At 35.6% G+C, this 72,089-nt stretch overlaps 2 protein-coding genes across 2 annotated transcripts; one reads left to right on the top strand and one right to left on the bottom strand.

Annotated features, from left to right (window-relative positions):
• Nucleotides 1–5,775: 5,775 nt before the first annotated feature.
• On the top strand, nucleotides 5,776–25,959 carry MS3_00010356 (uncharacterized protein; the record flags this gene model as incomplete). The annotated part of the gene is made up of 4 exons (XM_012945029.3): nucleotides 5,776–5,834; nucleotides 8,131–8,199; nucleotides 14,512–14,584; nucleotides 25,684–25,959. The coding sequence occupies 4 exons, from the start codon at nucleotides 5,776–5,778 to the stop codon at nucleotides 25,957–25,959; spliced, it is 477 nt and encodes a 158-aa protein (XP_012800483.2).
• A 27,487-nt stretch (nucleotides 25,960–53,446) lies between these two features.
• Nucleotides 53,447–70,044, bottom strand: MS3_00003289 (uncharacterized protein). The gene is made up of 6 exons (XM_051211039.1): nucleotides 69,571–70,044; nucleotides 66,566–66,987; nucleotides 61,251–61,292; nucleotides 58,313–58,520; nucleotides 56,027–56,107; nucleotides 53,447–54,757 (listed from the first exon to the last, which is right to left on the bottom strand). Exons 2-6 carry the CDS (start codon nucleotides 66,940–66,942, stop codon nucleotides 54,596–54,598), a joined length of 870 nt encoding a protein of 289 aa, XP_051071070.1. The 5' UTR covers nucleotides 66,943–66,987; nucleotides 69,571–70,044; the 3' UTR covers nucleotides 53,447–54,595.
• Nucleotides 70,045–72,089: the final 2,045 nt, after the last annotated feature.

Here is a 72,089-nt window from a genome sequence, read left to right on the forward strand (position 1 = left end):
CAGCGCAAGTTAGTTCCTAGTGAATAACACTTTCAGATGAACTTAATTACGTGGAATTTAGCTAGGTTTATAGCTTGCTAGAATCATGTATGTCACAATTGTCTTGCGAATTTCGTTGAATAATCCATTACTTTATTATTTAAGCTTGCTACATCTCGAGGAGTATCTACTATCAATCAAGGGTCTATAGTCAACTTTATCTAGTGTCCTCATTTTCAATATTTCGAATTTTTTTCATGTTCTTGACGTCTTCCTCCGATTCTCGAAGTCGCGTATTCCTTCGTTATCCTTTTACTTTGAGGATTCCAAGTTAGAATTTGGCTTGTGATGCACTTTAGTGGTTTAGATGGTGGTTGGAGGTAGTCAACTACCTCCAACCACCATCTAAATCTCAATACATAGTGCCCACAGTGTCGAGTCACCTAGACTGGTGGCCACATTGCAACATGATCGATAGCATTCGATCTGCACTAATAAGGACTAGACAAGCATGACATTGATCACCACCCAGTGATCAATCAATTGTTGAGCACTTTAGTGGTTTCCATAAAAGTGGCTTATCCACCAGCGACGTCTTGTAATTTTCTTTTCGACTGCGTGCATTCTGTTCTCTGCTACAGTACGTTATTGTTGACGGTTTATCTCTGGCGGATCTGAAATATTTTGCGTAAACATCTGCATCAAAATACCTGTACCGTATTAATAATGATGGTAGTGGTTCTACAGGTTTCAGCTTCACACAATAGAACTGTCCTAACTTCAGTGTTGAAAATTCTGCCTTTGATGTTAGGTGACAGTTGTTTTGAGTTCCAGTTAAACTTTCTACCTACTTCAGAGTTTCATCATCAAGTGTAATTTAGTTAATGCTTGTACTTCTGAATATTGCTTCTACCGTTGTGAATACTGACCCCCTACTGATGTGGAAGACACCGCTACACTGACAGTCTTCGTTTACATTTGATATTTTGTGTGCCATCATCTGAAAACTCTAAACCACGCACATGCGTCCGACGTGTTTCCTGTATTCCGTGCTTTACTTGAGATGTGGAGGTTTCCATATTCTGATCAGCGACCCCAAGAAAGAGCCAAGATGAGAGTAGACAGCCTTGCCTGGTACGAATATTCACTTGGAATGCAACTATGAGCTGGCCGCAACGCAAGTCAGTCCGTTGTACGAGTTCCGTATAAGGGCGAAAATTTTCTCAGGTACTCCATCATTTCAAGGAAGGTCCGACAAGATTCTATTATCCGCGCTGCCGAATGCTCTCTCATAATCAAGGAAGTTGATGAACAGCGATTGGTTCCGTGTAGGTGGCTGATTAGCAATGATCCACAATGTGGTGATTTGGTTAGTACATGATCGGTTCTTACGAAAACTGACTTGTTGGCTTCTAAGTTAAGCGTCTACTTAATCTCATTTGGTTCGGCAACCCTCTGTTAAACACTTTCCGTGCTATTAATAATAGTGTGATGCCTCTTTAGTTCTCACTGTTGCTGAGATCTCCTTTCCCTGTATCTTGATTAAGTATTCTTCTCCCCAGTTTGTCGATACTTGCCCTTCCTCCCAAATCTTTCAGAAAAGAACATAGAATATCTTTGCAGTTGCATCGATATCTGACTTTTCTGTTTCAGATCATGTGCTGTCTGGTTCAGCTGCTTTGCAGATCTTGATTTGTCTACTAGCCTTGCTAGTTTCTTCTGTTGCTGATGAGATAACATTTATGGAGAGGTTGGTGTGGGCAAATTCGACGTACGGTGAGTCCACTGGCGTTAGTATATGCCAGAGTTTTTTAAAGTGTACTATCCATCTGATCCTTTGCTCTTGAGCCTCAGTGAATGGGTTTCCTTCTTTGTTCCTGACTGGTCACTGCGGTTTGTTATATTTTCCTAAATGATTCTTGGTTGTATTGTATAGTTCTTTCATATTTCCTTTCAGCTTTTTCTGTTGTAGTTATTAGCTCTTCTACAGAGTTCAGTTTGTAGTGGTAAATAAATCCTCTAAATTAGTAGCTCCATATGTCTGTAGTGGCTTGGTTCAGAGAGAATTCCCAGCCAAGCTCCCCTTGAAATCCTGAAGTGAGTGTTTCGCCTATTTTTTATAGCTGCTGTCCATAGTGGTCCCTCCCTCTTGTAGTAAATCTCGTAAAACTTGAAAGTTGTCACTAAGAGCTAAATTGAACTATCTGAACCTGTTAAAATTTTGAAAGATAGTTATATTAAATGCTCACAGAGGTGCTTACTCAACTGTCCAATGCTTCTTTCGTATTTTATATGTGCCTGTTTTAAAAGCATTACTGCAACTCCTTGTGTGTGTAGGGGGAGCATTTTTCGAATAACTGGAATACAACAAAATCTCTGCTGAATTTAGTATCTTTTTTAGCTAGATTAAGTTCGTTGAGTTTCACTTATTTCGAACACAACTATATGGTATCTCCTGATTTCTGTGGTTATTGGGAAGATCTTTCACAACATTCTACGTATCTATATTTGTCGAAAGCCTAGTTTTTAGAAGCTTTATAAGCTTCGGGGCTTTCAGGGACTCTCAGATTTCACCTCTGGGCTTGAAAACTCCTAGAGTATAGTTTAATTGGTTCAGGTGTTTATATTTATTTAGCGTTTTTGTAACCGGTCATCGTTTCACCCTAAATCCAATGCTTCTCTTTTACTTGGGGTTGTTGCTAGCATTAAATCTTAAGGAGCTCCATATGGAGTTAAATAATAATTTCACCGGAATTCATCTTGTTCGAAAGAATTTATTTTGTGAGTCGTGATCAATGTGAATGTGATATAAATGTCCTAAAACAAAAATATTGAATTTGTTTACTCAATACTGGGACTTCTGTTCTAGACGAATCAAGAAAAAAAATACTTTGGCAACTCAAAAGTTATTATCACAGAACCAACGACTAACCTATAGAAATTTAGTAACCTCAGGAAAATCTTTTAAAATTTCCCCATCTATCCATACAATTTCAAATTTCATTAAAGTCAATAATGAGATAATTTTGCCATTCTGAAATTTGATGTTAATTTCTTGGGAATCATCAGCAGAAAGTTCAAACCTAAGGTTTCATACTCGGCAAGATTTTCCTTCAATCTCATAACTTGATATACGTAGCATATTCTGTAATCAATAAATAATGTTGATTTCATGTTATTAAATTTTGTGCATTATTATTTATTTTCGGATGGTTATTTCTGTTGACCTTGGGATAGAATAGACAAGGATAATCAATTAAACCTAAGAGATAAAATCAAGAACAGGAAAATTAAGCACTAAATAATAATTTAGTGCATTTAGGAAGTCAGTAAATAGAATAAAGGTTTAAATAAATAAAAAAAAGACTTTATCATTTCCGTTAAATTGTCACTGATTGAAATAGAATCATTATTATTCGTATCTTTCTTTAGACCGATTTTATTGTGCACGAAACAAATAAAATCCATCAAATATGTACTCTCAAGCTAATATAAGGGAGTTTAATAATAAACTAGAATTTGCTTGCGGACGTCTAAGTTTCTAGAGTGCTTGATTATTGGTTGGAGAAAAAACTACACCGACAGATTAGTACGTAGTAGGTTAAATTATATGGAAATATTAATATATTATGAGATTGAATATTCACCAATATTTATAATAATTTTACTTGCCGTAATGAAGTTCATATTTGCCTCAATTTGATTCGAAGATGATCTAAATATAACAATTGGAAGAAATGTTTCCTCCTTTATTTTGCGATTCAAAGGATAGGTTGATGGATATATAGGAATTCAAAATGTAGTTTAATTTCAAAAATCACTTAGAATCATTTGATACCACTAAAAACTAACAGTCAGTTTTGAGTAAAGTATACAGCACGTAAACTGAATGACAAATACTTTTGTGTTAACAAGTACATTTTCGAATAAGAATAAATGACTAAATTGAATCTGTATACATGTTCTAGCAAACATATTTAAAATCATGATTAATATGAGTATCTTAAATGGGCTATGTTTTTGCATGAATTTGCATTGACAAGCAGTTACCAAATAGATTGATTAATTAGTTCCACTATTTTGAAGGTTTTTGAGTAATGAAACAATATCAAAGGGTATGGTAAAAATATACAAGAGTGGTGAATGATCTTTCAGAAATATTCACACTGTGTCAGTTAATGTGATTTATTTTTATATAGTTGACCCCACTTCCTGTGTATTTTTATGATTGTCGATCCACAAAGTAAATTAACTTATAAAGCATTTGCCAAGTATTAAAAACCTGAGTTAATCACTAACTTTTTGAATGTTACTCGTTTAGTGTTTCAACATTTATAATAACAGTCTTCAATTAATACCTGACTTCCATTAATTATTTATGCTTGTCGTAAATTGAATTGAAACATTTAATGCTTTGCTCGGAAAATTTCAAATCAGTAGCTAAGAAAGTTCGTTCTCCATTACTGATTGATTTTACCGGTGTTAGCACTACTTTGTGTATAACAAACAATCCACCGTGTTGTGACCAAAATATCTTTTATTGTGGATACTTCATTCTTCAGATATTCAAAGAATAAGTAAGATATTTTTCAATTTTCTTCTACAATATTATAAATATAATTGGACCTTAATCCCATGTTTTAATGAAGCAACTTATACCAATTAGTTGGATAGAGCTAAGTAATGGAAATTTTTTTTTACTAAAAAACATCAGAACTGGCACTTAAAGAGGACTCATTATAAGAATAAGATCCGTTTGTTTAGACTCAGTAATCCGTCTAAGCGTAAAAGAAGCAGAAATAAACTTTCTTTAACACATGTAATACCCAAAGATTTTGTTCAAGAGAGCACTCATCATCAAAGTATGACAACAACCCTGTTACGAAAACTGTCACAAGACTGAGGGCAAAATCAGTAGGAAAAGCATGTATCATAATTGCACAAGGAATGAGAGTAAAATAAATTATTCCCACTGAACAACATATGAATTCATCATTCAGTTTATATGAAAATTATTCTCAAAAGGTGTTAAACAGAGATAGTATAGGAAACAGTACGATAGCCTACAGTATCGAGCTTAGGTTTACCTTTAAGAGTAACATATGACGTATTAATGGAACGCTTTCAAGACAGGTTAAAGATAATTATCAATGATCGTTCTTATTTGCATTTTAACTATCACAAGAGCGTGATTAGCAGAGGAAACAGAATATGCGCTATGATAACACAAAAAAATGTATTAGTATCAAATAAGAAGAAAAAGACGTAGGAAAATTAGCATAATTACTTTTTTTCCTATAAAAAAGAAACAATTAATGGACCAAACAATATCAGCTCACAACCAGTTCTTGAAAATACCTTTATGACACATAGATACGGAAATAGATGACAATGACTGTTTTTTTATGCAAATAAGTGTATTGTATGAAATCGTAAAGCATCTACTTTGATCACTAAATACCTATCCTCAAGCGTTAGAATTGACGTTATATACTTAATACATTGGGGAATATAAACAATTATTTAGTTAGACAATCTGTATAATTTCATTTATTGTTGTATACTATATTAATAAATATTTCAAAAGGAATTATAAAGTAAATATTTAAAAGATTGCTTTTTCCGGTGTTTAATGTACTGGACAAAAGTGATTAATCTTGGTTAAATGGAACAACAAAAAGTTTTTATTTGCCTGCAAGTCCAAACTTCCGATAGTCTACTCATTCATCAGTTTCAGCTCACCCACTATTCTATAGTTGAAAATATATTGACTAAAGTGAATTCAGTTTCTGATTTATGTTTCATATCATAAATAAACGTCATTTATTAGTGGAAATTAGAAGTGCTATACAGATGTAAGCACCAACTGACCTACACTGAATTAAACTCATGATCTTCATACATTATGGAGAGCACAACACATTTAGAACACTGAGTCAAAATTCAAAGTTCCCCTTTTACAATCTTGATCACTCTGTGATGTTGTACTACTCCTAATATCTTCAGTAACACACCTTTAATATTATTCAGTTCATTAGCCAATACTTATCATTTGAAGTACAGGAAATCTATCTCGAAGCTAGTCATTAGTTAGAGTTTCAATGATCTTTCGTCCAGCATCAAATCGGGGACACAAATTGGCTCGAAACTATGCAAATTCTGCGAAACAATAACTGAGTGGCTGTTAAAATATTTAATAAGATATTTGTTGATCATGATACAAAAACAAAAAAATTGAAATATCGTTGACTTGATTTGATAACTTTGCAGATGCAGTTTAATTTTTAAATCTGGAATAATCTATTATGTACAACTTTAATATTATTGCAATAATTAATTCTGAGGGTCAAATGAAATCTAATACATGTCAGCCAAAAACATGCCCACAATAATAATAAGAATCAAACAGAATAGTTGCGTGGTTTGGAATAAGTTTGAAACCTTAAACATAATTATATTTTACAGATATTTTCAAAATTAATCCAATTTCATGATGCAGCAAAGAAAACTGATGAATTTATGAACAACCAAATCAAACGGTTGTCTTGGTCCTAACTCATACTAGTCGTCACAAAAAGTATCATAATTGGAAAATCCAGAAACGTTATTCTATCCTGGAAATCTAGACGTTTTACATTCGGTACACTACTGTAAAAATACAGCTCAGCTTTGTATTAACATAGTTTAGTTTTACTGATAAACTTTCATCAAAAGTTGGAGACAATTAGAATTTGATCTCTGCGAATATTTCACCGTTGATTTGTGAACCTACTCCGTTCAGTCATCATAACATCCTCATTGTTATCAATGAGAAAGTATGTCGTTTATTCATCAGTTAAATACTTCACTCATTACTTTCAGCTCTAAACAGATATTATGCTTTGGTTTAGATATTTTGTATAAGTTCTCTAGCATTCTAGTGAACTGTTCAGAATGAAATGCTTGATGTAAATATAAACCACTGAAGTGTCATAATCCGTCATTCTTCATCTCTGTAGATAACATTGCAACAATTAACAGATATTTTATAAACTTGGAGTAATACCTTCGTGCCAATTTATGAAATTATCTGACTATTAATTAATTTTGAATTATTGTTTTTACTTTTCCTGATATTTTAGTAATACATTGAAAACAAAACCAAATTAATTATGAATGTAAATAATAAAAGCTTTTCCTAATTAAACTATCCACAATAAGGATGAAATTATGATCATTTACTCTGTGGTTTTATAGGCAGTTGTAGAAACCAGATGTATTAGAATGCTGTTATAAACTGAACATAATAGGTTCGAACCACCATTACAAAATTAGATGGTTCAAACTTCTAACTTTATTTAGTTTGTTTATACTTCAGTGAAAAACTTTCTCACTTCCTACCCAACTCCATAGGTAACACTTTTACTAAAAATTGAGATAGCTTATACAAGAGAATTATTTATTACGGCCTATTTTTGTAGATCATCATTCATCCATTGACTTAATAAAACTCTATTGGAAGGTAGTCTGTCGAAGTCCCTTCTTTGGATTACGTTAAATGTACTGGTTTAGTTTTTAGTCTGTTAGATGATAGGAGGTAGTCAAAAGAAAACCTCTAACCTGGGTTTCGTGATGGTTGAGATTCTTCAGTATCCTATACCTATAATCTTAAGGTAACGAGTGGCATTTATAGAATCAAAACCTACATTATCCAGTTTCAGAGTCTGATACTTGACCACTAAGCTATTTGAACCGAATAACCGACGATCACTAACTAGGTCTAGGGTTTTCCGCTGACTACTTTGAGCTATATAACAACAAATCAACCATTCTATGTAGTTGGCGTTATCAGCTATAACAGATAAAGGACGGTATGAATAAAAGTCGATACTTCTAGTTTTAACTTGAAATGAAGTTTACTGATCCAATGTAGAAATAAAGAAGAATAAAAGAGACACCTAGTTGATGAACGAGGGATGCATGTTCATCAATTATTTTGAATTTTTAGAACTTAAATGAAAAGCATTGCCATATATTCAACTATTTACTAAGTACTTTGTTAAAACATTACAATACAGTCAGATCGAATATGTAACCTACCACATAAATGGTTCAAAACTATTTCGGAATAATCATATATATCTTTAAATTATTATTTTTTTATTTATTCAGAAATACATTATTTTGTGATTCTGAAACATTCAATATTTGCAAGTTTCGTCCTATATTTAATCAAATAAGGTAACAGCTGAATAAAACTGAAAGTCAATTATTGTTCATTTTAAAAATAAAGTTCGTACATAAGTATTCACACTATAATATTCAAAAAAAGAAAGAAATCAGACATTATTAATTTGCCTTCATTCTAAAGTTACACCTGAACTCAGTAATATCATCTCTGACATCAATAGTTGTTTTTCTGAACTGTTACCTTTAATGACTTTACCGGTTAGCATTTATTTTATATTATGTTTCTTGTTTCACACTGAAAGTCTCCCATTATCGTCACCACAACATTTCTAGTAAATATTCCCTAATCGATAAAAGTCAAAACAAGTTGGAGATACTAGAATTTACTTACTTAGATACTTATACCTGTTAACTCTCGTGGAGAAGTATAAGCTATCCACTAGCAGTCTCCATCTAACTCTCTCCTGAGAAATGCTTTCCAGTTACAATTTAATCTCCTGATGCCTGCTTCCAATTACCGACTCAATGTATTCTTTAGTCTTCCCCTTTTCCATTTCCTTTCAGGATTTCGAGTTAGAGTTTGCTTCATGATGCAGTTTGATGATTTCCCTAATGTATCTCCGACTCACCTACAACTTCTTTTCTTAATTTCCTTTGCGGCTGGAAACTGGTTTATTCTCTTCCAAAATACGTTCTTGCTGATGGTATCCGATCAACGAACATTGAGTATTTTGCGTAGATAATTGTTCATAAATACTTTTACATTTTTGATTATGGCTGTGTTAGTTCTCCACGTTTCAGTTCCGTACAGTATGACAATCGTATTGAAGATAGTGATTTTGATATTGGTTGACAGTTGTTCTGAGTTCCATATAATAATCAACTGTAGGGATGTTGTCCCTGCTCTGTCGATCCTCGCCTTTAAGTTTACATTAGATCCTTCTTGTTCATTGATGATGCCGATCAGGTACGCAAACTTTTTCACCTCTTCCAGAGTTTTTCCATCAAGTGAGACCGGGTCGGTGTTCTCTATTTTGTATTTGAGGATGATGCTTTTTCCCTTTTGTATGTTGGGGACTACTGTTGCAGACAGAGGCTTCTGCCACACTGGCTGTCATCATCTGCATTTGTTCGTGCGTATAGGATAGAACGGCAAGGTCATCTGCAAAGTTTAAATCTTCTAGTTGCATCCAAGCTATCCTCTGGATTGCGTGCTTTCGATAAGATGTAGAGGACTCAATAATCCAGTTAGCCACCAGAAGAAAGAGGAAGGGGAGAATAGACAGCATTGTCTGACTCCGGTCTTTACTTGGAATGCATCTATCAGCTGTACTCCATGCAAGACTTTGCACTGTAGTCTGTCGTATGAGTTCCGGATAATGTTGACAATCTTCTCAGCAACTCCATGGTGTCGAGGAAGGTTCCATAATGTTCTCCTATCCACACTGTCAAATTCCTTCTCACAGTCAAGGAAGTCGGTGTATAGTGACCAGTTCCATTCAGTTGATTGCTCAACGATGATCCATAGTGTCGCAATTTGGTCTGTGCACGACCGATCCTTACGGAATCCAGCTTGTTGATCTCGAAGTTGGGCGTCTACCGCGTCTTTCATCCAGTTCAGCAACACTCTGCTGAAGACTTTTCCTGATACTGACAGTATTGTGATGCCTCTGTAGTTCTCACATTTTCTCAGATCTCTTTACTTTGGAATCTTGATGAGGTGTCTTTCTTTCCATTCAGTCAGCAATTGTTCCTCCTCTCAAATCTTCTTGAATAGAAGGCAATGCATGTTTGTAGTCACTTCAATGTCTGACTTCGTTGCTTCAGCTGGTATATCGTCAGGTCCTGCTGCTTTCCCACTCTTCATTTGTCTGATGGCCATCCTGATTTCTTCGATCGTTGGTGGAGTGACATATATGGGAAGATCTGTGTGTGCTGCTTCGATGTCCGGTGGATTCAACGGAGCTGGTCTATTCAAGAGTTCTTAAAAGTGTTCTACCCATCTGTTCCTCTGTTCTTGAATCGGCGTGATTGTCTTCCCTTCTTTGTCCTTGACCGGTCTCTCTGGTTTACTATATCTACCTGCTATTATCTTCGTTGTATCATAAAGCTTTTCCATATTTCCTTCTCTTGCAGCTTTTTCCGCTATCACTGCTAGTTCTCCCACGTATTTCTTCTTGTCGGCTCTAATGCTTTACTTCACTTGCTTGTTTGCTTCTATGTACTTAACTTGTGCTTGAAATTTCTCCGTGTTCCATATAATAATCAACTGTAGGAATGCTGTCCCTGCTTTGCCAATCTGTGGCTTCACATCTGCATCAGATCCCCCTTGTTCATCAATGATCGTCCTCAGGTACGTAAATCTTTCCACCCATTCCAGAGCTCCTCTGTCAAGTGTGATATTTTTGGTGCTGGTTTGAGGTCTACTGCTGCAGAACCTGACGATACGTTGACTGTCTTCACCTGAATTCGTATCTGTGTGTGATATCGGAGGGCTAGGTCATCTGGGATTCCGACTAATCCAACTGCATGCAAGTTGTCCATTGCATTTCGTGCTTCCACTCGGATGTCGAGGTCTTCATGATCTAGTCAACCACCAGAAGAAATGAGAAGGGGGATAGTAAGCAGCCTTGTATAACACCGGTCCTTACTTCGAACGCAACCGTCAGCTGTCCTTCATGCACGACATTGCAGTGCAGTCCGTCCTATGAATTTAGTATAATGATGACGATCGTCTCAGGTACACCATAGTTACGAAGAAGCTTTCATAGGATTCTCCTATCCGCGCTGTCAAATGCTTTCGTTCAACAGTTATCCGTAATTGCTTCTTTGTCTAACATCAGTGCTTCAGATGGTATGTTGTTTGGTCCTGATGCTATCCCTCTCTTGATTTGTTCATTAGAGCTGGTCTTTTCATGATTTCTTCAAAGTGTTCTACCCACCCGTTCCTCTGTACTTGAATCTCAGTGATTGGCTTCAGTGCATTCACTTTGAGCCTTCACTCTCTCTGTTCTTGTTCGGCTGTTGTTGATTGATGTCCTCATGTTCTTCCTTTCTTGAACCTTGTTCAGCATTTCGATGGAGATCTATTGGTTATGATGATGTTTCCTTCAGCCCAGAACCTCCTGACACGTTGAAGTTAGTGCTCCTTCGATCTATTTTCAATTCTCCACCATAGTAGTCTCTTCTTCTTCTTCTTCTACCTCCAGCAGATCTCGTAAGACTTGGAACCTGTTGTTCAGAGTTATCTTGAATTGGTTGAGTTTGTCAGCATGTCGAAGGAAGGCTGTATTGAACCTTTGTAATGCTGTTTCGCCAGTTGTCCAGTGCCTCTTTAACTTCAGTTTCACCTTGTCAACCACAAGCTGGTGGTGATCTAAGCCACGTCAGCTCATCTTCTGGTTCTCTTGTCTTCCATTAATCTTCTGAATTTTCTAGTGACGCAGATAAGATCCATCTGGTTCTCTGTAGTGTGATGTGATCCGGTGAGTCCCATATGGTTTTCGTGTATGCGTCTGTGGGTGAATAAAGTAATATCAATAACCAATTTATTGAATTCACATGAATTTGCAACTCTCTACATATATCTCTCTCTCCATACTCGTACGTTTCTCCCAGTCAGCTCATGTCGTCCAATGTCATCTTCATATCCGGTGTTGTCCATTCCGAATTCGACCTTCAAGTCTGCCATTAGGATGGTTCCTACAGTTCTTACATTGTGCACTTCTCCACGATCGACTAACTGCAGCCTCTCATAAAAGTGATCTTTATCGTCTTCATTGCTGTGGTTGGTGGATGCATAGCACTGGATAACATTTAATGTGATCCATCCCTTATTTGTCTTGAGACTTCCATTCTACAAGTGCTCTTTGTGCTTCTGTGTTCAAAATCAGAGCAACTCTCTCAGTGTGTGTGCAGCATTTCCTTCTTCATAACCAGAGCACAACAGCATCTCTCCTCAATCTATCCTTTTCTGTCCAACTTGAGTTCAATGGGTTTCACTGATTCCGAATACTATCAAGTTGTATAATCTCATTTCCACAGCTATTTGATTGATCTTTCCAGTTTCTCACATTGTGCGAACATTCCATGAATTTATATTAATTGTTGCTCTGATTGTTAGAAGTGGTATGGGCCTCGTGACTTCGGCAGAACCTTGGCTTTCATCATGAGGCGTCATAATTGTTCTGAAAGAAGACCCTTCAACTTGGATGTCAGAGTTTGAATGGTGTAATTTGTTAATTTTGGTGAGCGCTTTCTTAGCAGTGTCGTGTTCTACAGGGATGGGGATGCTGATCCCACTCCTAACGCTTCTCGTTTGTGTGGGCTTGGGACCGACAGTAGCCTTCGAAGAGCTACAGGCGGAGTTATGGCCTTCTGTTACTGGGTTCCGTTTTTTCGAGGCCCACAATCTCACTGCATTTATGCGATTTTGTGGGGACCGCAGCCTGGGCGAGTCTTTGCATGCATATTGCTATCTCACGCAAGAACAAGTAAAAATGTTCTTGAATTTTACTTGAACTGTTTAGGTATAGTCTATAAGCATACGATTTAACACACGTACTTTCATCCGCGTATCACTTGGCATACATACAGTTGTATATACTCTGTGAGTAAATATACGTTACATGCACACGAGTAAAAAACAGCTTTTACTTCATGAATCCCACAGCATACACATAGATATATTCATCCACCTGGAAGGGTGGATGTCCACCACCCTCATAGAAAACGTGTTTGCTGCACTAGACTCACTCTTACACATTACATACACATCATTCAGCTCATGGCTATCGCCTCCGTATTTCCTGTTACACATATATGCATAAGCACTCTCTCAGGGGAGATTGATGATGGCCTCTTCCTCGTATTTGCTACTACTTATTTTTACTGTCTTTGACCTCATATATGGGCCGCTGATTTTATTAGACATAGGGCATACGTTTTTGCACCTTAACATTTTCTTTTATATCACACCTCATGCATACCTTTTGCATATACCTATATACTTGAACTACATAAGTTCGAGAACTTCTGTAATTCTCATGCATAAGTGCTGAGAATTCTATATTGTACCAAAAAGATAATATTGAATAAAGCCATTAATAATAATAATAATACATTGGGTAGCCCGAACGGTTGAGTAAGCCCCGAGTATGAAACCCAGGTTGATCAGGTGCAAAAATATATCTTCGTATGTATATATATGTATTATCTTCAATATATTTTTATGAAACCTTGAAAGGCATACATTCACTACTAGTATCTAAAGCAGCTAGTTTCTTTGAACTGGATTTGTTGAGATAACACTCAATCGAAGTAGTAGTATATGAACCATTTGCTTTTGTTTGGTTTGATCAAAATTAAGATGAGATCTTTTTTCCTGTGTATGATAGTTGGAGACAGATTTGAAATCAAAATAATTTTTCTTAACATATTTATCTTCAAAGCTGTTGTCAAACTTCGACTGATGAGTTGTAGATTTTTTTGGGAGATTTTGCTTGATACTTCCTTTGTTTCCACATATTTTATGTAATACATTTTCTGTAGTTATTACTCATCCCAGCTTGAAGTTTTTTTGAGAATATCTCCAGCCAACATTATTTTGTTAAGCTCAATGCTGATAATTATTGATCTCAGTTATTGCCTTTCTAAACTCTCTCGAAGCAGTAAGTTAAAACAGTTTTTATTTTCTGGTTGAATTTATCATCTAACTATACCATTACAATACTTCATAAAACCTTGGTTTTTCAATGTAATTAATGAAATAACCAATCATAAGAATTACCATTGAACAATACCTTCTCAGTCGTATATTAAAATCAACTAGGTTGGAAAATTTATCATGTCAATAAAGATTATGTTCACTCGGTTGGTGTGATAATTGTTCTTCATAATTTGGGATCAGTTACGCGGACATAGCCCGTTCGGAGTTCTCAACATCGACCACACTTCTGTTTTCCTCTGGTATGTAATAATTAGAACTTAAGGACACTAAAGGATGCAATGAAAAGCTGTACAGATAAGCACGAAAATCTCACCTGTTCAGAACATTAGTGTGTGTAACAGATTTTCAGTTGTAACACTTAAATTACTTGTAGTCATCAGAATATAGGAATAAAAATAATACATGAAAAAGCATTTTTTTCAATCGAATGACTTTACCTAAATCACCTGTATTTTCTATAAATCCATCTGATTGGTTAAAAGGGTACTTAGAAAATATTTAGAAACAAAAGCCATCAGATGACTTAAATCCAATGAATAAATGAAGAATGTTTACAAATTTATCTGAGTGATAATTAGGCTTCTCAGGTTCCATACACACATACAAGCGCAAACTAATATTTAAGTAGTCATCAGATTCAATTTCCCAAAAAGAGACGTTTCGAAGCTCACATATTTGAAAATATTTGATAAAGTCGTATCTTCTCGTGTAAGTTGTATCTTATTTAAGAAATCACGTATTAGTTTTGATTAATGACCACTTATTCACTGAGCTTTTTAAAATAAGTGAATTTTACTTTGTAGAACTTACAATATGTAGTTGAGATGTATGGTGGCTAGCAGTGGTATATCCAGCTAACGAGTCCATAATGAAATGAAACGTACGTCCTGGATTCCACTGCTAGCTACCATCCATTTCTGTCTATAATGCTTGGGAGTGAAGGCAACATCGAGGCAATCGTCACAGGATACACACATGTCAATAAGGCACTGATCAATTGCAGTTCCAAACATCAATGATAAGATTCGAAACCAATACAGAAATGAATTATAGTGTAAAGTTGTTTATTAAAACACAATTGTATGAACGAAGAATATTCTTTTCAATAATTTCTCATCAGGTTCTACAATTATAAATCCAGATTAATAATCCATAAAATTGGCCAGATTTATAATTGTAGAACCTGATGAGAAATTATTGAAAAGAATATTCTTCGTTCATACAATTGTGTTTTAATATAATGGGAATTTTTTAAGTTGTTTATTAATAAATAAGAGTTTTTTAGTGTATTCTGTTTTTGAACAGCATATTTATAAAGTTTGTCACATCATGAATTATCAAGTAAAAACTGAAATGATAAATCGGATATGTCATTGCTCTTCACATGGTTCATTCTGTACAGTGGCATAACATATTATCCTTTATGTAATCCGTATCGTTAATCCTTTTCGAAGTGTGTTCCAAGTTCATTAATTTTCATAAAACAGTCCCTTTGTAAGTAATTCAGTAGCTAACACTAATTAAGTGTCTGATGTCATGAAACCATCTTCAACTCCTAATGGTACTTCATATTATATCAACCCATATTATGTTTATTTATAAATGACCTAATAATTTTTGAAGAACACCATCCATTTAAGCAAAACATTCAAGTAACCTTGAAATGTCATTTCAATATAGTTGCTGGAACAAGTACCTGATAATGGTTTATGAAGAGTGTATTATTGATGCTTAAATTCAAATTGGAAATTGTGATCACTAAACTCTAGAAGGGTAGTGAGGATATAATTTACTGACTTCGATTTAGTATGTCATTATCTATGTGCATCGGTGAAGAGTCTAAAACAATTAGAAAACCACTATTCGTTGTCTTTTTGCTTTCAGCGGTTCTTAGAACGATGCCAGACAATTATAAAAAATACCTTCTAATTACCTTAACGGGATTGATTAGATAGCCTTATGCTGCTGAAAAAGATCATGTTAATATGAAATAAACATAAGTCACAAGATCTGAGGTTTTCGAATACAGAATATATATGTATACATGAAAATAAATTTGTAAGGTAAAATACATGTATGACAATGTTTTAATATTCCTTGAAAAAAATTCAGAAATTATTTTAGCAAAGGTATAATGTGAGATGAATGAGGAAAACGTTGATGATTTATCAAAGTGTATTAACAACACCGAGGAACCGTATGACTCTCTTAATATTCAAACACAAGACACAACTTCAGAGACATGAACACTTACCTGTTCATACGGACAGTATTTGTAAACGAAATTACTACACGAAATCAATTTTTATTATCGTTGTTCTGATGTAGTCCATATTCATTTGTATGACTATGTACCTCATTGTACTAAACTAAAACTCCTAAGATATATCCTGGTGATATTTTCATTCATGTGAAATATTAGTTATTATATTTAAATAGTATAGTAAATATTATTTCATTGGAAGATACCGAGGTATTTTTAACTAAACAGATGGGTTTTTCATGAATGAAACATCTTTACATTTACCATAAGAGTGTATTTACTAGAAAATTGAATAAAATTGGTTGAATTGATTTTGTAAATCATGATGTGAATGTTCATTGATCATTACCTCAAAAAAGCCAATGAAATTATGATCCACGTTACAATTTAAAGTTATAAAATGCATTTAACCTAATATTATGTTTCTCTCCGAAATATTCTGATACGTTTCTTCCATCTATTTACAAAATATTGTTCATATATATGTTAATTCGTCATTTCAAAATACACCACCTAGAAGATCGTTGGAAATAGTGGAACTCTAGCAGTGTTTTTCGTTGTAATGTAGGACTCCTTGGAAATGATATACCAAGACCCAGAAAAATTAAGTTAAAATCCTTCGGACTTGTTAGAATGAACAGTAACATCCAGCCACTTAGCCAGCATCGAGTATCTCACATGTCTGATCAGTTCATAATTGCGCCTGATCATCAGACTGTGTCGTCAAGGGATAACTGTCATACTCTTGTTTCAACCGATTTCATAGTTTCTCAATAATTCATCAATAAAATAATCTTGGAGGCACTCACTAACAATTACAAGACCATTCTTAAAAGTTATTTGATTTAGTTGAGATTTCGTATGAGTTGAAGGTAATTGAAACCATAAATTGATATGTTTGGTAACATCTTATTTGAAAGCTTAATTAAAGATGAAACAGCCGTTTCAGTATACATTATCGGTATTAAAACTTTGATCTTGAAGTAAAATTTTCTCAAACTTTATACTTTTAGCGTTGAGTTCATTAATGTTCGTTGACGTACTAAAAAATTTAGGACCAACAGATAATACTTGTAGCTGAATAGTCGATAATGTTACACTTGAGTAATTGAAAACATATTTCTCTGGAGATTCCGGGAAAGAAGCTTGTATCTTTGTTTGTTTTAAACTTTTCAATAATTTCAACATCACATCTTCCGTACGCTTTTTACTTTTAATTTTTATTAAAAAACCTAGGAATTATAATTTGTTGAAGTGTTAAACACTTATTTGATTGAACTGATTCAAATCACTGCTTTTGTAAAAGATTTTTATGATTAATTTTTTGAATAAAATTAAGTTGATTTTGTCGTCATTACTCATTATTTATTTAGCAAGTGCTTAATTCTGAATAAATTTACACATGAATTTACGGTCATGAGAATTAATTAGGTCACGTACTTAATCGTTCACTTTCTACCTATTTTTACTTCATAAACACTGGTTTTTAAGTGATTCTTTTTATCTTCAGTTTTAAGAAAATATTTCCCAATATAGTTAAAAAATATTCAACATAAGTACCTTTAATAATCATTAGTCGTAATAATAAGTCACTTGTTGAGTAATTACTTATTTATTTACTTACTTACACCTGTTACCCCACGTGGAGAAGCATGGACCACCCACCAGCATTTCCCATCGAACCCAGAGTGAACATCAACTAATTATTGTTGAGTAATACAAGAGTAATAATAAACCTTTTCTCCTAAATGAAATTAAATAAATGTCTTACATAATTCAGAGTTAAATATCCGGATTGAGAAATCATCACTATTTTTTAAACAATATCCACGACGTATACTGATGAGTACCTTTAGTTATAAGACTTCATAATCTGACATTTCTATCCAGTTGGATTAATTTTTAAAGTATTAACTTCACATTAAATGATGTTTGTTTTGATTCCAGAGAATGTTCTTTATTACAAGTTAAGCCAGATGTGGAGTATTTAATTTTCCATGGTTTTCCATGGTGTTCTAGCTTCAATTGACTCATGATCTCAACTATTAAAATACTATTATATCCACGAAATCCATGTTTATATTAATCAACATACGCTCACTAGTGACTAACTTCATGAGGTATTTCCTGAAGTTCTAGTGAGAAGCAGTGAGCAGTGGAGTTCAACCGGGTCTGTTGTGAGACAGTAACTCAGTGAAGACAATGGTGGATGTGCCACTCATTTTCGTGGATTAGTTGAAGTTAGACATTAACACCGTTGGATCCCGGCTCGGTGGTCTCGAGGTTAAGCGTTTGCATACGAGACCAATAGGTCCTCGAGTAAATGTTACTTACATAATCTTTAACGAATTCAAATATCTGAGTTCTGTATCTTGACTAAAACAGCCTCTAATGAGAAATGTTTGCTAATAAGAATTTATTCATTTCGGTAGTAAAGAAGTGCAAAACTAACCAACTTTGATCACAGTTCGTTTTATGGGTATTGTATAAAAAAACTGAAAAACTACTAGTTTTTAATGTTGGTTATAAATTAATTTGATAATGGAATTTATGAGACTGTGATTATTGTTTGTGCGATTTAAAACTGACGGTAATCTGTAGTCATACAGTCATCGGTTATTGTATATCCATGTCCTATGAGATGGATTAATCTAGAGAAAGCATATAGTCTCAACGACCCAAATATTTCTTTGTTTCTCTTCTTAACAATGAAAAAAGCTTTATTTGATTAGTCGTGTAGAATGAAATCCACGTTCTCCACCCTGTTAACTCGAACAATTCATTTGTGACATTGCTTTTCGTTTATCTATTTTTGAATTTAGTAATACTTCTTTATAGTTGTTAAAGTTTGTTAAGTTTACATTAAAATTTGTTGTTGGAGATTTGCCTACTTCAGTCTTTATTTTTCAAAAAAAGATTAGAACAGATGAGACAGGAGGTTTTTTTAAAATTTGAAATTAGAGTTCTTATTGACTAAACTGTCAAATATTGAAAGTATTATTTTAAAAGAATAACTCAAATTATTTTCTGTAAATATTTAAGCCAATCATTTGGTTTGGAAATAAATTAGTGTTTAACTATGAAGTAGACAGGGTGCAATATCTCCAGATATATTTAGGGTTGTAGTTATGACGAGAAGGAGACGTTCACTATCACAAAAGGTTGAATGTAAAATGATTTGACGTACATTCTTAGTAACCACTCCCATGGTTTAGAGAGAATATCTGCACACTGTGTAAAACAATATATAATCATGAAAGTAATATTTCGATAAACTTTGTGTTCCATCGATTATTTTTATTCTCTTCTACAGGATTAACGTACAAGGATTATGCGAATTTCGAGATGATATGTATTTCCCAAACCAATCAGATTGATAATCTTGTAATAATTACAGCCCATATTCTAGAGGTCCAGGAAGTATATGTAGCTATATTGTCTGACCCTAATTGGATACACTAAATACCTTGCGTATCTCGCTCACGTGTACTGTCAATGCTTTTGATGTTTATAAACAAATATAAAGTCTATATAAAAACAAAACTAGATAGATTTTGATGTATGTAGGGCGGGCGAAATTTGCGGCGATTCATGTTTCAGATCATTCGCTTTGACAATTTTTTGAAAATAAATATTTAAAACGGATGGTATAAGAAGTTATTTAGTTTAGAGACATTTTTCATCTTGGTCCGTTATTCTTCAGAAAATCATTTCAACCGGCTAGCAACAGACACTTGATTCATAACATTTTCTGATATTTCACTTGTGAATAATCACAATTTTGTATATCATTAAAACCAGGACCCGTATGTATCGCACAAATCATGAAACATTTAAATGAATGAATTTAAGCCTAAATGAACTTTCTATTCGTTTTCAATATTTTATCGAGTTTTATTCTTTTCAATACTTTCTAACAAAGGTAACATGTTTAAAGCATTATACACATCAAACAGTTTCATTAAATCAATTATTGTTAACAGCTTTGAAGAGAAATTGGGTCATCTAATCCTGAAAACAGTGATGTTCATAAGTCTGATAGGAAAACAAAAAGTATCCGACTAGTGACAGATACTGGTAAACTCAAAACACTAAAATCACAGCTGACCGGCAACTGCTGATAAACAGTTTGAATGGTGTGTAGATGTATTACGAAGGAATATTTTTCACTAACTAACTTCTTTTTATTAGTTTCGTAATTATTCGATTAAAGTTTAATTAATGCACATTTGTTCACTGGTTCCCACTAGCGAAGAAAATACTTCAAATAAAAATATATTTATATATAGTCAATAATCGAATTGAAAGACAACTTTAATACAACTAAAGTTGACATTTTTGCTGTGTTTGTACGGAAGTTGAATTTCTCTCGAATAATCTTTTTCAAAATATCATCAAGAATTTATTTCTATGAGTTTTTATTTCTAGATCTTAAAAAAAAGAAAACTTAAATTAAAATGATAAATGAATAGAATGTTTAGCATAATATAATAATAATAATGAGACAAGTCCGAAGTGGTATATAAACAATATGATTGCATAACGACAAAATCAAAACGAGTTCCCAAAGGCAAACTAACAATCCACAATATTGTGCTTGATTTTAATAAGAATGAGTAGGCATATTTTACTTATGGTATCAAATAAATTAAAAAAAGTCAAGTTCTTTTCCTGTTTAAGTAGTTATTTTACGACACAATTTAAATCAAAGACTATTTGAAAATGATTTATTCATACTGGCAAATGAGCATTAGATTTCCAAAAATTCATATCAAAGTTGTAAATTGCTTTCAAATATAGCGATTCTCGGTAAGTGGTGTGCGAACACTAAATGTAGGGTCAAACATTTTTTGATATAATGATAATAGTAATGTTACAGTATATTTAATGTTATTAATGATGAACTATGGAATTGCGTCTTTTTACTGCTTCTGTTTAGTATCCAATGGTTCAGGAATTCTTTATTAGGATTTATATAGAGCAACCGGACAATTGTTTAAGCGTCCCGACGATAAACCTGTTGCAATATCTTCTACAAAAACCTGTAGTTGGTTGATTAGTTAGTTACTTGAATAATTGACTAACAACACTGAAATTTGATAAAAAATTAACCATAGCTAAATTAGACTATCACTGAACATAATTGCAAACTAATCCTAACATCTTATCATTTTTAAAGACCAGGATGACTAGCACCGAGCCAGAACGAATCTTCTTCCAAAAATGTTTGGACACGATGTTAAACAATTTTATAAGGTTTTTTATTTGAAACCCGAATTGAACGTAAAGCAAACTAAATTTCAACTAGAAGCCAATATAACAGTGTAAGTTGCATCAGTAATCTTACTTCATCAGATACACAGACTTATCAATGTAGAACTTCTTAATATAATTATATTCCTAAAGCACCAACTAAAAAATCAGGGAACACTAGATATCTGTTTTTTTACTAAATTTTAAACTGTTCACTAATGTACTTCAGGTCAATACATATGGACACGAAAGCAGGAATTTCCGACCATATATTGAATATAAAACCTTCAAGCCACTGAGTTTTGATCGACCGGTTCACATATCTTAATTCAGTTACTTTGTGATCCGACTCGATATTTGTGCAGCAACATTGTAAGCTACAATTTGGACATTAGCTTTCTTGACTACATAGGTAATGGACTACCACTAGGTGTTTGAGATATCCTTCGCGAGGGTAGTGACTTTTATAAACTGAGTATAGTTTGAAAATGAACCAAAACCTATAGGTATTTACCAGGATTGTTTGTATTTATGGAATAGATAAATATTTTCTATAATAATACGATCAAACGTTGGTCAGAACATTTTTCCCGACCTGAGTTCCCATTCACTACAGCATATTATACTTGGGGGTTACTTCCTAGACTCATTTACACGATTTAATTGTTTCCAGCTCATTTTGTTCACATACTTCACTTTAGAACCTCAGTTGTAATGTACCGTTCTTGCTTAAGCTTAATTTAGTGGTAACTCGAAATCTCTACCTTTTTCTTCTGTATGCATATGTCAGAGGCTATCAACTTTGAAACAGGAAATAACTACTTGCATGTATCTAGTTCGCATGAAGAAGTGGAAGGTGAAACATTGAAGGTGCATAAATTAAATTGGAGTTAACGAACAGGTGTATTGCATCCATAGTCCGGTAAAACAATAATGATAAATCGACTGAGTTTACTTTCATCTGAACCATTTCATAATTCCATACTATTCTTAACACTATTGATTAATGTAAGACAACTCTTTTTATCAGAATGGGTTTTGTGGAGAGTTTTAGAAATTTTCACAGGTTGAAATCATGAGTCAGTTGAAGCTAGACCACCATTGAAAACCTGGAAGCACTGGACGGCCGTTTCGTCCTGGTATGGGACTCCTCAGCAGTGCGCATCCACTGAAGACAATAGTGTACGGTGGCGCAACTTCGTGGATTGGTTGAAGTTAGACATTAACAACTCTTTTTTTTCAATAAAATAAAAGCTTTCTAACTACAAATATTTAGTAGTGTGTTATTATGTAATATATAAGCCAAAAAAAGCAAATAAGAGTTTCAAAGGTACCTTGACCCCATTAGACCCCACTAAACTACATTGAAATCACTGAAGAATACTGCTTGTCTCTAGTTATGGACTCCTGCTAGCGAACACCTACGGACTCACACACACAATCACGGTGTGGATTATAATTTGAAAACCACTGAGTGGAAATTAACAATAACAATCAATTTGTCGTATACTATGGCTATCACTGAGTGAGATTGGTGAGTTACTTTTTTTATTTCGATGGTGGTGATTTATTTGAAATGTAAAATGTAAAATCTGAGTCTTGAATTCAGTCTAATTTGGGCTCATCAGTTCCCTTTGAGGAAGAGTACTTATCTAGGAGGTAAGTAATATCAAATTTTCCCTGATTTTCGTAGCTCACCAGCTGATTTCTGTCCACGACGAACATCTTATTTGTATGCTAACTAATCTTTACTAGCTGACCAAATAAATAACGTTTACCTTAAAGTAAAATAATTATACAAAGTAAGAATAAGAAACCAAACCAAGTGAAAGCCACCATTTCATGTCACTGGTGTTTTTGCAGATTATTTCATAAATGTAAATAACCTTTATTTGACAGAATAAGTGAACTAACCCTTGAAACAGGTGTGAAAATACTAAACAGTATACTGAATATTTTTCTCCTGGTAAGCGTTTATTTAGCGAGTTAGTTTTCTACGGGATGGGGTCGCTGACCCCATGCCCGACCCTCCTCTTTTATCCGGGCTTGGGACCGGCAGTAGCCCCAGAAGGGCTCCAGGTGGAGTTACTAGATAGTATATATATATATATATATATATATATATATATATATATATATATATACTGTTAAAAGTAATTTCTTCGCTCGGTCGGTTCCTTGCTTATTTGCCACATGCCAAAATGGGAATTTTCACGATGTTAAATATTCTTCGGAGTTTCAAATCCTTTTTTCATTTTTCCTTCATATAGTCCAGTGAAACAATATACAGCTATAGAAACAGTGTTATTCACCAACTGTTTAATTTAATTTGTACACATTTTTTACAACAAATCATCTCATTGAAATTATTTTGATAATTGAAATAATTTAAAGTAACTTGATCACATTTCATTCATTACTATGTTCTACCAATCCTACCCAATCAGCCAATTATCATTAAAGAGTATAATTTTTTCTATTTTTGCTACATTTGAATGTTCACTTATTGTAGTTTATCTAGAAGTTGTTTCTGTTTTAAATTTGAAACTCAAAAAGGTAAACTGACCATTGAAGTCCCTGTAACTTATGGAAACAAAGTTGTTATTAAACAGAAATAACAGAAAAAAATTAAATAAGTCCCCTTAAACAATGCTACAATTACAAAATATTGTTGAATACACCAAAGAATATGGACAGCTACAAATGGTTATTTTGAAACTGTTACAGCAAGAGTCAGTATTGATCAACCAGTCGCAAAATATTGTTTCTTTTTAGTTAGTCCATTTTATTTGCGTCCACCATTTTTTTAAAATAAAATGTATCTTTTAGAAGATGGCTTCATTAATGAAAAACAATAATGTAGAATAATCCAGTTATTGACCACCAATTCATGTAACAAATGACATAAAGTTACTAATCATGCTTAAGTAGTGACTTTTTATTGCCAAAAGATTAAAAAATGACTTATCAATTCCCAGCTGACGTTTGCTCTACTAATTTTGCTTCGGTACTATGTAGATTTTTACTGATGGCATACTCCTATAGAGGAATTATCAAATCGAAACATATTTCATATATCCCTGTTTTTCCCAAATAGAGTTTTTAACCCACACTATCTTACTAATTATTGGAAGTATTTTTTAATAAATTCCATGTAATTGACTACCACTATAAACTTCATGTTTTAAAAATGTCTCTTCAGAAATACTTAAATTAAAATGTTTACGGATTTTTAAACTGCTTTTAAATCTTTTATAATTCATCATCGACCTTATAATTCAAAATAGGATATTAACTGGTACAGAGACTCATTCATACCAGTCGAAATTGGTTTCTCTCGGGATTCCTAATGAAAATGTAGTTAGTCCTTTTGATGGTTCCAGATAACTTTTACATTGTTTGCGGATGTACATATTAACAGACCAACAAAATTACTTGACGAGAAAATGTTTGAGTCACGATATCGAAATTTGTTCAAGTGTCTGTATTCCACTGATGATTCACCGATTGCATAACTTACCTGGGAGTTATTACTAGATAAGCCACTAGTAATTGATTTATTCTTACAATAGAATTTTTACCTTCAGATTCATATGTTTTCATTGCTATCCCAATAAAACACAATAGACTTTTTGTCAGTTAAGAGAAAGTCCTTCAGTCTTTAATAAATGCATCATTACTAGTCAGATGATTGATTTTTGTTGTCCCGTTTTAGATTAAGTGCCGAAACCGGAAATTCACTATTTGGAATCCGATTTTTTCTAAATAATTGGATACTGACACATAACAGTCATTATTCTATTAGTACAGCCCATTCGAAACTGTTAATTTTTGTTTTACAGCGGATTTCATATTTTTAAACAAATCATTCCTAGGTTTAAACGTTGTCTACACCAACTTTTTAAAAACGTTAAATTATTCAGTGTAAAGAATTAGTATGTTTATGTCATGTGAAGAGAAGTATATCCAGGAAAATTAGAACTTAGTGCTTATTTTATATAAAAGGAAATGGTTTCTTATTGAATCAATCTAAATAAATAGATGTAATAAAATTCTGTGAAACGAAATTTTTCAGTTGGGAAATTACTTAACTATTTTCAATGTTTGACTTAACAATAGAATCGTCACAAATAGCGCGCCATATTCAATTCAACACCTACAAGGAAAATGGTACTATTCTGGTGCATAATTTTGATGAAATTACAAGTAATTGGTTTGTTTAATTCGTAAACAATTGATTTAAAAAGATTTATGAGACCTACTTTAAGACTTTATTATTTTTCATTAACAGATAATTTTCGTAAATAAGATGTTGCATTTTCAAACTGTATTTTGGGTACAACTTCTAATTATCAGCCTATTCTACACTCACAAAGTAATCATATCAATGCCAATAGCTGAAGAATTGAGTATTGAATGTACAATTCAATGTGGAGTCGAAGCTGATAAATGTCAGAAAGCACATGCAACAACACAACCACTAATTGAAGCATGTGTACGAAAAATGTTTGAATGTGTCAAACACTGTACTGGACCACCACCTGTTGAAGATTATTATTATTATTAATCGAACAAACCACCAGTTGATTTGTCGGTAGTATGTGCTCGTTTTATGAAGGTCTCATAATTCAGTAAAACAAAAGTATGGCAAATATATTACAGTAAGAAAATGTTTGTTATCTATTTTAAGTATTAAAAATTATCAATAAACTTCTATGTCAAGTTAATTTTTATTTTCTGTCAAAATACTCTCGACTGATGTATGCAGCGATAATTTGTGTAGTTTAAAACAGTGTATCCTGATAAATTAGTTCATTAAAGTGAATTTGGTGTTAACAATTCACTTTCACTAGTAACTAACAATGTCTAACATTCAGCTAACTTACTTGCGTAGTTACTTACGGCTGTTAACCTTCGTGGAGCTTAAGCCACCGACCACGACTTCCCAATTAACTCTGTCCTGGGCTGTCCTTTTTCAGTTGTTCTCAAGTTCTATACATTTTTTGATGTCTGCCACGAATTCCCGGGACGAAATGTTCTTTGGTCCACTGTTTTTCCTTTTATCTTCAGGGTTCTAAGTTGGGGCCTGCTACGTGATGCAGTTTGATGATTTCCCTAATGTATCTCCGACTCACCTACAACTTCTTTTCTTAATTTCCTTTGCGGCTGGAAACTGGTTTATTCTCTTCCAAAATACGTTCTTGCTGATGGTATCCGATCAACGAACATTGAGTATTTTGCGTAGATAATTGTTCATAAATACTTTTACATTTTTGATTATGGCTGTGTTAGTTCTCCACGTTTCAGTTCCGTACAGTATGACAATCGTATTGAAGATAGTGATTTTGATATTGGTTGACAGTTGTTCTGAGTTCCATATAATAATCAACTGTAGGGATGTTGTCCCTGCTCTGTCGATCCTCGCCTTTAAGTTTACATTAGATCCTTCTTGTTCATTGATGATGCCGATCAGGTACGCAAACTTTTTCACCTCTTCCAGAGTTTTTCCATCAAGTGAGACCGGGTCGGTGTTCTCTATTTTGTATTTGAGGATGATGCTTTTTCCCTTTTGTATGTTGGGGACTACTGTTGCAGACAGAGGCTTCTGCCACACTGGCTGTCATCATCTGCATTTGTTCGTGCGTATAGGATAGAACGGCAAGGTCATCTGCAAAGTTTAAATCTTCTAGTTGCATCCAAGCTATCCTCTGGATTGCGTGCTTTCGATAAGATGTAGAGGACTCAATAATCCAGTTAGCCACCAGAAGAAAGAGGAAGGGGAGAATAGACAGCATTGTCTGACTCCGGTCTTTACTTGGAATGCATCTATCAGCTGTACTCCATGCAAGACTTTGCACTGTAGTCTGTCGTATGAGTTCCGGATAATGTTGACAATCTTCTCAGCAACTCCATGGTGTCGAGGAAGGTTCCATAATGTTCTCCTATCCACACTGTCAAATTCCTTCTCACAGTCAAGGAAGTCGGTGTATAGTGACCAGTTCCATTCAGTTGATTGCTCAACGATGATCCATAGTGTCGCAATTTGGTCTGTGCACGACCGATCCTTACGGAATCCAGCTTGTTGATCTCGAAGTTGGGCGTCTACCGCGTCTTTCATCCAGTTCAGCAACACTCTGCTGAAGACTTTTCCTGATACTGACAGTATTGTGATGCCTCTGTAGTTCTCACATTTTCTCAGATCTCTTTACTTTGGAATCTTGATGAGGTGTCTTTCTTTCCATTCAGTCAGCAATTGTTCCTCCTCTCAAATCTTCTTGAATAGAAGGCAATGCATGTTTGTAGTCACTTCAATGTCTGACTTCGTTGCTTCAGCTGGTATATCGTCAGGTCCTGCTGCTTTCCCACTCTTCATTTGTCTGATGGCCATCCTGATTTCTTCGATCGTTGGTGGAGTGATATATATGGGAAGATCTGTGTGTGCTGCTTCGATGTCCGGTGGATTCAACGGAGCTGGTCTATTCAAGAGTTCTTAAAAGTGTTCTACCCATCTGTTCCTCTGTTCTTGAATCGGCGTGATTGTCTTCCCTTCTTTGTCCTTGACCGGTCTCTCTGGTTTACTATATCTACCTGCTATTATCTTCGTTGTATCATAAAGCTTTTCCATATTTCCTTCTCTTGCAGCTTTTTCCGCTATCACTGCTAGTTCTCCCACGTATTTCTTCTTGTCGGCTCTAATGCTTTACTTCACTTGCTTGTTTGCTTCTATGTACTTAACTTGTGCTTGAAATTTCTCCGTGTTCCATATAATAATCAACTGTAGGAATGCTGTCCCTGCTTTGCCAATCTGTGGCTTCACATCTGCATCAGATCCCCTTGTTCATCAATGATCGTCCTCAGGTACGTAAATCTTTCCACCCATTCCAGAGCTCCTCTGTCAAGTGTGATATTTTTGGTGCTGGTTTGAGGTCTACTGCTGCAGAACCTGACGATACGTTGACTGTCTTCACCTGAATTCGTATCTGTGTGTGATATCGGAGGGCTAGGTCATCTGGGATTCCGACTAATCCAACTGCATGCAAGTTGTCCATTGCATTTCGTGCTTCCACTCGGATGTCGAGGTCTTCATGATCTAGTCAACCACCAGAAGAAATGAGAAGGGGATAGTAAGCAGCCTTGTATAACACCGGTCCTTACTTCGAACGCAACCGTCAGCTGTCCTTCATGCACGACATTGCAGTGCAGTCCGTCCTATGAATTTAGTATAATGATGACGATCGTCTCAGGTACACCATAGTTACGAAGAAGCTTTCATAGGATTCTCCTATCCGCGCTGTCAAATGCTTTCGTTCAACAGTTATCCGTAATTGCTTCTTTGTCTAACATCAGTGCTTCAGATGGTATGTTGTTTGGTCCTGATGCTATCCCTCTCTTGATTTGTTCATTAGAGCTGGTCTTTTCATGATTTCTTCAAAGTGTTCTACCCACCCGTTCCTCTGTACTTGAATCTCAGTGATTGGCTTCAGTGCATTCACTTTGAGCCTTCACTCTCTCTGTTCTTGTTCGGCTGTTGTTGATTGATGTCCTCATGTTCTTCCTTTCTTGAACCTTGTTCAGCATTTCGATGGAGATCTATTGGTTATGATGATGTTTCCTTCAGCCCAGAACCTCCTGACACGTTGAAGTTAGTGCTCCTTCGATCTATTTTCAATTCTCCACCATAGTAGTCTCTTCTTCTTCTTCTTCTACCTCCAGCAGATCTCGTAAGACTTGGAACCTGTTGTTCAGAGTTATCTTGAATTGGTTGAGTTTGTCAGCATGTCGAAGGAAGGCTGTATTGAACCTTTGTAATGCTGTTTCGCCAGTTGTCCAGTGCCTCTTTAACTTCAGTTTCACCTTGTCAACCACAAGCTGGTGGTGATCTAAGCCACGTCAGCTCATCTTCTGGTTCTCTTGTCTTCCATTAATCTTCTGAATTTTCTAGTGACGCAGATAAGATCCATCTGGTTCTCTGTAGTGTGATGTGATCCGGTGAGTCCCATATGGTTTTCGTGTATGCGTCTGTGGGTGAATAAAGTAATATCAATAACCAATTTATTGAATTCACATGAATTTGCAACTCTCTACATATATCTCTCTCTCCATACTCGTACGTTTCTCCCAGTCAGCTCATGTCGTCCAATGTCATCTTCATATCCGGTGTTGTCCATTCCGAATACTATCAAGTTGTATAATCTCATTTCCACAGCTATTTGATTGATCTTTCCAGTTTCTCACATTGTGCGAACATTCCATGAATTTATATTAATTGTTGCTCTGATTGTTAGAAGTGGTATGGGCCTCGTGACTTCGGCAGAACCTTGGCTTTCATCATGAGGCGTCATAATTGTTCTGAAAGAAGACCCTTCAACTTGGATGTCAGAGTTTTAATGGTGTAATTTGTTAATTTTGGTGAGCGTTTTCTTGGCAGTGTTGTGCTCTACAGGATGAGGATGCCGATCCCACTCCTAACGCTTCTCGTTTGTGTGGGCTTGGGACTAACATTAGTTTTATGTGGGCTGTAGGCGGAGTTAACATTGAGCTTAATCTATCGAAACTACATTTAAAACATTCCTAGGAATATTGGTATGATGACGATAAAATATTTGTCAATGACAGTTTTTGTAAAACTAGAGAAATTTTACTCCGATAGTGAGCTTTTTCTGTGTCCTCTTTTCAGGTTACATTTTCCGTAACCATAAATGACCACTCTTAAACCAAATTTTTTCTCAAATTTTAAGTTTTTATTCACTAGAAATATATAATCCTGCCATGATCTTTTATACAATGGATTAAATGGAGGTATTTAGTTACTTTAAAATAATTTTAAGTCCAAGTTGTCTTATCGCAATCCGAAGAACGATAAACATTTAAAATTGGACAGCACCAATCATCGTGATTTTTTGTGGTAGCACTATGTTGAAAAACGAGTAAAGTTTAAATAAGATACTTTGAAATGTAACTTAGTGGTTCAAATGATCCTGTTTACCACGAGACCTGAATGGCCTGAGTCCAATACGTTATGAAATTAATAATACACACTGGTGATAAGTCTCAGGTGGAGAGGTAAAAGAAATTCTGTGTTGTCTCATCATCTTGATGACTTCACTTCAAGATTGAAATTGAGCTTGGTTGAAAAAATCCTTTGCTTAACCTCAAAGATTTATAGCTAAAGTGATTACTAGTAAAGGGTTTAAATTTCTGTCACGCTTTATTTTTGGTTATACAAAAACACACAACCATTAAAATTTTTATTTCACACAAACAAAAGATCACATCATATGAAGGACAAGCAAAATCTTGATTGATACTTTGAGAATGGTTTGATCACTTAGCTAATTATTTGGTTCTAAAGCAGTTACTATTAATGAGTTTGACACAATAGGTTCACCACACGATGGTCAAGGTAGATATTTGCGAGGCATGGTAATTAACGTTTCAGTTAAAAACTTATTAAAACTGTGTTTTAATTATTCAAATAGGTAAGAAAGAAATTAAATAATCTCGTTAGAAAAAAATCTTTGAACAAATGGTAACCCGAAAATAGTGTAAGAATATCACAACTGATAGATAATGCTACAAATCCACGACAGATTTTTAGTAACTTCTGGTTAAAATCAAGATCATCACATGATTTGAAAGCATTTACACCACCATAGCTTTCAAAATCTAACATCTGAATTAGTTATCACATATCACTAACAGTTCAACGTGTGACTGGACTAACATACCTTACCTTAATTTAATAGATAATATTACATAGTTGTAGAGAAGCTAAAAGTGAATTATTGATCGCCATAATATGATTGCTCAAACTAAAATATACATATGTTATTTAAAAAGTGTCTTACCATATTAAATCACAGTACACTACAAAAATCCCAAACACATGTTTTTAGCAACAAAAACGCGGGAACAATAGTGTTTGTTATTAATTAATTATATAAAACAGTAAGGAATTACAGCACAATCACTTCAGTTTCATTGTTGACATCCACTCAAAGATCAAAACAGATACGCACGTAATTATATGTACATAAAAAGCGTTGATCGATACGTGAGAAAAATTTCACCCAAGTCAGCGATGCGAAACACATTTTCTTTATCAAATATCTTCATCTGCAGGCTTGCCTTAAACTCATATACAGTTCATTGAACTGTTATGCCTAATCACAATGTTGATCAGTTTATAATTAAGTAAACTGGTTGACATAAAACGCGATATCGTGTTTTATTTGTTATTGTAATCATATATTTATTTACACACCTGATTAGAAATGTTTATATCTGTTAATCTCTCAAAAATTCCAAGTATGAACAAATTAGCTAACGTGCGACTCATAACGAATTGTATTATTCGCTGATAAAAAAGTACCACTGAATACTATGTCAACAACTTTGCAATATTTTGTAGTTACAGTTTTACAATCATAAATGTTTTACTAAGTGGCCTATGATCCTCTTAAGATTTTATATTTGATCAAACAATTTGGCTTAGAAAGTACAACCGTTTTCAAATAAATACAATAATTTTATGAAAACCTAGCTTTAAAATCCGGATTGGTGATGATTGTCTCAAAACCACTGAAAAAACTGTATAGACGATCACTCAGTATTTTATAACCAATTATACACTAATTATATTTGTTGAGTACATCTAAATATCTACTATGAATAGTTCGCTAATAATCGACCAAACACCTTACTAAAATTATGTTAGTATCCATCTCGTTACCTAATGCATTTGGAATTTCGGAGGGATTATACGACCACCTTGCATCAAAAGTAGTTTTTATTTTTATGCTAACAATTGTAGTTTTATTATCACTTGAAGGGAGTTGTATCACGGTTTCTAACCAAAAATTGTTCAAAATTTTTGTATAGAATAGATAATATAACATGAAATGTTTTCAAGATCTTCATTAATTCTTTATTCTACTGTCTTTAATTTCGCTAAACATAAGTCGCACCACAGTAGTCCTGTTGTTTGAATCATGACTGTACAACAAACAATAAAAGAGTTCTCAGAAGGTTTTCTACTTAAGAAGTGATATTAAGCTTCAAAAGTTTTCGTCTACTAGTATTTCTTGCGCTGATTCAACTAACATTTAGTTATCAGTGTGTGCTTGAGGAGATTGTTAAGTTTTTGACTGACATCATGAATCGATGAATGTTAAACCACCTTTGAAAACCTAGAAGCACCGTGTGCTCACTAGTGACTGGCTTCGTGAGATAATTTTTGGAGTTCTGATGAGAAGCGGTGACTATCGGAGCTAATCCATGTCAAGTAGAGGCAGGTATCTTCCTCAGACGATGGAAGGTAGTCTCGCAATTTCGTGGATTGGTTGAAGTTAGATATTAACACCGCTGAATGCCGGCTTAGTGATCTAGAGGTTGGGAGTTCGTGTGCGGGACAGGAGGTTCTGGCTTCAGATCCCATGTGCAGGGTCGTGGGTGCGCACTGCTGAGGAGTTCCGTACTAGGACGAAACAGCCATCCAGTGCTTCCAGGTTTCCAGTGGCGGTCTAACATTTGTTGATTCATGATCTCGATCAAGAACATTTGGTTAATCGTTCGATAATTGACACGTAGTGTGACGAGAACATTTTCATAAATGGAATGAAATGAATGACAACTTAATAGTCTATACAGGCTGGTGGAAGTTAATCTGTTAGAAACATAAGTAGTTTACCCGAGAGATAGTAACTCTTAAATGTCTGTTAAATTCACCGACATTCATAGACTTCACATAATGGTCAGGAAAGTTTACAAATGATAAATCATTACAATTATTACCGTTCTACTAGCAAACCCCACTCATTACAGAGGACTAATCATATAAACAGATATCTTCCAGATTATTTTCATTAGTACTATATATTTATCTTCTCAAGGATTAGTATGGAATAAATTGTAAGCTTATTTGTACGTTAAAGACAATAGTATGAGAAGTTTCAAAAACTCAATACTATAGTGATCATATATTTTGCAGATTATCAGTTAAATCGTTCCTGGCCAAATAATGATAATTCAGGGACAACTAAGCAGAATCTTGGGGTATTTCACCATATTTATGTGAAAATTGATATGTAATTTCTTGTCAACTCGAAATATCTAAATATGCTGAAGCCATTCCAGATGATTCCAACTTACTATACAGATAATGTTATAATGGACATGTCCATCCTGGATAACTAATTTTTATTATCAAGTAAAAGCTTTTGTTTTAAAACCGATGAAAGTAAACGGATCATGATTACCACACTTTGGAAATGTTACAAACCATTTTGAACTACTTATAAGTAGGTTGCACGCATTGAATTATTTTACTAGTCATTCTCTAAGTATTTTCAGCCTACGTAAACAGTAATTTTACACAAATTTCGATCACAAAATTTTACTTTTATGAAGCATAGGAACAAACGTTTGCTGTACAGAAAAATAAATAAGTTATACGCGCCGAGTAGTGATGGACTGTTAATTTTATTTATTAATTTTGGTATTCATGTACAACAGTTTGAAAGAACTTGATAAGAAGTTATGAAGATAAAACTAATCCATGTTGCTCCTTCGAAATGATTGTTCTTGGTAGTTTAGAACTATAATCATTATTTTTATCATTGTGTCAGTTTCGCTCTACTTTTCATCATGACTTATTTCTTATTAACACACCCATACCGAGAAATATTTATGTTATCGATAGCTTCATTTTTAGTTACATAACATATAACAGTCTGCCCAACTTTTATCCTTTGGTTCAGTATATCTTTCGGAATTCCATATCTTTAAATGTATTTTTAAATTCAACCACTGTGTTGGAATATTTTGTCTATATTTTCAGTTTGTATTGCTTTTCTATGAAAACATACATAATATATTCTGGTCGTTGCATATATAAACAAAGAAATCTATAAATTCAATGAAATCCGTCTCCTCTGAATCATGCTTTTTAAGAACGTCCTATTATTCAAAAGTAGTCTCTGTTCTTAAAAGCTGTCAAAAACAGATGAAGTCACCGTATACTCTTCGTTTGGTGTTAGTATATTCAATCAATGAAGAAAGGAGAATATATAAGCGAATCAGTAAATGAAATATTCTTATTTATTTATTATTTGGACACATGAATATTGGTACAAGAGAGAGCCAATATATATGCGCCACACAAAACAATGAAAATTCAAGAGGAATACAAAGAAGGAAAAAAAAGCTAAGGAGCGCAACAAAAAGAAGAGAGAACAATAACGAAGAGATTGGTGTAAGGTAATGTGCTAGTAATCAGGGAACCCAAAGGTACAATCGGAAGAAATCTTTCAGTTAAGGGAGACAGAACCACTTTTTATGAAGAAAGTAAAAGAAGGTTACAGCAGGATCGCCACTGGCTTCTATTCTGAGCCATATCTGATAACGTCTCTAGCCACTGTGTAGCACCATCTCTCAGACCCCAACCAGGGAGTCGTGAAGGACCAACAGAAGCCAGTCCTTTGCAGCTTTCTTTCATACCACGACACCATGTCATGCACTGACCACCTCTCCGCTTCTTCCAACCAGTCCCAGAGTCGGCAAATAATGCACGACGTGGAATTCTCTGGGACGACATTCGGAGAACATGTCCAAGCCACCGAAGTCGGTGTTTCAAGACAGTAACACCAATTGAATTATCATCTCTGTGCCCGAACACACGATGCCGAGCCTCTGCATTACTGACATGGTGTTGCCACTGAATGTCAGCAATCCTTCGGAGACAACGATGATCGAACACAGAGAGTCGTCTAACGTCCTCAACTCGGAGAGACCAGGTTTCACAAGCATAGAGCAAAACTGCTCTCACCGACGCGTTGTAGATCCGACCTTTTACAGCCAGACTAACATCACGAAGGCGCCAAAGGTGGTCCAGATTGGCATAAGCGGCTCTAGCTTTCTCTATACGTGAATCGACCTCACCATTCACGTCACCACCAGCAATTATGCAGCTACCTAGATACACGAACTTCTCGACTACTTCTATCTGCTCACCATCCAGGGTGAGTACAGGATTAGAATCCTGCCAGTCTTGTAGAAGTACTTTGCAATTCGAAGGTGCAAAGCACATACCATACCTACGGACACTGATTGCCAACTGATTAAGTGCGGATTGCATGCCTTGGGCATTATCGCACAGTAAGACAATATCGTCCGCATACTCAAAGACGATGAGTTTTTCTCCAAGCAACAGATTCACACCAACATTACCTACATCCATCAGAGCTATTTCCAGAATGTCGTCGATGGCAAAGTTGAAGAGGAATGGTGAGATTGGGCAACTCTACCTAACCCCACTGCTCGAATGGAACAATGGAGAGAGGTGGTTGTATGCCCTCACTCTGCCTGAGGTGTTTGTATATAGGGCTTTTAGGATGTTAATAAACTTCTCAGGCACACCCTTCTTCAATAGACAATCCCAGAGAACAGTCCTATCCAACGAATCGAAGGCAGCCTTGATGTCAAGAAACACTACGATTGTTGGCCTTTGATAAGTATGGCGGTGTTCTAATATTTGGCGAAGGGTGAAAATATGATCAATACATCCTCGACCAGAACGAAACCCAGCCTGCTCCTCGCGAGTCAATCTTTCTCGGGTTTTGAACAACCTACGAAATATGACGGAAGCCAATAGTTTGGACGCAATCGGAAGTAGACTTATCCCCCGATAGTTGCTACGGGAACGACGTGAAGCCTTTTTAAAGACAGGGACAACTATTGACTCATTCCATGACGTTGGTACACTCTCTAGCTCCCAGACCTTTGTAAACAACGTCGTCAATTTTTTAGTCAAAAAGTCACCACAATCTTTAAAAAGAGCCGGAGGTAAGTCATCTGGGCCAGGCGATTTGTAGCGCTTCAAGAGTTGGAGTTCCTTGCGGACTTCCTCCTCGTTTGGTGGATCAGTCGTCACCGGCCATGGAGAGCAGGACAGTCTGACCGATGTTGCCGGAGCAGCAGGCCAGTTGAACTGCCTTTCGAAAAATTCTGCCCATCGTCCAAGACATCGATGGATGTTAGTGATTGGCATCCCATCATCCTCGTAGATTGTTTCACTCACACCAGACTTCTTGCTGCCAGTGGCTCGAATGAGCTGGAAGAGCTTCCGGTAGTTACCAGATGCAGCTGCTGCTTCCATCTCATTAGCACGCTTCGACCACCAGGCTTCTCGGTCCTTACGCAAGCTTTGCCCAATTTCCTTATGTAACATCCTTCGTTTATGGTCAAACTCACGGTCACCCGGAGTAGACCGACGGGCTTCAATGAGTTGTAAGGAACCAGAAGAAACCCAGTGCTTAAAAGCGGGACGTTTCGCGAACCCACAACTGACTGTACCCGCCATTTTCATGGCGTCATGCAATTGCAACCAATGCTCATCTATACTTTTCCGTGGAGTGGTAGCTAGCCTAGAGGCTAGCTCGGTTCGATACTTATTTGCAACAGAAGTTGCAACCAGCTTGCTAATATCAATCCTTTTCTGGCGGTCACTTCGTTGTCCACTGAAAAGTAAGGCAAGATTGGCGCAGACCAAGGCATGGTCAGAGTCCAGATAGGTACTCCAAAAGGAGCGGCAGTCCTTTACACAACCACGCCAGAGGTAGCTGATCGCAATGTGATCAATCTGAGTCCAGGCTTGAGATGCAGAAGGAGGATGCCAGGTGGCACATCGGCGATGACTGTGCCGAAAGTTAGTGCTAGCCAGAAACAGGTTGTGGTCTGTGCAAAGTTGCAGTAGACGGTCCCCGTTATCTGACCTGCGACCAACGAGTCCCCATCGGCCACCTAAACGACTCTCTTCTGTGCCTAGACGCCCGACCTGGGCATTCAAGTCTCCGGCTAGTACTACAATATCTGTCGAACGCACTTTCTGGAGAAGAACTGATAACTGGTGGTAAAACTCATCCTTGATTGCATCCGGGTTGCAATCTGTCGAGGCATAGGCGGAGATGACGAAAAGACATCGTTTCTCACGCCGATTTCTTCTCACTTTGATGGAACTTTCTAATCTAACAGCACATAACCGACTGTTAATGGGGATCCAATCGACTAGTGCTGCCTCAGCTCTAGCGCTTAGTGCGACACCAACGCCAGCAAGACCAGACGAAGATGCCACAGGGTCCCTGGATAAGCGCACGTAAAACAAGCTTTTTGAAGTGACAGATGAAGAGCGAATTTGTAGTACTTCGCCAGAGTCTTGAATACGGGTCTCGGATAGACAACAAACATCAATATTAAGACTTTCCAAAGACATAGCCAGCCCTATCTGTTGACCAACCTGCATAAGTGTGCGAACGTTGAAGACAGCCAGTTTGAATGGCGCACGTGGTTTCAGAAAAACTGCTTCAGTACTCATATTCGATGGTAAAATACAATTTTCAACCGGACAGTGACTCGAGAACGTTTAGATACAGTCGAATTTCCACCAAAGACGAGCCGCTGTATAAGTATAAAAGAGGTTGAATAATGTGGAAAATAATAATAATAATAATAATAATGACAATAATAGTAATAATAATAGTATTAATAATGACAATAATAGTAATGATAATTATTTGAATCGACTGATTGTTTTTCGGAGCGAGAAAAGTGGTTGCCATAGACATAGAGTTCATCGTTTGTGTGTGGGCTGTGATACTGCCCGGGTGCCCAAACCGAAGCAGGTGGTTATCTTAGGGGGCCACTCCCGAGCCTTTGACCTAAAGGTCTAACCCACAAGGCAGTGGAGCATCGTAAGGAGATGCAATCCCATGGTAGCCGGTGACCAAATATTGGTTCATACGCCATTTGTTCCCGCAGGATACTGGAGCCCATGTGCACCATTGGTTTGTGATCCGGTTAAAGCGCCGGACATTCGCTTTTCGTCCTCTCATTTTCGTAAACAACACCCCCGCCACGAGAAGGCAATGAGTAGGACTTCCCTGGCAGAGGCTGTGTACGCGCGGCCGTGTGAGAGTATTTCGAGAGGGAGAGCGGACTCACCCCACTCTCGGCCGTACCAGGGCATTCGGGGGAAATGATAAGTTACCCTCTATAACATTCGCATGATTCTACAGCCTCCTTTGATGAATCTTACTGAGGATAATTATCTTTACTATTCTTTCAACTGGTGGTCAAATAATGTTCATAAAAGGATTAGTTTGCAACATTTAGGGTGTATGGAACTAGGATTCATTAAAGTGCTCTCTATGTCTAACAATACACTTCCAGTATTTCCTTCTGACCTTTTACTAAAATTGTGTGAAAAAATCACCCCACCAAATTTAGTTCTTCAACAGGTATCTACGCCGGGAATTAGTAATCGTAAACTACAGAGGAGATTGGTAGTCGTCTGGGCGTTTCACCCTCCTTTCAGTCTGCAATTTATAAAAAATGTTTTCCGCAATGCTCTGTCTCCATAAACACCTATAATATTCCCCAGATTAACTGAGTTTTCCCGGAGTTTTAACAATAAAATTAGTAGCTAAGTTTTTGAATTCTCCAGACAGATCATGTACATATATTCCTAAAGGTTTGTGACTGAAACACACTTATTTTAGATCATATGAATTCGATATTGAAAAATGGACAAACAATTAATAATAATCATTTCTTGGCAGTTTCAGAACTGTTGTTTGAATGTTCACAATCCTCTAGTATTTTTATATTCATTTGGGTGAAATCAACTGACATTCAGTAAGTGAATTTTTCAATACAGTGAAAATAATCTCCACAACCCCTATACTGGTAATTAACATGTGCTCACTAGTGATTAGCTTCATGAGGGGATTCTCGGAGTTCTAGTGAGAAGCCGTGACAAGTGGAGCTAATCCGTGTCGGATAGAGACAGGTATCTATCTCAGCACAATGGAAGATAGTCGCGCAATTTCGTGGATTGGTTGGTGTTAGACATTAACATCGTCGGATGCCGGCTCAGTGGTCCAGAGGGTTAAGCGTTCGCGCGCGAGACCAATAGGTCCTGGGTTCGAATCCCTTGAGCGGGATCGTGGATGCGCACTGTTAAGGAGTCCCATACTGGGACGAAACGGCCGTCCAGTGCTTCTAGGTTTCCAACTGTGATCTGACATCAATCAGTTCATGATCTCAATCAAAAACTTAATAATCTTCACAACCCCTATGCTGGAAAAACCTGTAGTCGAATAATCGTTTACGTATACTCATCTATGTAATCAAAGTTGTTTTCCTACTAAAAATTGGGAAAAAGCCCATAAATCCCTTCTTCATATATAAATAGCACTTTATAAATAAATAGTTATCTTAGAAACAAGCCAATTACCTTCGCGTCGTAGTTCAGTTCATTTAGTACAGCTTAATTGGAAGTAGTCAACTCTATTTCTGGAATTTAATTTTATAACGAAGAAAGAGAATCTAGTCTGTAGTAAAGATTAGGAAATATAGTTCTAGCGACTCACTGTTATATTCCATACATTAACTTCTAGATTTATTCTCAGACTATTAATAGTTCGTTGAGAATAACTTCGATGCACTACTAAGTAATAAAGGTTTAACAGACTTTTCCAACTTGTAAAAAAAAACATGAAACCCACATGACATCTCATTATTGACTACTTTCATCATGAAATTTATATTATTTATGTGTACAATTTTAAGCTATCGTTAGTTCTTATGGTTGTTTCAAAGTTTCAGTTTGGAAAAATATAATCCACACATTTATAAGTCATCTCATCTGAAAGACGTTCATAAAGCAATTCAAACTGAATTCATGATTTGTTCACTCACAATAGGACAATGAGCATTTGTGGCCCGGATCTGACTCCAGGTTGATCGTTTCTGATTGTTATCGAAACAGACATATTGCCAATCCTCGTATATAATCATCGACTTAAACCGCGTTAGTGAATGACGGAATTAAATAAATCAAACATGAAAATGAATTTCGAATACGTGCATTTTGTATGATCGTTGATAGGAAAGCGTAACAAAACGAAATGACCCGAAGTGGAGAAGGAAAGTGAGCCAATTCGATTTAACCAAGCGTGAATCGATATTTATAGTCAGATAAAAATAAGTTATAGACATGTGATGAGTAATATAAGAAATGCAAAACACACGCGCTTACGTAAAAACAGTCAAGATTGATAAGCGAATAATTAACAAGGTCAAAATGTGACTTAAGAAGAATGAATAAATTGGACTGTCCGAAAGCTAGAATAACCCTATGTGGGCTTGCACAGCACTACAGAACACATCCCACTGATTCTACAACTTCAATGCCAATAAACAATGCCAAAGTAAAATTAAACCACTTTACTATTCGATAAATTTGTGATGAACTAGTTTAGTTTTCGTTATTACTAGTAGTTTATTATTTATTTATTATTATCAGCAATTTTTATTATATAGTGATATTAGATGGTATATTGATGGAAACTTTATAATATTGAATATTTGTTTTATATTAGTTCATGTTCATACATAAGAGTTAAACTGCAATGTTACATGGAAATTAACCAATAAGTTTTCTGGTGTGCACCATGTTGTGGCTGACATTTATTGCACGATTATTGTGATTCCTAACCCCAAGTGATGAAAATCTTTTAGATGTGAATAAAAAAATTTAAAAATAAGTGACTAGTTAATTTGTTTTTGAAAATATGTGCTCATGTGTTAAGAAACATTATTGGAACACTACCAGACACAACGTATTCAAGAACACGTGTCTGTGACAACGTTTGAAACAATGCAGCTAGTACTCTGTAAGTTGTCTACATTCATCGTTTGTAGAAAAGGTGTTCAGTCGAGAAATATTTACGTTTTAGATTACTTCAGAAAACAGTAACCGATAATTACCATTTTAGAATCAATCATTTCACTGGATGAAACGGAATGAAAAAAATTTTATTGAAAATAAAATACAAAAATAACCGAGCGATAAATGGTATTCCCATGTTGTCACCTCCTTAGATGATGTAAGTTAAACATGAGGAACGCTTGTAAATTCCATAAAATATCTTCAAAATCACAAACTTTGTTAATAACTATGTTTTAAATAGCGATCGACTTCAATTTTAATCGCCTCAAGTTCTGTCCTGAAATCATGATCTGTGAAGTCAGCTATGCTGAGAATGAGACAATTATCGATGTTATCAGACGGTCGTTATACAACATGGGGAGTCGATATAAGTTGTGTGCAGGATCGTAAGTAGACAATAGTGATGAGTCTCAAATAGAACGAAACAACTGTCTAATGTTCCCTCGTTTTCAGTGGCTTTGCATGTGATTTCAGTTAAAGATTAAAACCACTTTGAAACATATATAACGACTTGGTTACTAAACGAACCAAAATTGTGCTTACCGAAATAATACCTTATATACAAGTCTGTCACTAAGTAAATCGATTTTACTACAAATTTTTACCATAGAAAAACAATTAATCCCCCCTTCCCTATAATAAATAATTGGACGTCTATTAAGCTTCCAATTAAAAAATTAAACATTGTGTATGTAATTGGTTTATTTTAATAATTCATGTTAATTACATATCATATCAATAATAAGGTCTTAAAATTTATGACATTCATTTACTAGTATTTAATCAATAAGAGTTTATAAAAATAATATACAGTCTAATAAATAATCACTTTCGAAAGTATAGAGTGATTTGACCCGTGTGAAGTTGTGTTAGTTTAATCGTTAACCGAATATATAGAGAATTAAAGAGATATGTGTTATATCTGGACGAGAATCAATGAATGGTAACAGCTAGTAATTATTTATGAACTAATATTATACAAATATTCTTATTGTATGAGTATTAAGTAACTATATTATATAGAACAACATATATTGTATGCAAATTCATATTCCTTTCATTATAAGATTTTAATTGACCTATTGGTTACTGTTATATGATTTACTATTCTCAAGTTATTCCCAATCAATTAGTCACAGCTTATCATAGTCACAGGCACTTTTAGCTAGATCTTGTACAAACGTTACTTTATATTTCATGGTGTGATGTGGTCTAATTTGTTTGTATATAAACCTACTATGTTTGAAATATATGATTGGTATCGCGGGGGCTGAGATTGGCGTTCTGAACTTAACAGGCAGGGCTAAGCAGTAAAAGGACTAGTCGGAACTCTAGACTGCTCGTACTGGTGTATGAGTCATTAGTTCGGTCGTATAAGCCAGCGTATCTAAATTGGCAATCGTATTTCGCGATAATCACACAGCTAAGGTCATAAGAATATGTTTTAAAATTCAAGATACTATTAAGTTACGGAGAATAATCTAACGAATGATAAATATCGAGTTAAACTAACGTTAACAGAATATTGATAATGATGATTGATTCGAAGGATTTTATTACATAGTTTACTATATTGTATGTTAACCCACATTATTATTATATGATTACTTGAAGTGAAGTCCGTTCATCAGATGGTATCCAGTTTAGAATCCTACTGATCGACGTTACATAAATTCATGATTTCTTTAACAGTATAAATACACTTTGAACCCTAAACATTTACGTTTTTCATTACTTAAAGTATACACCAGAACTCATTTGTAACACTGGTAGATAATGTTTTAAATGGAAAGCTACTGACAATCATATTTTTTAATAGGATGTTAAATACAGAATACTTTTGAGAAAAATAATTGCATGACATATAGTAAGGATTCCTCATCAGTTGGTTGTATGCAAACTGAAAATTTCGATAGGGCATTGAGAGGACGGAGTTGAACTGAAAAATGTGATGTATTTGCGCGATACATTTCAATATAATAATATAATATGGAATAAAGCCATTAATAGTAATAATAATAATAATAATAATAATAATAATAACAATGATGATAATAATAATAAACAATAATAATCAACAAACTGGTCACACATATACTTGCCAGGGCATTTTACATGAAGATTAATAAAGGTCAATTAAATGAAAGTTCAAGTAAACAAAGTAGTAACATTGCATAGAAAGAATAGGAAATTGTCTCATTACCCTAGATCATCAAATGATTTAAGAATTTCACCAGTAGAAATCATGAGTTAATTGAAGCTATACCACCATGGAAAACCTGGAAGCACTAGACGGCCGTTTCGTCCCAGTATGGGACTCCTTAACAGTGCGCATCCACGATCCCGCTCAAGGGATTCGAACCCAGGACCTATTGGTCTCGCGCGCGAACGCTTAACCTTCTGGACCACTGAGCCGGCATCCGACGATGTTAATGTCTAACATCAACCAATCCAGAAAATTGCGTCCCCATCACCATTGTCTTCAGTGAGCTGATATCTCACAACAGACCTGGTTGAACTCCACTTGTCACGGCTTCTCACTAGAACTCCAGGAGTGTCTCTTGAATTCAGTCACTAGTGAGCTTCCAGGTTTTCCAAGGTGGTCTATCTTTAATTGACTCATGATCTCAACTAGTGAGATTTCTAAAATTTCCACAAAACCCCTTCTGATTTAAGAATTACCAGCGTAAATTCAAGGTAACGACGAATTATTTTTGTACACATAAGGAGGCTTTGAATTTGAGAATAGCCAAGGCCTCAATAAATCTGAGAATTCGTCCTTTACAATTTCTATACAACGTTTTAAAAGCTGAACTGATGTTAATTATATGCCCCGTTTCAATTATGTGTTCTGCATGTGTCACATATATATGCATATGTGACCAGATTATTCAAAATGTTTAGCGCAAATACATCAAATTTTTCAGATCAACTCTATCTTCTCACTGTTCTATCGAAATCTATAAAAGGGACTAACTGCTTTAAACTGAAGATTCATATTAATTCATTAAATACTGATGTATCATGAGATTTTGTGCTATTAAACTCACTTGGAATGTTCAACTCATGTATAGATTGATTTTGTCAGCCAATAATCACCGATATAATGTTGTACTATGCATTTACATTAAGTATTTGAAAAAAATGGTTTGAAAAGTCAAACTGATTTCAATGAAGATGTTTCGAAAATGCAATTATTCGGCATAAAAACATCCCATTTAAACCTGTTGAAATGAATAAGCTGGTAATTAACCAATCGTTTACAAAAGGTGACTATATTCGTTTCAAAGTATAACGAAATGGCAAGGTAGGTTGACAGTACATTAAAACCATTTAATTATTAAAATAACCATATGCAGCTGAGAAATTTATTTGCAAGTCTGTATTAGAAGTATCATAATAAGAAATTAGTTTACCACCTAGAACTTTACAACAACTATTACTTCCGTGTAATACGACTCTTCAGTTACAACATTATAATGGAGCTCTATGTCAAATAAAAAGAGAGAGTGACAATAAAGTTTTTACAGAGATTCTTCCTACAAAAAGTATTTGTGCCTATGTTAGTTAGTTATAACAATAAACCTTACATTCACCTTCATATATTCAGCACCATACACCTGCATATCTATAAGAATGTTGTAAACTTCTTCGCTCAATAGCAATAAATCACATTGTAATTCATAAATCGTTTCCCTTAAAATGGTTTATGGTCAGTATCTAACAAACAGTTTCCTCCAAAATCTAAAATACAAAACAGTTGTAGTTATCAGATTACTGACGAGGAAAGTCATCGACAAATGTCTTTTGTCAAAATATTACTCTTCCTTTTTACTACTCTCTGCTAAGTATAGTGAGATAGATAGTATTGAGTAAAAAGATTTAGAATTTACCTATAGTTCCATTGACAAAAGCAATTTTCACATAAATTTTCCAGCTAAGCTTATCCTTTAAAAAGTTGTTTATATGTTTAACTTTTATGACTCATATGTTTTGTAAACACACTCAATAACAGTAATATTTGAGAGGCTACGTATACTAGTGTCCAGTGCACCTATCAGTGAAGTTATCTCAAAGCAATTCGTATCTGTTATAAATAAAATATAATTTCAATATTTCTCTTCCACAAAAGTTTCCAAATGTCAGCAATTGTCTAACCTACTATGCAGTTGTGTTTTAATGTTATTTCTATTTTTAGAATAGCTTGATCAGAAATTTGACGAACTGCACGAATAATGTCCTAAGTATTTGTATTCATTTTGACCACATACAGTGAATACATAAGAGTAATTTAGTTGCAGAAATATTAGTGTTCGCATTTATATTCATAAAATCAGGGGACCAGACAGAGTGAAATCTACGACTGAATGACCTTGATTAGTCTGTTTCAAAGTTCATCTAAGTATGAAAAAAGTCAAACCAAAACAAATAGGTCATACAAAGCAAATAAAAATGGCGAACCAATGCATTTCTACTCATCGTTTGAAGGTAATTTTAGCATACAGTGAAGCCATTTAGCAACAGTGGCCTGATATCTCTTCCTTATCCCTCAGTTGTTGACAGCCATAATTTCACATCACGGTACACAATTACATAACAGACTATTTTGATTTTCTAACATACCTAGCGCTTGCGTAGTCGAAATTGTATTTTGAAATAGATTTTATCGTAAGAGCTTAAATCCTGTTAAAACAAAATTCACACTTAATTCTATGTAATTTAACGCCATCTCTATTCCATATCTTGCGAACTTTGGCGAGACTTTCGGAATTTTTAGTGAATATTGATTGGCATAGTCGGATGTAAAAATGTTGATCAATTTCCATCTCGTTAACTTATTAGTCACCTTCGTTTAGTTCCCATTTTATCGAATAACAAACTTGTCCCCATAATAAACTGGTTGAATATTAGTACAAAAATCCCACCTCCCCAAAATACACTGAAACAGTTTTTCTCTCCTTTACTATTCATTCTCTTGTGATACGTAGACTAGTTATGTGATCAAAGTATTTATTCATCTACCCTAGTCGATTGATCATCGGGTTAGTCATGTCGTACCACTGGTAGTCGTATTCGATACTTTGGTCACCTTTTATATATTTATCAAGTAATCATAATGTCTTAATACTTTCATTTGGTACTTACCAATGCTCAGTGAACTTTCGTTGAAGAATGACAGCAATCAGAGAACTAGAAGTGCCAGTGTTATTAAATAACCATTTCATTTTAACCGCAAACTTTTCGGTGATGAATCTGCTATACAATATATAGAACAGAGGTAGCATTATCACTGAGGGACTCTTAACCTCGCTTCGGATTTGGATGGATCCGCAGATCATTGATTTTCATTAGAACTTTAGGGGTAATTATTTTGAAACAAGTCATCAATTAACACAGATTCATTAATTTGCTGTGAAACAAAAACAGAGAAGTGATCGTCACAATTGTTACAAAAAAATACTGAATTGAATATGTTTATTTTCAACATTTTTCATGTTACTCAGTATTTATAACAAGACAGTAAAATAATTTACACAACACTAAGTTGGATATAAGAACCAAGTATAGACAAACATGAATTAGCAGTTTACAAGTTTTCAAGTACCATTTTGCAGTAAAACTGAAATTGGTTGAATGATTAGCTACTAACAAGTAATTTATTAATGCAACTGGTTAGCCAAGTATCGATTCATACTCCCAGCTTAGAACCAAACCTTTTTCTGAGGCCCAGCCATATTACCCATGGTGTTAAAAAATTTGTTTGAAGTACAGCCAGTAAACCAAATGCTTTCATCAATAAGTCAATGGTTTTACTACAGAATTTACTATAAAATTATAGAATTAAGATGTAGAGAAAATCAGCTTATTTGACATTTACAGGGATAAAGTATATACGATCTTTCAGTGTGTAGTTTTACTTATTTATGCCTGTTACTCCTTGCAAGGGAGTATAAGCCGCCCACCGGCACTGTCCATCCAACCCTGTCCTGAGCAATATTTCCCAGCTCTTTTCAGTTTTTATTCATCCTTTTTATATCTGCTTCTATTTCCCGACGTAATGTGTTCTTTGGCCTTTCTCTTTTGCTCTTCCCTTCAGGATTCCAGGTTGGGGCTTGCCTCGTGATACAGTTTGGTGATTTAAGTAATGTATGTCCTATCCATTTCCATCGTCTTTCCCTAATTTCCTCCTCAGCTAAAAGCATGTTTGTTCTCTCCCACAGTAGGCTGTTGCTGATGGTATCCGGCCAATGGATCTTGCGTGAGCAGCTATTTATAAATACTTGTACCTTCTTGATAATGGTTATAGCAGTTCTTGACATTCGTATTGAAGATTCTGACTTTGATATTGGTTGAAAGTTGTCTTGAGTTCCATATGTTCTTCAATTGTAGGAATGCGGACCTTGCTTTACCAATCCTCGCCTTTACGTCTGCATCTGATCCTCCTTGTTCATTGATGATGCTTCCCAGGAACGTGAAGGATTCTACATCTGTACAGTTTCGCCATCAAGTGTGATTGTAATGGTGTTCTCCGTGTCGTATTTGAGGATGTTGCTTTTACCCTTGTGTATGTTGAGGCCTACTGATGCATAGGCTGCTGCTACATGGGTTGTCTTCATCTGCATTTCTTCGTGTGTATACGATAGGAGAGCTAGGTCGTCCGTGAATTCTAAATCATTTAATTGGTTCTGAGCTGTCCATTGGATTCCGTGTTTTCCTTCAGATGTCGAGATCTTCGTAATCCAGTCGACTACCAGAAGGAAGGGAGAGAATAGACAGCATTGTCTGACTCCGGTCTTTACTTGGAATGCATCTATCAGCTGTACCCCATGCAAGACTTTGCACTGTAGTCTGTCGTATGAGTTCCGGATAATGTTGACAATCTTCTCAGCAACTCCATGGTGTCGAGGAAGGTTCCATAATGTTCTCCTATCCACACTGTCAAATTCCTTCTCACAGTCAAGGAAGTCGGTGTATAGTGACCAGTTCCATTCAGTTGATTGCTCAACGATGATCCATAGTGTCGCAATTTGGTCTGTGCACGACCGATCCTTACGGAATCCAGCTTGTTGATCTCGAAGTTGGGCGTCTACCGCGTCTTTCATCCAGTTCAGCAACACTCTGCTGAAGACTTTTCCTGATACTGACAGTATTGTGATGCCTCTGTAGTTCTCACATTTTCTCAGATCTCTTTACTTTGGAATCTTGATGAGGTGTCTTTCTTTCCATTCAGTCAGCAATTGTTCCTCCTCTCAAATCTTCTTGAATAGAAGGCAATGCATGTTTGTAGTCACTTCAATGTCTGACTTCGTTGCTTCAGCTGGTATATCGTCAGGTCCTGCTGCTTTCCCACTCTTCATTTGTCTGATGGCCATCCTGATTTCTTCGATCGTTGGTGGAGTGACATATATGGGAAGATCTGTGTGTGCTGCTTCGATGTCCGGTGGATTCAACGGAGCTGGTCTATTCAAGAGTTCTTAAAAGTGTTCTACCCATCTGTTCCTCTGTTCTTGAATCGGCGTGATTGTCTTCCCTTCTTTGTCCTTGACCGGTCTCTCTGGTTTACTATATCTACCTGCTATTATCTTCGTTGTATCATAAAGCTTTTCCATATTTCCTTCTCTTGCAGCTTTTTCCGCTATCACTGCTAGTTCTCCCACGTATTTCTTCTTGTCGGCTCTAATGCTTTACTTCACTTGCTTGTTTGCTTCTATGTACTTAACTTGTGCTTGAAATTTCTCCTCTCGTGCTCGGCTGTTGTTAATTGCTGTCTTCTTGTTCTTCCTTTCTTTGATCCTGTCCAGTGTTTCTATAGAGATCCATTCCGTATGATGAGGTTTCCTGAGGCCCAGAACCTCCTGACACGTTGAAGTTAATGCTTCTTTGATACCTTTTCAGTTGTCCTCCATAGTAGTTTCTTCTTGCTTCAGTAGATCTTGTAAGGCTTGTAACCTGTTGTTGAGAGCTATCTTGAATTCACTGAGTTTGTTAGTATCTCGTAAGAAGGCTGTATTGAACCTTTGCAGAGCTGTTTGTCCAGTTGTCCAGTGCTTCTTTAACTTCGGTTTCACTTTGTCAACCGCAAGCAGGTGGTGAAGTGAAGCCATGTATGCTCCTCTCCTGATTGTCACATCTTACATTGTCCTTCGGAATTTTTTATTGATGCAAATATGATCTGTCTGGTTCTCTGTGGTGTGGTCCGTTCAGATACATGTAGCTTTGTGTACACGTTTTTGTAGATATATCGTGCGGCCTATGACCAAGTTGTTGAATGCACATTGATTTGCAAGTCTTTCCCCATTTTTATATCTCTCTTCCAGCCCATGTCGTCCCATGATATCCTTATATACGGTGTTGTCTATTCCAATTTCGGCATTTAGATCTCCCATCAGAACGGTGAGGTCCTTTCTTGGTCACTTCGCTATCATTGATTTCAGCCTATCGTACAACTGATCTTTATCGTCATCATTGTTATCATTGGTGGGTGCATAACACTGAATAACATTCATTGTAATTCCCTCCTTCTTTGTTTTGAACGATGCTTTGATGATTCTGGGTCCCTGAGGTTCCCGTCCTACAAGTGCATTTCATGCTTCTTTGGACAGCATTAGAGCAACTCCCTGAATGTGTGGAGCATTTTCCTCATCGTGACCGGAGTATAGCAGCATCTCTCCCGTATCTAGCCTTTGTTGTCTAGCTGATTCCCAGTACTGCCAATTTGCACCTCCTCATTCCCGTTGCTATTTGACTGGTCTTCGGAGTTTCCCACATTGTCCGGACGTCCCATGTACCTATAAAAATTGTTGCTCTGGTTGTGAGAAGAGACATTGGCCTCGTGACCTCCGAAGAATTTCGGCCTTCACCATGGGGCGTCATAACTCTTCTAAATGAAGATCTTCTAACTCCTAGGGCAGAGTTTAAATGGTTTGAATTATTTTTTCTGGTTCGAGTTTTTTGGCGAGTTAGTGTTCTACGGGATGGGGTCGCTAAACCCATGCCAAACCCTCCTCTTTTACCTGGGATTAGGACCAGCAGTAACTATAGAAGAGCTACAGGCGGAGTCAGATGTAAGGTTGCTAAGAGGAAATAGGAAAAAAACAGATGCATGAGACAGCAACCTCAGTTATTCAAAAAGTTGAAGGCCTTTTCTTTCAGCTTAATAAGTATACGTTAGTTGTCTAACTTCCTGTGTTTAACTCAACAAATTTAAACAATAGCGAAGGTTTTATAACAGGTGTGGTGCGCTCTACTAATGCTGATAGACATAAGTATTATGTAACAGGAATTAGAAGATGAATACATATCAGCAAGAGAATGAGATAAAGAGAAGGGGAAGGAAAACATAGGTCGATCGAAATAAAAATAGGATTAGGAGAGTGATGAGGTATTTAAAAGAAAACACAAGGAACATGTGCAGACGATGTATTTAACATATGATCTTCATATTTTACAAAGGCATTGTGTAATTTCATATTAAACAATAAGCTGGTCCACCGCACCTAAGTGTTCATTCACTACACAGGATCCAATTATTATTTGTTATTTACACACATAAACATTAATATAAGGCGGCAACATAATATATAAGCGCCTCACAATGAAAATAAGGTTATGAAGAATGGAAGATGAGTATAATAAAGAAGGAGCAGAAATGAACAGAAATTAGTGTACGAGAGTGGAATAATAATAATGGGAGGAATTTTGTTACGAAAAACACAACCAAAAAGGATTCCTTCAGTAAAAGAGGTTTCTTTCATTTATGTAAAGAAAGTGAAAGTTACATTAGGATCACCACTGGCTTCTATTCTGAACCATGTCTGATAATGTCTCAAGCAACTGTGTTCTATTATCTTCAGGACCCCAATCAGGGAGTCATGAGGGGTTGAACGCTTCCTTTCATACACTGACTACCTCTCCACATTTCTCAACCAGTCCTGACATCGGTAAATAATGCACGATGTGGAATTCTCTGGGACATATTCAAGCCACTGAAGTCAATGTTTCCAGATGGCGACACCAATTGAATTTTCATCACTGTGTCCGAACACGCGTTGCTACACCTCTGCATTGCCAGTGAAGGTCAGCAATTCTTCGAAGATAGCGATGATCAAGCACAGAGAGACGTTTAGCATCCTCAACTCGGGGAGGCCAGGTTTCACAAGTATGGGGCAGAACTTCTCTCGCAGCCACATTGTAAATCCGACTATTTATAACTTGGCTAACATCATGAATGCGCCAAAGATAGCCTAGATCGACATAAGCCGCTCCGGTTTTCGTTATACATGAATTGATCTCATTACTCACGCCACCACCAACATTTACCCGACTGACCAGATACACGGACTTTCCGACTACTCCTGTCTTCTCACTACCAAGAATGAGTGCAGGTTCAGGATCTTGACAGTCTTATATAAATACATAACACTCAGAAGGTGCAAAACACATGTCATACATACAGACATTGATTGCCAACTGATTAAGTGTTGATTGTATGGCTTGGGTATCATCACACAGTAAGACAATATCGTCCGCATACTCAAAGACGATGAGTTTTTCTCCAAGCAACAGATTCACACCAACATTACCTACATCCATCAGAGCTATTTCCAGAATGTCGTCGATGGCAAAGTTGAAGAGGAATGGTGAGATTGGGCAACTCTACCTAACCCCACTGCTCGAATGGAACAATGGAGAGAGGTGGTTGTATGCCCTCACTCTGCCTGAGGTGTTTGTATATAGGGCTTTTAGGATGTTAATAAACTTCTCAGGCACACCCTTCTTCAATAGACAATCCCAGAGAACAGTCCTATCCAACGAATCGAAGGCAGCCTTGATGTCAAGAAACACTACGATTGTTGGCCTTTGATAAGTATGGCGGTGTTCTAATATTTGGCGAAGGGTGAAAATATGATCAATACATCCTCGACCAGAACGAAACCCAGCCTGCTCCTCGCGAGTCAATCTTTCTCGGGTTTTGAACAACCTACGAAATATGACGGAAGCCAATAGTTTGGACGCAATCGGAAGTAGACTTATCCCCCGATAGTTGCTACGGGAACGACGTGAAGCCTTTTTAAAGACAGGGACAACTATTGACTCATTCCATGACGTTGGTACACTCTCTAGCTCCCAGACCTTTGTAAACAACGTCGTCAATTTTTTAGTCAAAAAGTCACCACAATCTTTAAAAAGAGCCGGAGGTAAGTCATCTGGGCCAGGCGATTTGTAGCGCTCCAAGAGTTGGAGTTCCTTATGGACTTCCGCCTCATTTGGTGGATCAGTCCTCACCGGCCATGGAGGGCAGGACAGTCTGACCGATGTTGCCGGAGCAGCAGGCCAGTTGAACTGCCCTTCGAAAAATTCTGCCCATCGTCCAAGACATCGATGGATGTTAGTGATTGGCATCCCATCATCCTCGTAGATTGTTTCACTCACACCAGACTTCTTGCTGCCAGTGACTCGGATGAACGGTACCTTAGCTTTTGACCCAGGGATCTAATCCATAAGGCCGATGCAACGTTAGGAGATGCAGCCCTATGGTAGTTGGTGACCAAGAACGGATTCGTACTCCATTTGCTCCTTCAGGATCCTAGAGCCCGTATGAACCATTGGTTTGGAATCAGGGCTTTCGACTCCTCTAGGCATTTCCTCTGTACCCACTAACACGGTTAAAGTGCCGGACACTCGCTTTCTGTCCTTTCAATTACGAAAACAACAACCGTGCCACGAAAAGGCAGTGAGTAGGACATCCCTGACATTGACTTATACGAAAGGTCATGTGTAAGCATTTTAAGAGGCAGAGCGGACTGTCCGCACCTTCGGCCGTAACAGAGCATTTGGAGGAAAATTATTTACTGTAACTGTGGTGTAATTAGATTGCTAGAATCTTGGTTATATAATTCATGACAATACACGTTTTCAAGATTCCTGTCAAGGTTATTTCAGGAATACCAATAAGTAAAATGTATTAATTAACTGAATCTACCGATACGAAATCATATGTACGAACATCCAAACACAACCACACGTATCTATAATAGTGGAAAGATCCTGAAAAAGCCATGAAACTATGTGATAGAAAATTACTGCCATAGAATTTGTGATTCAGATTCATGTAGTTTAAATACACTACAATTAGGATACATATTTAATGATAAGAGATATTTAAGATAATGAACTTTCTATAAGAGATCTGCAGTTAGAATTATGTATGTTGAGAACAAACATATGCTGAAATTCCAGTTATTTTAGTGCTGGTTCTCTGCTTACTCGATGAATCGCCATCATAAGAAAGTATAGCCATAATAACAGCTTAATCATTTACAAAATACCTTGGGTAGTAAAATCATCACAGCGCCAAGAAGACAGATGAATCAATCCACTTTTGAACAGCAATTTTTATTCAATAAAAACACGCTGGATTTTCATTTACATTATGGTATCGTTAAACGTCACTGGGGTTACTATACTATGGAAATAGGTTATCTTTATCTCTAAATTTCAACGGATGTTTATTGAAAAGCAAAAGTTGAAAACGGTTTCTGATTGTTGAGTGTTTATTTCCAATGAGATTTTAGCAAAAGCAAAAAAATTTACATAAATAGTTAAAAATAGTGTAAAAAGAGCAAGCACAATTTCCACTCTCTCAGTAGTAGCATGAATTAAAATAACTTCTTAAAAATTGGAAAAGATTTAGAGTAACTGGGTTTATTGAATGTGTAAATAGAACTAGGAATGAATTGTTACGTCATTAATAGTAAATAGGTTTTATATTGTAAAGTTAATCCTGATACATACTAATACGGGGTGGATAATCTCATTCAATTTTTCAACTTTCCTCTCAAATCAAAGTAAATGATCACATGAAAAAGTTGTATGAGTAATGGCATTTACATGGAGATCAAATGGAATTTCGTAAGGAATCATTGGATTGAGAAGAGGAAAAAAGAAAATAATCAATTTCGCAACGAATTACGATACGAACATCAAAAAGAGGAAATAATATCCTAATAACAACGATGATCACTTAAAGTAATATTCGGTCACGGAAACAAAAACAAGAAGTAATTCGTTTCTACCAGCATCAACGTAAACGAACGGAACACAGATCCATAAAACACTGGAAACTTTTACATTCAATTTCTTTATCGTTGTCTGAAGTAATGACAAGTGTAAATGTAAAAATGGTTTACAGTAAAAACAAACTAAAATCAATAGGCGCATCAGTGTGTGTAAAAATAAATTGCACATCGAACATTTATTCTTAAGAAGTTTATTTTTGGGATTAAACACAAGTCATAAAAATGCGAAGTTATTTTCAATGTTTTACATGAGAATTAAATTGGTAGATTTTAAGACTTTTTCTGGAATATTCATTCAAATAATAATCTACGTTTTACTTTTCCTATTTTTTTAAACATTATTTTGAGTGCGGTAAATGTCCAAAGTTAATAATCAATTGTTCAAGGAATATAAACGTTAATACAGTATGTGGTGCTAAACGGATGAATGCTGGAATTAGACCTTTGAAAAAAGATAATGGACCAGTAACTGCAAGATCTACAGCACAGCTCATTAGATCCTGGAACATAAGAATAAAAATAAAGGCGATATTTCAGTCCATTATCTGAAGTAGATCTATAAGATTTAAGACATTATAGTGCAAGAAATGTACTCATAAAACGGATATAGCTTCAGTGGTATATATATATATATATATATATATATATATATATATATATATATATAATTTATTTATTTATATAACATTGTCAATGTATCAGCGTACAATTCTGCCTCACTGTTAGTAGAACAGAGGTTCAGCAACGCGTACTTAGGCTGAGAGTAGATGGTGATTTTGTACATGTCACTAAACTAGAGCATCAGCCTAAACATATCTTGAGTCCCAGAAACTCACAAAACCCGTACTATTTGGAATGATCAGTTTGTAAAACAAAGAATAATTTCATTGAATTAGAATATGTTTTGCCGTAATGAATCCTTGGATGAAGTCTGAACAGTGAGTGCAACTCAGTGACTTCAGATACCAGATATATCTCAAAACAGAAGTTAGTCTGCATCTTATTGTAGTTTGCAGGAGCATTATAGATAGTAAGATGAACCTTCTAGCTGGATAAATTCTATCTTGATAGTGCTCTTAACCGAAACGTACCTTTTAATATTTACCATAATTATTAATTATCTTCTTACGTTGTCATTTCATTATCAGTACATCTCTTAGTGTCATATTGTACTGAGACTTATTTGTTCTATAGATGGAAAAAACACAGATCCGTTTTTATTTTGATCCTAAAACAGTAAAGGTTCATACAAACAAATAAAATAAACAAGTTAGTCAAGAAATAAGAAGCTGTTACTTTTCCTTCTTGACCAACACAAATTTTTATGAGTAATGATAACTGGAGCAATAAAACGGTCTCCATTCTATGATGAACTAAATACGCACACAAACTTCAACATACCAGGTTGAAAAGTTCTTTTGTCAAGCGTCGGAATGCAAGGACGGTTGATTATCAAAATGGTAAAAAACTTCAGTAAATATATAAGTTACTGGCGTATATAAACGGGGAAAGTGTTCAGAATTATGCTAACTTTTTAATAATTCGAAAGTTCAATAAAGTATTTCTCCACAAGTACATAACTTATGATCAGTCCAACATTGTAAATTTCGAACTGGGACACGTGTGAATTATATATAATATATAAATTCTTACATTATACTAATATATGTATATGGAAAAGTGTTCACAAATTATTTACTACTTAAGAAAGCCATTTAAGTTAACAATCATATGGAAAATATTTAAAAAAAACGAGTAATGGAACTTACAGAATACTTTCCAGGAGGAGCATTCATTAAACGAGTTTTCATTACATCAAATGGTTGGGTAATAAAAGTTGCAACACCAGCCTACATAACAGTAGATAAGAACATATTGACAGCCATGTAATGAACAGAGAGTTTGGTACGATCAACTGTTGAAAAAAGTACTGCTTATTTTTATAAACATATAACTTAACAACAGTTTTCAGATTTATAAACTAGGTTATGCAGTAAACCTATTGTATGAAATCTTGTAATGTTCAAATTATTGTGAAACAGACAAATTTGAACTCGGGTTAGTGACAGAAAATTAGATGCATAATTCAATAAACTACAACTGTATATAAATGTTTACAGTATTACAAAATATCAACTACTTTACATTTAGACTATAATGATTTTCAAAAGATTGTCGTTACACAATTTAAAGCATTGGTAGACGTCTGATGTTACACTGGGATCTCGCAGTAAATAAAATGTCGATCTGTCTTGAAATCCGGTGTAGCAGACTTTCTTAGTGAAGTTCTCACGATCACAGAAAATAAGCACTTAGGGAACCTGTTAGATATCTGAGCGAAGATTAAATCACGAGTGACTTCCGAGACATATTAATTGACTAATATTATCTATACATTCTTATGTTATAACTGTTCAATAATTAGATTATGTATATTTATATTCCTCTTATTATAAGCTTTATTTTGACCTATAATTTATTATTGTACGATTTACTGTTCTTAGGCTATGTTCAGTTTATTGACTACTGCCTCCCACGTTCACAGTCACTCTTTGGCTTTATTGTGTATGAATGTTATTTCTTATTTTATGGTGCATTGCTATCTGTTTGTTTGATATATAAACCCAGTATGTCTGAAATAAATGATTCGATTCGATTCGCATAGTGGAAGCTGGTATTGGTGTTCTGGACTCAAATGGACGGGCTAGGCGGACATAGGACCAATAAGGACGCTAGGCTGCCCATACCGGCCGAACGTCATTGGTTTGGCACAGTGCTAAGATAGTATAAGTCGAATTTTGATTGGTAGATAAATCACGTGATAAAAAGCCGGACATAGTCATAACAGAACCCAATTGATATGGCTGAGAATAGATCAAAGTGGCGCCGATGTATTCACAATTTATCCTTCATTTTTTAAATCCTGAACATTTGAAAAATTTTGACGGTTCTAGGTTCTATGTTTGATGAGATAAACGGTGTACATTCCTGAGTAAAAAATAAAAATAAAACAATACAACAACTTAGTGACTAAGTACAGCTTTGTGTACTAGGCTTTGATCCATATCTAACATTTGAAGGTAAAAGACTTTACTGCGGTATCCTAAGAACATGTAAGTTAATAACACTTATAGATAATAAACAATAAACAGATTAGGGATACTGTGAACATCAAGAAAACAATCACGTTATGTGCAATAGATACTCCATAAATATTTTCTTTAACATCCTACTGTAGCCATATTATAGTGGTAGTAAAAGTAATGGTTATAGAGTGAGTTCGTTGGGCAATAAAAACAATTGACTGAAGATGTACCTTTAACTCCACATTAAATCCCTAATTCCTACAGCATAATGATTAATAAAGTTATGTTGATGAAAAACAAATTTCAATAAGAATAACTAATGCACTATAGGCAAAACATAAATCAGCATTTCAAATTTAGTAAGTTAACAACGGCTACTTTATTTATTTCTTTTAAACGATCTGTCACTCTGTAAACACTTCAAATCAACTAAAATCCATCATGATGTTGAAACGAAGCATCAAAAGATGGACGATGACACTATTGATATAGTGGCTGAAAGTTGAGTACTTAAATCTCCAAGAAATTGACCATCTGTCGTTGTATAGTTGGTTATTTTGTTTGAATTCGAACTCATAAGGACTTAATGGAAATAACTGAATAGTAGTTTGATAGTTTTTTGATGAAGAAGTAGTTAACTACTACATAATAACAGAACGATAATAATAAATACAACAAATTTGATAGACAGATACAGTTGTAATCTGAACAATCGGTTATGAGACACAGGTTGATATGAACTTCCGCTACTTGTTGGCCTTCATCAAATCAGAAATTATAAATTACAGACTGATCCACGATCTTGCAAGACTGTAACTTTCTGTTGCAACTGTGTACAATACCTGTTTTCTGATCCAAATTCAAAAAGTACTTAATATTTACAATAACGAACATACATCAATTAATATTTACCAAAATAAATATTACTTGAAAATGAATAAAATGAATATTTTTTAAAGAATTACTTACTGCACTAGAACTCGCAATCATATGCGTTAAAGGTTTATCTTCAAATCCACCAGAGTTAATAAGCAAGATTTTAAATTTATCATAAAAGGCTAATTGTCCTAATGTCATAAATGCGGCTCGAGAAGCAGTCATACTGACTCCATTGAATAATTTGATTATACCTTCATGACGAACTACATGAATTAATCCATCGATACAATTTTTATAGCTATCACATAATATAAATGGGTTTTTTTAATTAAGTAGGAAGTGGATGAATCATTTATAAGCTATTAGTAGTAATAACAATAAGTTAATACATATTTAAGCTATATGTTTTATGAATGTCCTGGGTAAGAGTGAAACTTAAGCGGTAATTTGAGACTGAAATACAGAAAATCCCAACCATCAACTTAATTCTGTGTAGTATAATCAGCACTCACATAAAAGTAGTGTCAAGCCGAGAATACTAAGTTTACTCAGTTGTAGAGTTCTTGATTTTCAATTCTGTTTGAAGCATAAAGTGAAATTGCACCAAACAATATGAACGCATTTAAAAATTCAAAGCGATTTCGACCTAGGCGTTTCATTCGGCTGAAGAAGCCATGAGTTACAAGGGCAACATGTTCATATTAGATTTTAATCGTTTAAAGATCCCCATCATATTCAAAGACTAATATTTGGACGAAGAATATTCTTTTCGACAAATTCTCTTCAGGCTCTACAATTATATATCTAATTTAATAATCTGAAAAATGGCCAGGTTAAGGGCAAAGTGCATAGTTTAAAGCATGTGAATTTAGGATCGTCAAACAAAATAGAACAAAATAAAATTGTTAATGTTGATATGACTCATATAGAATGTTAACTCGAATCAGCTGTTTAGACCGGCATTATGACCAGTTTGCACTAAATGGGCCAATATCGAGCTGTTCATTTTCTTCACCAGACCCTTGCTTAGCCACTCTGGGAGCTGTTCGCGAGTACGAAAATGCAAATTCCTAGAACTTCAACCAATATAACTTGTTCCACAGGAGCAGTTGGACTGATAAATACAAAATGAAATGATCATTCTAGGTAATTTATCTTTTAGCCTCGGTGTCACCACTGGGCGCGTAGAAAACGCTAATCGTAGTTTCCGGCGTTGAAAGATTTTTGTATTGTTCTGCGTAATCTCTGAGTTAATATTACATTAACCGCACCCCCTCTGAATTGTAGGCGCATGAACAGGGATTTCTTATCCGCCGTTTGTATCTCGCCTATTCTCACCTTCATGGCCATATATTAAGTTATAAACTTTCTAGGGTATCCGCTCCTCCTAAGAGTATTACTCAAGGTGTCTTCAGATATATCCGTAGAACATATAGTGAATATTCGGTAACTAAGAGTTTTGATCAGGTTTTGTTCGTACTGTAGAGGTACAAGGCCAAGGATGTACTTCATTAAACTACCATTTGGATGAAGAAACCGGAGCTATGCATGCAAAAGAATTACCTTCAAGCGTTTCTCCTCCCCTGGCCAAACGTAAGGCCAATTAATCGATAGTAATCTTATCTATTGAATGACTTAATTTGAATATCGTACTTACAACCTTTCGTACTCGATTGTAATTGTCTCTGTTATCTTTATTCATAAATCTTTGTATTATTATTTGAGTTATTATTATCATTATTGTTATTACTAATAGTTAAATATCATTATTACTCTTCCCAATAAATGGTTAATTCACTTCTCATTCATCCCACCTTATAATGTCTTACGAATTTCTCACAATATACTGTTCCACTAAACATTTGATTGAATTGTAATTGCATTAATATATCTCTCGCCCTATCTGATCTATATTTATTCTGATCATGGATCCCCAAATTTTCACTTCACATATAAGCTGATTTGAGTTAACATTCTATATGAGTCATATCAACATTAACAATTTTATTTTGTTCTATTTTGTTTGACAATCCTAAATTCACATGCTTTAAACTATGCACTTTGCCCTTAACCTGGCCATTTTTCAGATTATTAAATTAGATATATAATTGTAGAGCCTGAAGAGAATTTGTCGAAAAGAATATTCTTCGTCCAAATATTAGTCTTTCATATTAAATTTTTGTGTTTGTTATTTGCTTACCCGTAGATTTGGATATATAGGGAAAAAATAATTCGTAAAATGAAAGAGGTTACGTAATTTTAGCAGATGAAAAATCAGGATTTTGACATTACACTGTATGTATTACTACACTATGGAGAAAAAACAATATAAACTGACCGTATAAACAGATAACTAGGCCTAGAAACATACCGGGGATGAGAGAAATACTGGTTGAAACATAGCTAATACAAACAAATGAAATACATGGATGATGTACTATAATATAATTTTGTAAACACATATAGAGTATAATTATTAAAACTACACCTTGGTTACCATGTAGCGACTAACTAGGATATATCACTTAGTTTTATGGAATATACAAGAGTAAATATTAAAGTTTTCATATGATGTATAACAGTTTAGTACCATAAATTCATCCATACTTCACCAACAGTAATAGAACTCTCCATTTGTAGCTTAAAAACAGTTTTAATAAGAAATATCAAATGAAATTTGAGACTAAATCAAATATTCATCTGTTTAAATCACATATCAGTGATGGTAAGAGATAAAAATAAGTGAAAATGTCGAGGAACGAACGCACAAATATGCTTCAGCAGACGCGTACGTCTATTTATATACTAGACTATGATGTATATCGATTGTGGAGCAAGTAAGTTAATGACTGTACAAGATAATCTAAATGTCACTGGATGGAACACTTTTCGAAGCCCTGATCGATTGAGTAAAAGGAAAACGCCTAGATCTTTGAGGTATCATAAAATAAGTATGTATAAGCCACCTTACAAATAAAATTAGAAGAAACAGTTTTTTAAACAAAACGAGTAGAAATAAATAACTCACTTCCGTCGTTCATTAATAGGAAGTTTCACATCGTTTTGCATTCTAAAAATATAATGAAACGATCAATTTACGATCTACTATTAACAACAAAGACAAGTTCAAGCCAACCAAATAAGCTAACATCAAACATACACACGAAAACTTACTTTTTTTCTTAAACTACACTGAAAATCTTTTCTAGCATGTGACAGAAATATCAGGCATTAATAGAGGTAGTTCAAACAGTGTAATTATATTTCCGTAATTAAGTTATCGTTAAAACACATCAAAATAAATCGAAGTTTCAGTGTTCTAAGTAAATATCAACACTACAAGCAACATAGACAGATCATATTTACTAGTCGTAAAAAGCAAATAAACCATGTTAATTTGTTTTTCAAGCTGTTTTTCTTATATGAACAAAGTCAAACTGTTGTCTTCAGTGTAACGCTTCATGGAGATACTCAAATGTTTCTATAACAAGCCATCGATTATTTGACTATCATTGCCATTATAGAATGAAATTTAAGTAAAGTTAAACACAAATCGGCCTTTAGTAGCCAGAAATGTTACATGACATAACATTACATGAAACTATTGCAAGTATTTATTGTCCCGGTGCGGTAAGACTAAGATATGTCTCAAGAAAGAGGGATCGGGGAAACACATTTATAGTGATCTAGTGGAAATATTCCAACTGATACTGAGAACAATAATAACCTTAGATTTAACATAATTTCCTATTTTAATCGATACTTTTATCTCAGCTTGCAGCACTTACAGCCCACAAATTTCGAAAGAATCCCTAGGCCTTGTTAGCCATATTGAGACTGAAATGAATACTATAACATAAAACTATTCAATCAGTCAGTCAGTAACAACGTAGAACTTCGTACGTATATACATAAATTCGAGTTGCTATACCACATTAGCACAGAGATACAATTGTCGATTCAAATACCGTAGTGATAGAGGCAGTAACAGAATAGGCAGTAATCAGAAACATTAGGGTTTAAAGATGTTATTCAAGGATTATAATCCAGTAAAATAAATTTGGGAAGAGAAAAAAAGAGACAAGGAAAATTTAGAAGATTATGTTTTGGGAGAACACAAAGAGTGGGTGCACCTGTGCCATTGCGAACGATTTTGAGCCATGTCATTTAAGGTCTCTAAACATCAGTTGCTATCGACTCGCGGATCCCAACCAGGTAGTCTACACCTACCAACATGGCTCAGTCCACCTGTCAGTGACTTCATGATTTTGTGCCATGTTTTGGTCTGGCCGCCCCTAGCTTTCTTTCATCATACTTCTACACCATGAAACATCGCACTTCGGGGTAGTCGGTGATTGGGCATACGTAGCACATGTTCCAGCTATCTCAACTGATGAAGTTTCACTACGTCATCAATCGATTTTCCATCCTTATCTAGTACCCGTTTCCTAACAACTGTATTACTTACTCGGTGGTCCCAGGATATACGAGCAATGCTTCGAAGACACCTATGATCGAATATTGGTAACCTGCGGATATCCTCTACTCTTACCAGCCATGTTTCACAGCCATGAAGTAGGAAAGAATGAACTCTTTTGGTTGATAGACGGATATCTCGTCTACGCCATAAATGACGCATGTTGGCAAAAGCTAGTCGAGTCTTCTATATCCGTGATAAGATTTCGTCACACACAAGACCACAATGGTTGATGATACTCCCAAGATAAGTGAAGCGGTCGATATGCTCAACTTCTTCACTCCCTATCATTACTTCAGGTGTCGATACAACCCAATCCTGAAGCAACATTTTGCATTTCGAGGGGGAGAATTGCATCCTCTGGAAATTTAGATGGAGAAAGTGTTATCTCTAAAAGCATGTCTACGACAAAGTTAAACAAGAATGGAGAGATGGACAGCCCTGACGAACACCACTTGAGGTACTCAATTCTGATGACAGTTCGCCATATGCCCTCACTCGACCAGTTGTGTTGGAGTAGAGAGCCTGTGTAAGGTTAATGTACATCTTTAGTACTCCTTTCAGTGACAAACTCTGCAACAGAACCTCACGATCAACAGAGTCAAGTGCCGCCTTAAGGTCGAGAGATGCTACTATTGTGGGACGTCTGAATATGTGTCTATGTTCTAGGAACTGACGTAGTGTGAATATCTGGTCTATATAGCCATGTTCAGGTCGGAAACCAGCCTGGTTTTCTCTAGTCTGCTCTTTACGAGCCTTGGTTGGGCGTCGAAGTATTATTGAGGCTTATATTTTAGACACTATATTAGTCAAACTGATACCTGTGTGATCGTCACAAGAGGACCTTTGTCCTTTCTGATAGACTGGCACAATCAGTGATTGAAACCAGTCAGATAGGATTACGTCCAGTTCCCAGATTCTACCTAAGACCTCAGTCAATTTCGCTGCTAATACTGGACCACCATCCTTAAAAAGCTCAGGGGTAAAACTGCCAGGGCCTACTGCTATTCAATAGCAGAAGTAGGCTGTTAAATTATAATTTTGAGCTGAACTATACGTCATCAATCAGTGCATGTTATGTAGATGGATTGTCACAGATTATAGATAACTAAAATTCGTTGGAGGAAGACATTGTTATATCATTATCAATTGGTATAGAGGCTTATAAAATGAAATCTAGTGAATGCTTTGAGTAATAGTGCAACAATGTACGGGACTCATGATAGGGAGTGGAGTAGTCGACGGCTCCGACCAGTCAACATATCTTAGAAGTCATATTAACCTTGTCGGTTTGGTATCTGATGGAATCTCTATGAAGATTGTGTTGATTTTGTATTACAAACTAGACTAACGCATATTTGCGTTCGGCTCTATGGGCATTATAACTGACTGAAAATAAGTAATCCGATTATCCAGTAGAAAAGTTATTCACTTAAAACTCTTGAAACTACTTGTGTTATTCAAGATACGTTTTTATAAATAAAATACTACATTTTGATGAATTTTCCTCAAAAAAATAGTGAACGTTAGGTTTTAAGGTCCTATCACCTTTTACCTTGTTAGTAATAGTTATATTCTAAACGTTCGTAGCTACTGGTTTTTATTATTGGAGCATTAAGACATTTTGGTACAGTTGGAAACGGATAGAAATCAACATTTTCTTAATCAATTGTGGGTAGATAGACTCTGCCAATAAGTTTTGTGGACCCTGTGTATATGGCTGAGATGTCTCACGCAAAATCGGTCGACGGAAAGCAGATGATATTTGGTACTCAAACCGAACTGTGATTTATAAAATTTAGGGAATCGATTCTAGATAAACGCTCCAAAAAAGAGCAAGTGGTTGGTGAGTGAGCCTGTTTTGAAAACTACTAATTATCATGATAACGAATTTTTCGACGATTATTGGTTCATGTCACTAGTTAGTTGGTTTCTTGGTTTCGAAAGCCGACTCGACTAATATGAATTCAAACGTAGTATTGAGGCGTGCATTACTCAAATTTCACACCGTTTCAGCAGGTTGGGCTTGGTTACCACAGATGGATGCCATACTGTGAAGATTAATATTCAGCATCTTAACTACCGTAAACGGTTTCGTTGACTACCACTTAAAACGTACGCCTTGTATAGGATTTTACGAGGAATCCGAAGTCCCTACTATTCAGGCGTTTTTCGCATACGTCTTGAAGGTGTGGTCTGTATCAGGGTTACTTAACAATTTGGGAGAGTAAAAAGCCATCCTGAACGGGTCATGGGGCCAAACCGGTTGTAGCTCTTCAATTACAACCACCTTGCCTGTTGCTCTGAAGGAGTTATGCAGGATTGTTTAGACATACTACTTGTTTATATATATATATCCATAATGTCATGGAAATAAGATAGAGAGAAATCCGAGAGCAGTTTGTATTTGGTACCTGAAACAATACTCTTTGCTCTAAACATGTGGACAAGGTGGTTGTGTTATGAGACAATGAGGACAGCTCAGACCTCGCTAGATCAGGATCCATAAGTATAGCATGTGTTTGAAAATAGTGAAATTAAAATAACTAGTAAGATTTGCAGAAACATGAGCTAATTTACTTTTACTTGGTGCGGTGGGAATATGACAATATATTTTATGTGACTGCTTTTTTATCCTATCTCGAAAAGGCTTTCCTATTTTTTACTATGATATTTTCTATTGGTTATGATCTTTGTATTGATGGTCATATTGCATCAAGTTCATATATAAAGCATTACGTTTACTAGAAGCATATCATGAACTCTTATATCAAAAACCTGAATTACATAAATTTGTAAGTAGACAGTTTAAGTTGTCCAAGGTACCTTCAGATACATATAATACACTTTTTCATCAGTTTTTGTTTTTAAGCGGTTCAAAATATCAAAGCACTTATAAACACAGGTATTGTAAACTTTGCTACGAAACAACAATGTGTTGGCAGTATTCTAGCTGCACAATTATACTGATAATCATTTCACCAATAAGTTTTCTGCCGTTTCGATTATCTATAACATCCAACAAATGTCCTGATGGGACTAAGTTTAAGTTTGAAACTTGACTCCACTTAATCTTCTGGTAGCGTAGCGAGAAAACAGTACATTATAGCTAGCTAAACTGTCACCCGCAACTATTGTTTGGTCAAACGCTGATGACAAATGAGATTTGGGGAGAAGGATACTGAAATACGGGCTTGCCCTTTGAAACAATACGTGTTAATTTGAAAATATTGACATTTAATTATACACTCCTAGCTTACGTGAGAATAACTTTAAAAGAAACTGAGGAACTTCAAAAGATTACATAACGAAAGTGAAGAAGGGAATAACAAAAATTGCTTGAATCAATAAGACTCATTCAGAGGAGATTTTATTTTAATATTTATCGGAACGTGGGTGAGAATTTTAAAACAGAATAAAATGACCTGGTTTTGGTCAAAACTTTCAATTTTATGACTTTGATTTGAATTACGGTGATCATATAACTTTGTTATGGAATACTTGACAGATATTGTAAATGGTTCTTCACAGCTTATGTAGCAAGAAAAGGTGAGATTGATCAAAGTTTTGAGAAAGATGTGAAAACGGGACTCAAGTATCAAGGCCATCTACACAGGGAAATATTGTATAACACTACATGATACTTATTTCATAGACTGTTTGTATTGTTCTACAAATACTATTGGGTTTATATGCATAGCCCACAACGAACCTAAATTAACATCCGGACAGTTTTTCAAAAATACATTTACATTTCTAATAATGTAGATAGACATATCATTTGTAAGAAAAACCACAAAATAAAAAACTAGCTGCTGAAACAGTTATACATAAAATAAAATCCCAAAGATGTACAATTTACTTACCTAACATTGATCATGTCCGCTGGGTTACCAACGACACCACCACAAAATCCAGAAGCCAAAGCTACTAATGAGCTTTCACTGAATGGCAAGGGGGCATCTTTAGACTGTTTATAAGTTTCGTAAATTCCGAATCGAGTCATAGAATATGTAAGCTGTCTCAAAATCGAAGCACTTATTCCATTGTAAAGCGCTAAAACACCATCTTGCTTCCATACACGAATCCCCATGCTAACCATCCCGAACTCCTTCTTTTGTTGAGTTTGTAAATGTACTTTGACAAGATCTAACGGATGAGTACATGCAGCTGCCATAGCGCTAGCTACTCCTCCAAAATACCACGATCCCACTTTTTTCGGACGATTAGATACGACAGACATTGAGATCTTTTAAAATTATTGGACATGTGGTTAAATCACATAAAACTGAACGAAGTAAAATAATGACAAATATTATAAATGTAATATATGGGATAAAAAACGGATGGACGGTATTGCATAAGCATGATATTACAGGATAAATGGTGTATCTGCAGAATATGACAGACAGCGTCAGATTTGCAATCATATTACCCCAAGCATTGAAATGTAATGAAACAGCACTATTTTGCTCCAAAATGAATATTCACTTATGATACTTATTCCCAAAATAATATGAAACAACTAGAGTTCTGCTTCGTACTATATCCATAGTAAGAGAAGTTACTGTCAATCTATGTACAATTACCAATGCTAACACCTGATCAAAGTATGGTATGTTCAGGGAGAATACCAAGAAACACTCGAGTTCTCCTAAGCATGATAATACATATATCCATAGGGAGATCTTAGATTGTAATTATGATAACAATTAGCATGCATAAGCTGCACCAAGACAAGACATAAGTAATAGGTGAAAAGGATTAAAAATGCTTTGTATAGTTCGCTGTTAGGTGGTGTTATGTCAAGCAAAAACAATATTAAGCATCATACTATCTAAGTAAACGCTACTATGTGCTACATTTATTTGACAGTACATGAGATACAACTGTTTCTTATTCACCATTAATAATACCACACTGGATAAACAACAACCGAGGCAGTAAAAACAAAATACCACCAGGTGTTGAAGAGTTAGGAAATATTGCAGAAGTTATATGTATCTGAAATATATGTAACACTACTTTTTAATTTTTAGCTTTCCATAATGTGGATATTCCAGGTAGAGCAAACATTTTAGTGCAGACTTCCCTGTATATATGACTTTTGAGTTCAAAAATAACGATTAGAACGTTAAGTAGAGCATCAGAAAAGACTTTTAAAAGCATTAGTTACCAAACAATAGATAAATATGCTACTATGAACGTTAACTATATCCTCAGTGTAAAACAAAGATAACAACGACACAACTTAGTACTCTGAAACTATTACAATGTGCGATTGTCAAGCAATTAAATGCACAAAAATCATGGCGGAGCTGCGCTTCTTGAAGATTTACCAAATAATCATTACACTCATTCACGTAAAAGGACAGGAAATAGGTATGAAATTAGATGAAAGCACACCCAAATATCTAAAGGTCAGTTGGTCTTATGGCCTTGGGAAGGATTGAAATGGCTGTCAGCCAATACGTGTAGCCTATATGAAATATGCAGGATACAACTCTCCGTATATTCAAATCAAAAATGTAAAAAAAAGCTTGTTAGTCTCTATTAGAAGAACTCAGCCATAAATAGGGCTATAATAAGGAACCAACAACGGCTGTCTACCCTACGAATCGTGAATGGAAACTTTTGTTGTTGATAATCCGGCCAAGAAAAGTATGCTTTGCCTGACTACATGTTTGTGTTAAATAAAGTGGACTTTACGAAAGTGTTTCAAAGTTAAAACTAGATAGAACAGTTGCGTACTATCCACACTATTTAGCACAACAAATCATTTAGGACAAACTTATTTTAAATCGTATATTCATAAGACTCATTACGAAACTGAACTAAGCATGGCACTAAAAATACAACCAGTATCAAATATCAACTAATAGTATCTCATTCAAGGCACAAAACTATGGCTATCTGGATAACTTATTACGAATGAAACAGTTGTAATCCGCAATATGCACTATTATTCTGCATGTCACAATTATAGACCACTTAGAAGGAAAACATGTTAGGGGATGAATAAATGTTGTCACCCAATCATGTCAAGTATTATTCTGCTAAAACAACATGAAGGCTAGTTTAGAATACATAAAGATTATTTAAGTCAAGCTGTCAATTACAAACAGTTAAGAGAATGTAGGATTAAATCAACTTCTATAAGCTAACCGATACCTATTGTGGTAAAATGAGTAGCTATCTGATATGAACCTACGTTATGCAACAACACTTTTGACTGTACAAGTTTTAGACATGAAGCGATTATATATATGGTGTTGAATATACACACAAAAAATAAAAAAGGTGGTTATAATTATAGAAGATTCTAAGAAGAGTGCGATGAGTGTCAGATGACATGCAAAATTTTCACGGCTGGTGTAAAAACAGCTAAAATATATGTGCGCAAAACATTAATTCATATGTAAATTGTTACAACATAAGATATGGTTCCATGTTGACAGCCTGGATTTAAATCATGTACAAAAGCCATTCCCTTTTACTCGAACAATTATTTCCTGAAAAACGGTGGACATATCTCTCATATGACTCTTAGCAAACTCAAACCCAATAAACATTTGACAATAAAAAAATTAAATTGAGTTGTTTAACGTGAAGTTTAGACTCTGTTCATACTGCATGTGAAAATAATGAGCGACCAGCTCTATATGCAGCGTATTAGCTAGGTTCTCGTCCCGTTCATCAGGTCCTATATTATTAAGAACGACCATTAGTTATAAATTTAACACTGATCCTGCACTTGGCAGTTGCATTGCCTTTAATAAATAACAGTCAAATTCAAAATAAAATCTAAAAGAAAACGAAGCTGATGATCAATTCCCAAATCAGTGTTTCGTCAGATATCGTGAATTCGTACCAAATCAGAGGACACAATAATTCAACAATGAACTTAAGTTATATAACTTGATAGAAATTCACGGATGCAGTTCGCCTTCAGATTGAGCTGTTTTGACAGTCCAGCCAGGTCATGGTCAAGTACGCGATAAAAAATTCTTTATCTCGACTCGAGTAAGCGATGGTTTTGTGAAAATCAAGAGATTAGATAAAACAAACCCGAAACACCTTGAAGCTTGATTTTACGCGAAGGTCAAGAGATCAACACAGTAGGTATGACATTTCGAGACTCCTAATATCCAATGTCGTTAAAATGAGCCAATATTCAGATTTAAATTTGTGTTGTAATGATAGAAGGCCTATGGCTTTTGTTATTCTTTTATAAGTATGCTTCTTTGTGTGTTCAGTCTTCCCTTGAATGAGTCGATAGAATGTGCAAACACCACTGCTACTGGTAACAGATTCCAAGAATTGGTGACTCCGTGTGAAAACCTGCATGTCGGAGGTATTTCGTTCGTTCTTGACTCTTCTACTCGCCTGCTATGTCCTCTTATATGTCCCGATATGGTGGGAAGAAGAGAGGATTTATTAGGTGCAAAATCATTTCTTAGAAATCTATACATCAAAATCGGATCACTTCATAATCTGTGATAGGACAGAGTAAATGGGTTCAACTTCTCAAGCCTCTGATGATGTCACAGGTATTCAGTGTTTGACAACGCTTCTACCAGTAACACCTTCTAATATATTTCGTTCCCACCAAGAGAAATCAAAAGACAGAGTCGAGGAGATCGGAAGAGTATATTTGGCGATGACCAATATATCGGAATTCTCTGATCTAATCTGGCTAGCGATTGCGGTTGATGTTGAGCACGGCGTTACCACACGTGATCTGGTGCAGATGCCTGACCGAGCGCCTTCAGCTAGATGAGTCCACTAAAACATATGGTCAGCATCCAATGTCGAAAACTTAGTGCTATTTATTTTGGGGATTTATTTACCGCTACAGATCACTCCCCCCCTAGTGGGGCAGTGACGACCCTAAGACGTGGCCAGCCAGAAGTTTAAACCCAACGAGTTTGTCGTTGGTAAACACTCTTCTGATAGCTTACTAAATTTAGCAGCGTCTGGTCGTCTTTCCTTACTATATGGGACGGAGGTACAACATAGTAAAAAAGAAAATGTACAATGAAAATTTCGGATCCTCATAAACGTCATCGTTCTTTTCCAGCCGTCCTGGAAAAGAAAAAGAAAATGTAAGTGCATGTCGAAAATACACTCGTATGTGCGTAAAAGCACAATGTCGGCGGAAAAAAAAATGGAAAATAAACTCATGAACACGTAATAGCGTTAAAAAAAGTTGTTTTTTTTTGTTTTGTTTTTTTTAAATAGAAATAAAAATATATAAGCATATTAAAATTGTTTTTTTTTAAAAATAATATAAAATGTCGAGAAGTGCCTTACGTGCAATAGTCGTTTAAATGTTCTGGAAATCTCACCCTTCTTCCAGAACGCGTCGTTTTAAGTTTATTTTCGGATACTGTCGAAGTATCATCGTGTGTGTTGGTTGTCGGATGAGGTATTATAAGTGTCGGAGTCGTGTCGTTCGATTGTACCGAAGGAAAATCCACGTAGATAGGATTTCTTTCTAAATACGCTGCTTTTAAGCGATCGATACTGATGCTATCGTTGGTTCCGTTCTTATCGACTATATAGTACTTAGATTCACGTTGAAGAACTTTGAAGGGTCCTTCGTATGCTGATTCGAATGGTCGTCGATGCGAGTCTCGACGAATGAAAACGTGTGTACTATATCGTAGGTCAGGTTGAACGAAAACATCAGTTGATTGAGGTCGAGTGGAAGCAGGTTTAACTGAACGCATTGCGTTTGTAAGCTTGTTCGTGTAGGAGGTTAGATCCATGTTCATTGAAGAGGATGAAGGATCCACGAATTCTCCTGGAAGTCGAAGTGTCGTTCCATAAACGAGTTGAGCCGCAGTGTATCCAATGTCAGCTTTCACTGCATTGCGGATACCTAGTAAGACGAGTGGAAGAGCGTCGGTCCATTGTGAAACGTTTGCAGCTGATAGCGAAGCTTTCAGTTGTCGGTGAAAACGTTCTACCAACCCGTTTGCTTGTGGATGGTAGGCGGTCGTTCGGAAGCGAGTGATTCCTAAAAGTGTGGTCAGACGACGGAAAAGATCAGATTCAAACTGACGTCCGCGGTCTGTAGTGATGGTTGAAGGGCAACCGAAGTTTGCTACCCATCGTTCGACGAAGGCGCGGGCCACTGTTTCAGCAGTGATGTCCTTAATAGGTACTGCTTCTGGCCATCGAGTGAAACGGTCAACGCAAGTTAAGAGATAAGAGTATCCATTTGAATCTGGTAAAGGTCCTACCAAATCCAGATGAACATGGTCGAAACGGGCATCGGGAGTTTTAAACGAGCCTAAGGGACATTTATTGTGTCTGATAACCTTAGATTTTTGGCAGCTTACACAGGAGCGTGCCCACTCCCTCACGTCTTTATTCATTCCAGGC

The sequence above is a fragment of the Schistosoma haematobium genome, chromosome ZW, assembly GCF_000699445.3.
Source record: "Schistosoma haematobium chromosome ZW, whole genome shotgun sequence".
NCBI lineage: Eukaryota > Metazoa > Platyhelminthes > Trematoda > Strigeidida > Schistosomatidae > Schistosoma > Schistosoma haematobium.

Bases quoted from the DNA above. Each gene is read 5' to 3' on its own strand.
- MS3_00003289 (XM_051211039.1), bottom strand. From the start codon at position 66,942: ATGTCTGTCGTATCTAATCGTCCGAAAAAAGTGGGATCGTGGTATTTT. The intron at 61,293-66,565 runs GTAAGTAAATTG...TTATATTTTTAG, and splicing joins GCGGACATGATCAATGTTAG to AATGCAAAACGATGTGAAAC. The intron at 58,521-61,250 runs GTGAGTTATTTA...ATTATGTGATAG, and splicing joins CCTATTAATGAACGACGGAA to CTATAAAAATTGTATCGATG.